The sequence below is a fragment of the Physella acuta genome, unplaced genomic scaffold, assembly GCF_028476545.2.
Source record: "Physella acuta isolate Inbredline_101_S28 unplaced genomic scaffold, ASM2847654v3 ptg000716l, whole genome shotgun sequence".
In the NCBI taxonomy this organism is placed as follows: Eukaryota; Metazoa; Mollusca; class Gastropoda; family Physidae; genus Physella; species Physella acuta.
Genome location: NW_026732234.1, coordinates 301,075 through 373,163, shown reverse-complemented (window position 1 = coordinate 373,163; position 72,089 = coordinate 301,075). Strand labels below are relative to the sequence as shown.

Here is a 72,089-nt window from a genome sequence, read left to right as displayed (position 1 = left end):
TATATAGAAGCTGTTGAAGCAGAACTGGATTTTCTACTTGAATCTGGGCAAATAGAAAGAACAGAATTAGCATACTCATCACCCATGGTAATAGTAAGAAAAAAGAACAACAAAGTAAGGATATGTTGTGACTATCGAGAGTTGAATAAAAGGACCAAGATAGATGCTGAACCCATGAATGATCCTAAAGACATTTTGGAAACTATCAGTAAATCCTCAATTTTCACCACTTGTGATTTGAACAGAGGCTTCTGGCAAATAGGACTGGAAAAGGAGTCAAGACAATACACCGCCTTTACATCGAGCAAAGGTCTATGTCAATGGAAGGTGATGCCGTTCGGACTTGTGAACAGTACCGCCACGTTCCAAACATTCATGAATAAAATGACAGAGGGAATGAAAAACCTGGTCTTCTTTGTTGATGATATATGCATACATAATAACACATGGGCAGAACACATAGAAACACTAAAAGAACTACTAGAAAGACTTAGAAAACATGGGGTTACCATAGCACCAGAGAAACTGCATGTGGGAGTGGATACAGTAGAATTCCTAGGATTTAAGGTTGGAAATAAAGAAATTAGAACTACTGAAGGACTACTAACATACATTATTTGACATGTTATTGACTTTAAGGGAATTTGTAAGTTAGAAAACCATTTAAAGTAAAGCATGGAGTTTGTTATCATAATGTGTTAACAAATGTTTAGTTTCCTATTGGACCTTGTATTTTGTTAACTGATGTTTATGAACAGAACAGTTGTGTATTTCTTTTATACCTTATATGGTAATGCTAATGGATCCTATTGTTGTTTAAAGTTGTATTCAATTAACAGAGCTTAACTATGTGTTTGGAATTTTGACTTGGTAAATATTGCTTTCATAAGGAAAATGGATTTGTCTAGGAAAATTATGTCAAGGAAAGCTAACCTGTAAAGGGACAGCACAATACACTAGATGATTTTTTGTCAAGACAGATTGAAGATGAAAAAACAAACATGGAACTGACTAAAGAAAATAATGACCTGAGACATATCAGCCAATCCTTATAAGGAAATTTTGAATAATGTAGTATGTGATGTGTACTTCCAGAGAACATTAACATTTTACAAATGTGAGCAGGATTGGAATAAGTCATAATATGACCTTTATAAATATGTTTTACCACTATTTTAAGTTAGTAATGAAAATGAACATACATTTTGTTGTATTTTTATGATTTGTATGTATACTGTATATCTTGTTAAGTAATGAACATGATTATGGCAGTATGACCTGACAGATGTGGTAATTTACATAGGTTATGATGAGGAGTTTACCTCAGCCAGTGAAGTAGGGAAATCAAGGATATGATTTGCCCATGGGAGCTATTGCATAGCTATAATTTTGTTCTACTAAAATAGAATTTTCCTCAGTTAGATTTATTTGAGATACACTAAGAGGCAATATTCCTTAGTGAGATTTAATGATTTCTTTTTTATTACACTAAGAGGAGATGTTCCTTAGTTAGAGTCATTTGTTCTTACTAAACTAAGAAGATTTTATAGTGAATGTGATCTATATATAACAAAAAAAATTAATAAATTAATTTTTTTAAACGGGAGAAAGGGCGTATAACAGTGAAATGTTGGTGGATTGTATCTTGGGAGTGTGTGTGTTGTAAAAGGCGATATTGCATCAGGGAGACAATGGTGGTACGCATGCGCGAAAGGAACAAGTGAAGAGGGGGCGAGAAAATGGCGAGGTCTTGGTGGACATGGTGCCTGTGTGAAACAAAATAAATATGAGAACTTGCAAGAAAAAGGCTTGTCTTTTGATTTTGTATATGTAATATAAAAGGTAGGAGAAAGGCCTGTGACAAGATTGGACCCACAAACTTTCCCAACCCACCTTTTATGCCCTACCTAACCTCTAAATTTCCTGCGCTATATGTCACTTCCCTCCGATGCTAGAGAATTGTGTGCACTATTATGTACATTATTTAATCTTAATATAATTAAAATGGACTATAGCTTGAAGGGTAATGAAAACATGTAAACAAAAGGGACGCTACTCTAAATCTATTTTATGTAACAATCCTTACATTATCCAATCAAATATCGTTAACGTTAATGAGCGGGACAAACGCTGTCATCAAAACTGACATCAGAGTTTCTTCCATGCTACCCCCCCCCCTCACCCCCCCCCCCCCGCCAACGAAATGGAATTTATAAAGAAAACCTACTTTTACCGGTGTCCGCCCGCCCGGAACATGTTTTAATTTGTGACTATTATTGCCTATCTTTTTTTTTTACTATGCATTTTTTCATGTTATAGTATAGACACTAGACCAAACTATTAACTATTTGAAAAACACACTTTAGACAGAAAGATCGACATCTATCTGGAGATTTTGTCTAGAATGATTCTGCAAAATATTTTACTGGTGAGTGGTAGAAGCGTGATGCCTCGCCAGTTTTATCAGTTTATTTCCCATTTTTAAGAAGACAATTATTTTCTGTTTTATTATTGTTCCAGACATCATGCAATGTTTTTTTACCAATTAATCCTTGTGTCTGTGTATTGTTTTAGTGTTAATGTCTAATTCTTTTTGGCTCGATGGTATGTCAATGTGTTGAGCTGGAGGCGGTGGTGCGCGGACTTTTGACCACAAGTGCTTTGACCATAGGGGGTTTGACCATAGGGGGTTTGACCACAGCAGGGCTTTGACCATAGGGGCTTTCACCATAGGGGGTTTGACCACAGCGGGGCTTTGACCATAGCGGTGCTTTGACCATAGGGGTTTGATCATAGGGGGTTTGACCCTAGGTGTTTTCTCAACCGATGGTCTTTGATCACAGGCGGTTTGTCAACGGGTGTTTGATCACAAGCGTTGTGTCCGGCTTTGATCACAGGTGTTTTGTCCATATAGGGTCTATGATCACAGGTGGTTTGTCCAATTATGGTAAGGATTTATTCTAAAAGTTGCTAAATTATATTTTAAATTGCGACATGATGTAATAATATGTTAAATCATCATGTATAAATTCGTACACCGCCAAACGCGTGACCCGTCATGGCGTTCTCTGGGAAACCAAAATTCATGGCCACGATACAACAAAGTTCTTTTACCTTTTTACTTTCTCGTATAGAGAAAGTCTTGTAATTGTGCAAAAAAAAACCCCCAGATTTTTACAAATCTCGACGTTTTACACCTCACTGATACGGAAAAACATAATTTTGCAATCTTGTCCGTATGTCTGTGTGTCTGTCTGTCTGTGTGTAAACACGATAACTTGAGTACCGCTACAGCTAGGTTGATGAAATTTCATATATAGTAATTTATCAAAATCGTAGATCCTGATCAACTTTTGAGCAATTTCCGATAACCGGAAGTGGTACTTTTTCTACTTTGAATTTTTCAAAAGCCTATAACTTGACTACTATTTCAGATGGATAAATGAAATTTCAAATGTAAGTGAAAGATCTAATTTTCTGCCTCTGTCAAATTTTGAGTAATTTTCTTTTGACAAGAAGTACTATTTACACTATTTTCGATTTCTCGAAAAAGGCATGAAAATTTATAAAGTACTAATAATATTGCACCTATTATGCACCTTTTGTTTTGGCGTTCACTTGGTGCGCAATTCTTTTTTCTTTGAGATTCTATTCTATTTTTAAAAGTTTACGTAATTAAAAATGATGTCTATATTTAAAGTTATATAAGAATATTCGAGAAAGTTTAGGGGATATCACTCCCGGTTTATTTTGACGTGCTATACTCTCCAAAATTCTCCATTGTTTTGACATAGAGTGGTTTAGATGATAGGGTGTCGCGGGAGCAAGTTACCCAGCTGAGAAGATGCTGCACGAAAAAGTACAACGTGCTGTCCAGACATATGGTCAAACAGATGTACTGATATATTTGAGTGCTATAGCACATCTGTCATTTAGTTAACCATCTGTATATATAATTCTCTTCTTGGAGACGATAGAAAACACCAAGCTGTAAGCGCGCTCCCTACCACCCCCACCCCTACATGGTCCGGTGAACTGTGGTTCACGCTAAATGTTTACAATAGTAGAGCCGGGTTTAGTGACGGCTGCTATTAGGGGCAGGTAATGTAGTTTGAAACGATTTTAAAGTTAGGGGAGGTAACTAAGACGAGTTTGCTTTCAAGGGGGGGGGGGGGGGGTGCAGGGGTGGGGGAAAGGAGGGGGTATCGTCCTTATCGACCATCTGATAGTGTTTTAAAGGAAATATTTTCAGTGGCAGCATTGGTACTGTCGAATTCGCAAATTATGAATTACTGAAAAGTAGAAAATAAAACAACTAAATAGCGGCTCGTTTTAAGTATTACTTCTTTGAATATATTGTTGGCAAGTTTTTTTTAATCATTTTTTATCCTTTATATATAGTACATCTACATTATTTATTTGTGTAACTTGTTATATGTCGCATTATTTGTGTTCCAATTATATTTAAAATAAATCTATGAGGCCTAGCACCAGCCTTTATGTGGAGACTAAAATATCGTTCTTGACTTTTTAAAATACATGTTAAGTTCTATTAACGTACTCTCAGAAAACATGTATAAAATCGTATTAATTGTGTCATACATTTAAATCAAATAACATTTTATAATTTATATTTTAAAACCTATATATTATGGTTAACCCCCCTCTGTGGTCAAAACCTCGTTGTGATCAAACCCCCTATGGTCAAAGCCCATCTGTGGTCAAAGCCCCGCTGTGGTCAAACCCCCCTATGGTCAAAACCCCCTATGGTCAAAGCACCTCTGGTCAAAGCACCTAGGACCGAGGCGTTCTTTTTAGCAGTTATGTAAAATAGTCGCTAAATCTGTCAACTTTTCCTTTTCCCGTATGATTAATTTTTAAAAGGTTAATTAACCATCGAATTCAGCCAAATGAAATGTTACAATACATTGTCATCGAGTCTCGACCAACGTAAAAGTTTTGAAATAATTCTGGTAATAGTGATTTTTCCCCAAAAAAAAATCTGAAATAGCGTAGTCATACTGGCGTTCACCGAAAATTCCCCAAAACTCGTAAAAAATCAAGAGAATATGATCTTATAGCGATGTTTAAAATTTCGTCTGCCTAATAGGAACCGTTCTTAAGTTTTAATTTTTATAGAATCCAGAAAAAGAATAAAGTAACACTTCCGTTTAACGGAGGTCTGGAAAAAAATAATCGAAAATGATTTAATTGAAAGATCTTGTACTTATATACGAAATCTCGTCTGTCTACGCAGAGCAGGGATCTATGACAATAGATCTCAGGAAAAATGATCTCAGACAAAAAATTTCAGGACAAATGATATCATGGACAAATGATCTTAGATAAAAATACCAGACAAAATATCTCACATACAAAGGATATCATGGAAAAAAAATATCAGGAAGAAATATATCAAGACAAATGATATCACGGAGAAAAAGACATCAGGAAAAAATATATTTGGACAAATTATATCATAAACAAATGATTGTCATGAGATAATTTGTCCTGTTACTATCACCCGGAGCAGTGTTTAAATTATAGTCTTTACACGGAAATAGAGTAAAATATCACTTCTGGTTACCGGAAATCGTTCAATATTTAACTGGAACACGCGCATACAATGTATTACTTATATGTGAAATTCCGTAAACCTTAAAATTAAACGATACCTAGCTGATTAGGTTTTGCAGAAACCGAAACTGGAGTAAGTACCACTTCGGTAACCGGAAATCGTTCCGAAATTGATACAACACAAACAATTTGGTATGATACCCATACATGAAATTTCAACATATTTGAAATGGTATTTGTAATATATTGAGATTTGTGAAGTCAAGGGAACTCACTCTTCTTGTATTAGTTATATTTATAATGTTGTTATTGAGTGATGTCCCTTGTATTTATCTATCGTTACTTCCTCTCTCTCTTTCCGTCATTTAGCTGAATAAAAACACTAGTTAACAATCAACGTGGCTTCTGCGTCAGTGTATTATAATAGAACAGCTCCAATCCACCACAACTGGCGACGAGGATGGGATCAATCGACTTAAAAGAGCATATGCTAACTTAAAAATAAGCTTGCTAGAGCATATTGGCTAAGTATTTCTAGGATAATGGCGCTGTATGGCCAAATAAAGAATTTGATTCGAATGATGAAACCATCCATGATTATCTAGATAGGTTAAGCTTTTACCTTGAAGCTAACGACGTAACGATAGAAGCCAAAAAGAGAGCTGTTTTGTTAACAGTAATAGGGCCTCAACAATTTAGGCTATTAAAGGACTTATGCGCACCAGCTAGTCTAACTACCAAGAGCTTTAACGAGCTGAGCAAACTGCTAACAGACCACCATGCGCCTGTACCATCAAAGTTCCTGTGTAGAGCCAGATTTGTCGGTAGGACTCGTCAACCAAACGAATCAATTTCAGAATATGTTGCTGCTTTACGTCATCTAAGTGAATTTTGTGAATTCGGGGACACGCTGTCTGACAGACTATGTGAAAAGTTTGTGACAGGTGTAAACAGCCCTGATGTTCAAAGAAATTTGCTTCTCGAGTCAGATCTAACATTGGAAAAAGCAATACAACTTGCAACTTCATTCCAGCAGTCATCCGAGGCGGCAAAATCTCTAACGCCTTCAGGGATCCATGCAGTAAACAGCAGGTTAGTCAACAAACACCAAACCCATCAGAGCTTATCAACTTATGCTAAACAGCCCGCACGTTCAAATCCTAGATCCAAATCTAGTAATAATTATCAAAAATGTCATCGATGCAACGGTCCCCATGCATCTCATCGATGCAAGTTCAAGTCAGCAACTTGTTATAAGTGCAGTAAGCAAGGTCACATTGCCAAGGCCTGCTTTGCAAAGTCTTCGTCTGTTGCTAAATCTAGCCAGTCAAGACAGTACCGCAACCAAAGGCAGCACTATGTTAACTCTCACCAAGACAACCTAAACCAACCAATGAACCACTCTACCAGTGAAAATGCTCAAACTGATTCGCAGCCAGAGTTCAACCTGTTCTCTGTGAAATCAAAAAGTCATGCTCCCATCAATGTACCAGTTTGTATCAATGGTAAGAGCATCATCTTCCAACTTGACACTGGAGCATCTCTAACTGTCATCACAAAGAAGGACTTTGACGCTGTCACAGGAGGATCAGTGCCTCTACAACCATGTCACAAGTGCCTAACAGCATACACAGGTGACAATGTTCCGGTGATAGGAGAGTGTATGGTTCATGTAAGCTATAATGGTCAAAGTGTTAAACTTCCTCTTCTTGTGGTTGAAGGAAATGGACCACCATTACTAGGTAGGAACTGGTTAAGTGATCTTAAGTTAAATTGGGAGAGTATTTGTTCATTGAAGAATGTAAGAGAATCTAGTCTTACTTCACTAGATAAAGTTATACTTGAAAATGAAAGTGTCTTTGGTAGTTCAGGATTACTAAATGATAGGACAGTGAAGATAAGCATTAAAGGCACAAATCCAAGATACTGCAAAGCTAGAGTTCCACCTTATGCAATGAGGGATAAAATTGAAAAGGAGCTAAGTAGATTGGAATCTAATGGCATCATAAAGAAGGTAGCCTATTCCGATTGGGTAACGCCCATTGTGCCAGTGTTAAAGAAGGATGGTTCTGTAAGAATTTGTGGAGACTATAAAGCTACACTGAATAGCAAATAGAGCTAAATAGGTATCCTATTCCTAACATTGAAGAAATTTCTTTGAATTTGGCAGGAGGAGACAAATTCACTGAATTAGACTTTAGTCATGCTTACACTCAACTAGAACTGCATCCAGATTCAAAAGTCTATACGACAATAAACACACATAAAGGACTCTACCAATATGAAAGACTATGTTTTGGTATATCATCCAGCCCTGGAATTTTCCAAGCTGTCATGGACAGTATTTTTAAGGACATTCCAAATGTTTGTGTTTACTTTGACAATGTGTACATAACTGGTAAGAATGGTTGGCCTGAAGAGTCTATGAATGATGACTTAAGGCCATATAAAATAAGAAAAATGGAGTTAAGTCTAGAAGATGGATGTGTACTATGGGGGTCAAGGGTTATTATCCCCAAAATGTTACAAAAAGAACTTTTAAGAACTTTACATGATACTCATCTTGGTTCTTCCAAAATGAAGAGTCTTGCACGCTCGTGGTTCTGGTGGCCACATATGGATGCTGATATTGAAAAATATGTAAAGCTTTGTTCAAGCTGTGCACAACATTCAAATCAACCAGCTACAGCATCTTTGCAAAACTGGGACTGGCCAATCGAACCATGGAAACGTATACATATAGATTTCGCAGGACCCTTCATGAACAAAATGTTCTTAATTGTTATTGATTCACATTCTAAGTGGTTAGAAGTTAAAATCATGAACACAATCACTGCAAATGATACCATTATAGAATTTAAGGAAATATTTTCAACTCATGGATTACCAGATCAAATTGTTTCAGATAATGGTCCTAGTTTCACTGCTCATAAGTTTAAACTGTTTTGTGTAGCAAATGGTATTGAGCATATAACCACATCACACTATCATCCTGCTGGGAATGGTTTGGCTGAAAGAGCGGTAGGCATATTCAAAACCGCTATGGTAAAAATGAGTACCGGTAACATGTTTTCTCTCAGAGAAAGAGTAAACAGGTTCTTAGCCAAATACCGCACCTCCTCATATAACAACAGGTGTTGCACCATGCGAATTGCTATGTAGTAGGAAAATTAAAACTCATCTTGACCTACTACATCCAACTGTTCAAAGGTCTGTTTCCCAACATCAACATACACAAAAAGTAAATCATGACAAAACATGCATTGAAAGAGAATTTGGTGTTAATGATAATGTGTATCTGAGAAATTATGGGAGAAGGGAAAAATGGATACCAGGTCAAATTGTTCAATGTACAGAACCTGTGTCTTATAAAGTAAAAACAAATGATGGACTTATTGTCCGTATACATGCAGACCAGTTAAAAATAACTTGTGCAGATAATAATTGTGAATCTATCAATCCCACCAAATCTGAACAGTTCACAACAACTCAGTTTGTTCCACAACCAAGTTCTGTTGATATGAGTGAACCAAGTAGTCTAGAGTCAGAAAATGTAAATTCTGGAATTAATGATTTGGATCCTAGATTTCCTGAGATAGAGAATCCATATGGTCAGAATCTTGAGTCACCAAATCAAAAGCCACTGAGAAGGTCAAACAGGACAATCAAAGTCCCAGATAAGTTAGACCTATGATTTTAAAGGTCAAAAAGACTTTGACATCATTGTTTTGTATCTTGATTATGTTGTGGCATATTGTGCATTGTTTGTAAGGGTGTAATCTACCATAATGTTCATGTTACAATATATTTCGTGATTTTAGGATACTATCAATTGTTCTATTGAGAGATGTGTTGTTGTTTACTAAGGGTAAAGGGATGTAATATATTGAGATTTGTGAAGTCAAGGGAACTCACTCTTCTTGTATTAGTTATATTTATAATGTTGTTATTGAGTGATGTCCCTTGTATTTATCTATCGTTACTTCCTCTCTCTCTTTCCGTCATGTAGCTGAATAAAAAGACTAGTTAACAATCAACGTGGCTTCTGCGTCAGTGTATTATAATAGAACAGCTCCAATCCACCACAGTATTTAAGTTATCGTGTTCATAGACAGACACACACACACATACAGAAAAAATAGCAAAACTAAGTGTTTCAGACTCAGGTGTAAAACGTCGAGCTTTGTGAAACTCTCGATTTAGAATTTTGCACAAGTACAATACTTTCTCTATGCTTCGTATAAAAGAAAGTAAAAATAGAAAGAGTGCGCACGTTTTAGTTAGTCTTCGTCTGGTCATGTTAGGTAGCGAAAACTTTAGTCTGTTCTCGTAAGAGTTAACATGTGTCCCGGTAATGACAGTCTATATAAAGAAGGAAGGCTCATCGCTATCTAAGCCACCAAAGAAAGCCAGTCTCGTCTTGTTTACTATAGTAGATGTTTGTGGTGTCATAACAAGTCGTTGAAGATAACAGATTGTTTTGACTCGTAACGACCAAGACAACTTAAAATGAAAAACTGTAAATATTAAGAGTAACTTTGTCACTTGATGCAATTCTAACAAAACTGTTGACAATTTTTTTTCAGCTACAATAAACAAACCGCTACATAAATGTACACGCGTGCTCGAATGCATATACACATACATATACCAATACGCATAATTATACATAAGCATGCATATTAAATACTCATTCCCACTCTAAATACATAAACACACCCACAACTTTGATCATATCTGCAACATAATTCATCCATTTTGCCAATAGCAAATTAGCTTATTCTTTTGCGTCGTTTTGTTATGAAAATTAATGTTTTGTTTTGTTTTTAAAATTACTAGAGCGTCTTCTTTTCTGAATAAAATGGCTAGAACGCTATGAACATAATGGTTAAATTTTTCAAAAAACTAATAATTTACAAAACATACACCGAGACATAAAAATATACATTCACTTACATCTGCGTATGATTACAGTAAGATTACGCATATACGCCATACTCAAACTAACATTACTACTTATTCACATATCTTTATACCCTTACACCTACCCATAGACGGTGACTAAAAAATATGCAACAGAACAGTGAGAACTTGATAAATGTGTACAAAACATGAGCACCTGAAAATTGCGAACAAAAAAGAGATAAGCAAACAAACAATCTGAATGCGCAAATTTCTCATTTAGTGTTTTCTGTGTGCTCAAATTTATGTGCTCAAATTTCTATGTGCGCATTTCACCGTTGCGCATTTTCTATTGGCATTTTTCTGTGAACCACCCATAGTCATACCCAACTAATACATCAACACTCATATTGATAGTAAAACACACACTTGTAATCAGTATTACGTTTTAAATAATTTTAAAAATATTTACCTTATATTTCTTAGTAGTTCTATAATCAGCATCAATGTTTTGGGTATCTTTTGCGATTTCGTTTTCGTCTTCTAATTGACTAGGAAAGGGTTCGATCAACTGCTGCAATAAATATTTCCATAGACTTTGACTTAAACAGACTATATATTCAAATTAGCATACACTTACTTTTAATTACAAACTAAGTAAGTGCCTAAGTTTTAATTTGTGAATATTACCTTACTTTTTTTCTCTGTATATTTTGCGTGTCATAGACACTACACCAAACTATTAACCACTTTAAAAAAACACATTAGACAGAAAGTTTTATTATGATACTTGTGTTGATATATAATGGAATTCTTACTCAAACGAATGCTTAATTTTGACATTTTCTGCTTTAAAAAAATACTATACAATCGATTGAAAATTAATTACTTTGAAAAGTTAGCTCCCTTGTACATAGACCGAAAGAAGTAGTCTTTGTTTACTTTTGTAACAAAAAACTGCTATTTTTATATAAGAAAACAGCATCTGGTCAGATTTAAGGACCCTCCTCCGATTTTAAGAAGGGCAGAACGTTTTGTTTGTTATACCCTAGGGTTGTTCTACGACGTCTCGGAGCCTCATAAGGGTTCGTCGAGCAAAATTAATTTTCAATATAAAACTCATAAAAGGAGAATTTCACTCGCGGTCAATTTTGAGCCCTCGTCAAGGGCTTAGAGTCTGACCGTCAGTTTTCCCATACGGCCTATCAATTTATCGAGGAACATGCAAAAAATTAGCCAGATGTACAGAGAATGAGTACCCAAAAATCTTTTTGAAAATTACCATTTATTTTTTACGTAAATTATAAATCTTGTATAGTGAAATACGACTGGTCAGTTTTGACCGCTTTACCGAATTTTCACAGATATGACATTAACAGATCAGTACGCGGGTGGTGGTGGTGGTTGTGGTGGGAGGGGGTGGGGTTCAACTTCATTCACCACTGTCAGGAAACACAGCGTCAGTTTTTTGCCCCATGCCAACGCCACTACTCAAAGAAAATATTGTTTAGTGCTATTTTTTTAAAACTTGCTTTTTTTTTCCTTTTTTTGCCGACAAAACAAAATGATTTCTTATATGTCAGCGTATTCATCCGTGAATAAAGTAATGAATATACACTCTGCGATCGCCGAAGTAAAAGTTTTTTATCGGTCATTGTTAATATAAGATGTAAAAGTTATATTACTATTGATTAGATAATACTATTGAGTTTTATTAGGGAGCTTGTAGAGAGTCAACAGTATTAGAAACTATAAGAAAATCACGGCGCACCACGTTTTTAATTTTTTGTCATAATGCGCACGCAGTTTGCGATCGCTTTTAGTAGAGTGATCGCTTGCATTATTGTGATGTATAGCATTTATTTTCTACTTTTTAGTTCAATCAGAAACGTGGGTTTTTTTTTTAAATTTAATGATAATTATTTTCTACTTTTTAGTCTTTGTCTGTTTGTTTGCATTCAAATCTTGCTATCGATTTTATCTTCTCGCATTCACTTTTTTTTGGGTAAACGAAGACAAACACTCAAAAGGACGAACACAAAGATAAAAGGGACTTATACCAGGCATGACACGCTTATTATTCAGGATCAGCTGAAGGTTCGTGTCGACGCATTCTTTCCATCTCCTGTAGACATTCCTCATTGCAGGTTTTTTTTTCGGTTAGCTTGCTGCAATCCAATTCCACAATGCGTACGCCTTCGAGTAATCGTACTCGACTGAGCGCAACATACGCCTGGCCCGTTTCAAAAAGCGCTGGTCCTAAATAGACAACTGCGTGATCAACTGTCCAGCCTTGCATTTTGTGCACTGTGCATGCCCAGCATAGAATTATGGGCAGTTGTCTTCGCTCGACTTTTCCATAACTCAGTTTTTCATCCAATTCTACGCATCTCGGCTCAATCCGATGGATTCCATCTGGCCCAAAGTCAATGCTTAAGTCGGGAATGTCTTTATCAATCTGGTCGCGTCTGAAATTTGGCCAATGAATTTCTGTAATGTTGCCGATTGCGCCATTAACCAGTCCCTTTTCAACGATGATGTTCGCTCTCAACATCACTTTAGCGCCGAGGAATATTTCCATTTCCTTTTGCAATCCTCCAGTCTTAATCGCACGAGCAGTAGCATGACGCACTCAATCTTTTGCTTTACGAGAGACACTTTGTTCTTCTGTCTCCTTCGCTAAAGCAGCAGATTTTCGGTTTCGATCTCTTTCAAGCTTCTTTTGAAACTCACCTTCTTCCATAAGTTTTGGTCGTTTAGGAGGATTTTCCAATCTGTATCCTGCATTGCGCTTCTCCTGATACTTCTGGCGTGCCTTTTCCAATCGACGTTTCTTCTGTGTTGCCGTTTCTTTCACCATTTTCCCTCGCGTGCAAACCATTCGACCATCAACATTCTACTTCCGGATCAGTCAGATTTGCATAGGTTTGTACACAAACACCGCGTGACTACTACTCAGCCAATCGCGTGCTCGCTCCTTCATGTTTCATTTGTTTTTCAGTAAGCCAGAAGAGGGAAAGTACCAAACCTTGTTTTTATCAAATTACAATTACTAGGTTATGTCCTTTTTTTGTACAAATCAATAGGAGTCTAAAATGATCAATAAAATTTTTCCATGGATCAATTTAGTAATAATAATAATTGAATATTGTATTGTCATCGGAAACAAAGCTTCCCTGAAAATTTTAGCGCACTAGCTAACTGGGAAGTGCCCGAAATTTCGATCGCAAGATTTGATGGAAAGACAAACAGACGCGAAAGCAAGTTAAAGAAAAAGTGGGAAAAAAGCTCAGACATGCCTGTTTGAATATTACTGATTATTCTAGACGAGGCAAACATATTAAAATACGCTCAACATTTTGTTGTGTGTGTATTAAAACATGACAATGTACTTGAGCTTTTCTAGCCTAAAAGTTCGACATCATTTTATACTTTAAAAAGAAGTTACATTTTCAATAGTGTCTTCTTTTACGACTAGATAAAAACAGTTAAAAGTGTAAATGCCTAAAAACAATTACTTACTGCAGTATGATATGTAATTAGTTTAAACATATTTTCCCATGTTACAACATATTAGTGCTTTACCTGTGTAAAAGATGGAAATTCATTAAAAGCAAATGTAAATGTGAATGTGAATGTGAATGTGAATGTGAATGTAAATGTGAATGTGAATGTGAATGTGAATGTGAATGTGAATGTGAATGTGAATGTGAATGTGAATGTGAATGTAATAATATAATGTAATAATATAATGTAATAATATAATGTAATAATATAATGTAATTATATAGTGTAAATAAAACAATAATAATAATATAATAATAATATTATGTAAATAATAATAGTATAGAAACAAAATGTCCAACCCCAAAACAAGCTATTAAAAAGTATTTTTCCCCATTTAGTGTTTCCGTTAAAGGGAAATACAAATGTTTGTGTGATCTATCAAGGGAAGTAATTGGCAATAAAGGAACAATGTGAAATAATTTTTAAATTTTTGTGAAGGATGATACATTTTCTTTGACTTTGTTTATTCCACGTGACGTTAATTAAAATGGTAAGTTTGGAAATTGTAACTTATTTTACAAAACTATCTACATTATTTTTTAATCAATCATTTAGATAATAAACTAGCCTTCGGTATCCGTTACACATGAATTATAGGCCTATATATTTTTAATGTTATACATATTTGGAAATAATAAGTTATAAAATAGTTATTGATCAAAATGCAACACTACACGTTGAGATATTAGTGCCAAAACAAAGAAATAACTCAATAGCTAAAAATCCGGAACAGTTAAATAAACAAAGGCTACCAATATCCTAATCTATATATACATATATATATATGGTTCCATGACAAATGATCTCAGGACAAATGATCTCAGACAAAATATCTCAGACAAAATATCTTACGGACAAATGATCTCAGGACAAATGATCTCAGGACAAATGATCTCAAGGACAAATGATCTCAAGGACAAAAGATACCAGGACAAAATATATCAGGACAAATGATATCATGGACAAATAATCTCAGACAAAATATCTCAGACAAAATATCTCACAGCAAAATGTTGATAGTATGTGCAATGATTTTAGTTCATTTGAACTTTTTTTTTAAATTGACTGTCAATATGGTTTTGTTTAATTTCTTTACGCATCATAATTGTGAATAAAATGACTTTGTTAAACTTAACAAACCATCAAAAGATTTATTTAACTCAATCTCTGTAATGGCCTTTGATTTGAAAAAATAAAAATTAAAACAAATTTTCTCCTTTAGCCTGAAAGGTATGATAAATGATAATGTATAAAACAAAGTAACGGTAGCTATACATTAATAATGTTTAAAACATGCGAAATATCTTTCAAAAATGTGAATGGGTCTTAAGGTTCGTAACGTAAAATTATTGTTTTTATTGCATGATCAAGACAAACATAACGTTTAAGTTTCTTTGCTGACAGTACATTGTTATGATCACACCTCTCCAATACTATATGATCATGTATTGTTTGAACTCTTGCTCGACATGTTCTAACTCCGCAATGACCGCTGTTTGTCTTAAATAAGCATTTGTGACCTGATCACTAAGGTGTGACCGACGCATAACTATTGAATTTAGCTATTAGTTGTATTGTTCATGGAGGGCGGATGTCTTTCCAATAAGGCATGTCTCTACCATCAAAGTGGGCTGCCACCTTGATACGAAGGTGTTTCTCTATTGTTATTTCATCCTCTAGTTTCGTTCACCTGACATGGTTGGATTGTCTCATGTTTGGCAAGCCCGTCTACGCTGTCTATCGAACAATTTCTTTAATCTTCTATAGTAATAATCCTAATTTTAAAATGCAATATACAATTTTAAAAGTGCAATATGATAAATTTATACGGCAAACATTTCTTACAATTATCATATGCGCCTATAAACAATATTAAACATATTAAACAAAACCATACGACAGTTAATAAAAATTGTTCAGATCAACTAAAGTCACAATACACTATTAAAATTTAGGTGTGAGATATTTTGTCTGAGATATTTTGTCTGAGATCAATTGTCCATGATATCATTTGTCCTGATATATTTTGTCCTGGTATCTTTTGTCCGTGAGATCATTTGTCCTTGAGATCATTTGTCCTGAGATCATTTGTCCTGAGATCATTTGTCCGTGAGATATTTTGTCTGAGATATTTTGTCTGGGATCATTTGTCCTGAGATCATTTGTCCTGTCACCATATATATATATATATATATATATATATATATATATATATATATATATATATATATATATATATATATATATATATATATATATATATATATATATATATACATATATATATATATATATATATATATATATATATATATATATATATATATATATATATATATATATATATATATATATATATATATATATAATTATCTTCTTGGAGACCATAGAAAACACCAAGCTGTAAGCGCGCCTAACAGCCCCCTCTCTTCCTCTCTAGGCATATCCCTACCACCCCCACCCCCACATGGTCTGGTGAGCTGTGGTTCACGCTAAATGTTTACAATCGTAGAGTCGGGTTTAGCGACCCGCTATTAGGGGCACATAATTTAGTTTGAAACGATTTTAAACTTAGGGGAGGTAATTAAGAGGAGGCTGCTTTCATGTGAGGGGGGTGTAGGGAAGGGGTTTGGGGAAAGGAGGGTGGGGGAGGGGGTTATCGTCCTTAACTACCTACTGATAGTATTTTAAAGCAAATATTTTCAGTGGCAGCATTGGTACTGTCGAATTCACAAATTATGAATTACTGAAAAGTAGAAAACAAAACAACTAAATAGCGGCATATGATAAACCGCGGGTCGGCTCGTATATTATTAAATAGCTATTAGTCAAAACGCAAAGTGCTTTACTACACGTTCAACAATATTAGTGACCATGCAAAGATATAACTAAATAGCTAAAGATCCGACACATTTAAAATACCAGAGACTATTAATACGTATTCGAAAAATTAAAACCAAATTATATACATTACTAGCCGTCCCGGCCAGGCCCTGCTCTGGCTTCTGTGAAAAACCTTTCTGTTAAAGACCATTACCTGTGTGTTTAGCAATCATTTTAAACCCGGCATTGCCCACCCGAACCACAACCAACCAAAACCAAAACAACAAAACGCAAACATAACGCTAACACAATTACAAATACCAACGAAAACAAAAACCTAACAACAAACCCAACCACAACCACAAACACCAATACAAACACAAAGAAAAAACAAACAAAAAAGCAAACGAAAATAAAAACCTAACAACCAACCCAACCCCAAACACCAATACCAACACAAAAAAACAACGAAAAAGCAAACGAAAACAAACCAAATCCAAACGCAAAACCAACCAAAAACACAAATACAAACCCAAACACAAACAAAAACGAAAAAAGAAAGAACAAAAACGAACCAAATCAAAACGCAACCACTAACGCAAACCCACCTAAACACAAAGAAAACACTAACGCGAACATAAACGCCCGGGGCGGAATCACCTGTTTTAGCTTAATGAACGACTATAGTAGCCCAACTTATTCATAGTCTTTTGCACTCACTTAAACGAACGCGCCTGTTTCAATTTAATGAACAATTATAATACTCCAAGCTTATCAGTAAAATACCTACAACATTTGCACTTGATCAATCCCCGCTAATTATGTAATTATTTTTTCCCAACACCAAAACAAAGTAATTAAAAAGTAAATTCTTTTCAACTAATGCAATGGTTTTATAAAGGGAAGTAATTGTGTTTTGCCTAATTTATCAAAGGGAAGTAAGTGCTATAGGACTAAATAAAGACATAATTAGAATTTTTGTAAAAGATGATATTTTTATAAAACTTTTGTTTAATGAACATGCCGACAATTATTACTTTCAGTTTAAAAAATGAAAATTATTTCCCAACACTTTCAACAGTAATTTTTTAACTCATAAATTTAGACTGTGAGCACGGTAAATAGTCTAACATTTAAATCTATAGAAGTATGTCAACGACAAACATGTACTTTTGCATACAGAACTGAGCTTTATATATTAGATTAGTCAACAGAACACCATACTCAATGTTCATTATCTTGTTTTTAAGTAATTTGTATTAGTTTGACCGATAAAATTGTATATATTTCATAGCGTACGTCTTGATAAGGAGATCTAAATCAAATTTGAATGAAATTGTTCCTTTCTTTATATTCTTACATCGGAAGATTCACATATAAAAAACAAATTGAAAAAAAAAAATTAAAGTTAAACTTGGTGAGTCTCGAACCCGTACCACCCGCGTGGGTACAATCACACTATCATCTCAGCAATTTAAGCACTTTATAATTGATGAAGGATAAAAGGCGTAGTTAAGAAAATTAACTTACGCGAATAGGCCTATTATCCCAAATTAACCAATTCCATAGCTAAACAAACAAAGATTTCTATAAAATAATTACGACCTGAAAAGTTTAATATAGAAATTTATTATTGGAATATATTCTAGAGTAGATAGAGTCTAAATCTAGAATCTAGATCTTAGCGTCTACGTCTGGTTTTTGCGTAGATCTAGACTAGATCTAGAATCCAAATAGATAAAGTAAAATTTATAAGTTTAGGCCGAGAAAATTGTATTGTATAGGTCTAGATTTCATAGCGTACGTAGATCTATATCTAAATGAAAGTTGAATGAAATAGTTCCTTTCTTTATATTCTGAAATCGGAAGATGCCGCCATTAGTTTTGTGTACTTTCATTAGTGTAAACTTTACTGACGTCATTGAAAATCGCGTTCTTGTCACAACTATAAACACTTTTCAGGTTGCATAATTAAAATTGTTTTTCTACATTTGAATATGCCTTAATATTTTTTTCTTCTCTAAATACAGTTTTGTTTATACATTTAAAATATATACCATATTATTTTCAACGAAAGTGCTTATCAAGTTCTCCATATATCGCTGAAGATACTGATCTTATACACTGTGAAAATATTTTGCGGACAGAGAGAGAGAGAGAGAGAGAGAGAGAGAGAGAGAGAGAGAGAGAGAGAGAGAGAGAGAGAGAGAGAGAGAGAGAGATTAGAGTTAGAGAGAAGTGCGAAAACGGGTTTTTATATATTAGGACTAGCTGCATACCCGTGCTCCGCCACGGTAATTCTTTTTTAAATGTACCAACCTGGGAACAGAATGAAACAAACAAAAACACAACACAAACACAAACAAAACAAACCACAACACAACCACACCACACCACAACCACAACACAACCACAAACACAACACAACCACAACCACAACCACAACCACAACACAACCACAACACAACCACAACCACAACACAACCACAACACAACCACAACACAAACCACAACCACAACACAACCACAACACAACACAACCACAACACAAACCACAACCACAACACAACCACAACACAACCACAACACAACTACAACACAACCACAAAACATCCACAACACAACAACAACAACACAACCACAACACAACCACAACACAACCACAACAAAACCGCAACACAACCACAACCGTAACACAACCACAAAAAAACCACAACACAACCACAACACAACCACAACGCAACACAACCACTACACAACCAAACAACTCGCTTTCCTAGGCGTCCGCGCCCAAAGAGAGCCTTTCCAGAATAAAAAACAAAAACACAACACAAACACAAACAAAACACAACCACAACACAACCACAACACAACCACAACACAAACCACAACCACAACACAACCACAACACAACCACAACACAACCACAACCACAACACAACCACAACCACAACACACCACAACACAACCACAACACAACCACAACACAACCATAACACAACAACATCACAACCACAACACAACCACAACACAACCCAACCACAACACAACCACAACACAAGCACAACACAACCACAACTTAACCACAACACAACCACAACATTAGAATCACCACCGAACAACGCGCTTTCCTAGGCTTCCGCGCCCAATGAGAGCCTTTCCAGCATAAAAAATTTAAGTCACATAAATAGATCCTACTCCATAGCTTACAATAAAACAATGCGATGCAAATAAATGTACGGCAAGTGGTGTTTATTTTTATGGTTCTAAGAAAACACATTGGCAATGTAATTAGAATCACCACCGAAAAACACGCTTTCCGAGGCGTCCGCGCTCAGAGAGAGCCTTTTCTGCATTCTCTATACTATAATTCTAAAATTTCACCATTTGTTAACACCGAAAAACAAAAACAAAAAATAGTGATTTTGAGAGATCATACACTAATTAGAAAATAATATAAATAATCTTAACATTTTTCTATTTTAATTATGAACCTTAACATATAATAATCAACGCGGTAGTAATAAAAATAAACCGGGAGTATTTTTTCCCCCTAAACTTTCTCGAATATTCTTATATAACACTACGTGGGATGGCTACTCGGAATAAAGACATGATTTTTAATTAGCCCATGTGAAAAACTTGTCTGGAAAGGACCATGAGTTGTGTGCTTATTAAACAGCATATACCTGGCATTGTCCGGGTTTAGGAAATATTCTACTTTTGGAATTAACCCTAACAACAACCAACCAAAACCTCAACACAAACGCAAACTTAAACGAAAACATAAACACAAACGCAAAAACAAACACAAACACAAACTTTAACGCAAATGAAAATCCAAACTCAAACCGAAAAGCAAACAAAAACTCAAACGAAAATGCAAACACAAACATAACCACAAACACAGACGCAAACACAAATACAAATGTAAACACAAACAAAAAGCGAAATCCAACGCAATTTAAAAAGCAAACACAAACGCAAATACAAATGCAAACACAAACACATACACTAACATAAACGAAAACACAAACATAACGCAAACACAAACGCAAATCTAAACGCGAACAAACGCAGACAAATTTAAATGCAAACATAAAAGCATAGTGCTCACAGTATAGCCCGGGGCGCCTAATCGCACCCTAACGGGCGCCGGAGGAACCACCTGATTCAACTAAGTTAGTGACTATAATACCCAATCTTATTCATAGTATATCGCAATGTTTAAAGAGACGCTATAGCGCTAACGGGAAGGCCCGGGGCGCCAAATAGCACCCTGTTGGGGCGCAAGAGGACTCCTTGATTTGATTTAATTAAGAAGTATAGTAACCTTTGTTATGCATAGTCTATCGCATTGTTTAAAACGAAGGTAGGCGCCTTAACGCTCACAGAACAGCCAAATCGAACCCTGCCGGGGCGCCGGCGAACGTGCTTGGTTCAATTTAGTGAACGACTATAATACCCCCAGCTTGTCCGTAAACCGAAAGATAGAAGTAAACATAGAGGACATTTAGGAGCGTCTTCTAAATTGTTATTAATAAAAAATAAGAATTAGTAAACAGTACGTTCAGTGTATAAAATAAATAAAAGAAAATATGTAAAACGAGCCGGCCCGCGGCATAACATACGCCGCTATTTAGTTGTTGTTTTTTCTACCTTTCAGTAATTCATAATTTGTGAATTCGACAGTACCAACGCTGACACTGAAAATATTTCTTTAAAACACTATAAGTAGCTCGTTAAGGACCATAACTCCCCCCCTTCCTCCCCCCCCCACGTTTAAAATCGTTTCAAACTAAATTATCTGCCCCTAATAGCCGTCACTAAACCCAACTCCACGAAGGTAAACATAGCGTGAACCACAGCTCACTAAGATCATGTAGGGGTGGGGATGTTAGGGAGCGCGCTTGCAGCTTGTTTTCTAACGGCTCGAAGAAGAGAATTATATATATAGATATCCGTGTTTTACCTACCACATTGCACTTGATCATCATCATCATCCTTCATCATTTTTCCTTTGGGGAGCAAGGGACTGCAGTTACACTTTTCAGCGGCCTCGGTTTTGGACTGCTCCTTTTATCTATGCCCACGTGAACCCAGCGGTCTCTGCCTCTTCCTCTACCGTTCTTCTCCACGATCTCTTTGGCCAACCCACTTTCCTTTTTCTTTGGGGATTCAAGTCCAAATCATCTTTTGCAATATTTCCTTCTTCCCTTCTTAGCGTGTGACCAAACCATCCCCATTTACGGACCTTGATATCCTTCTTCATTGGCTGCTGTTTTGTAATTTGCCACAGGTCTTTGTTTGGTATTTTGTTTGGCCATTTTATTTTAAGGATCCTTCGTAAGCATTTATTTGTAAACGACTGTAGCCTATCTGTATTTGCCTCTGTAACCCTCCAAGTCTCCGAGCCATAGAGCAATACTACCTTGATATTTGTATTGAAAATCTTATCTTGTTCTGGATTTACAGAGTTGTGTACTTCCATATCGGCCGCAGTGAGTTAAAGGCACATCTAGCCTTGTTGATACGACATTTTATGTCCTCGTATGCTCTCCCTTCCTTATTGATCACACTACCAAGATACGTGATTGTGGTTGTATTTTGTATATCTTCTCCTTTTAGCTTCAAGGGCAGGTCCTGATTGTTATTGATTCTAATGACCTCTGTTTTAATTTTGTTGATTTTTTTATTCCAACTTTGGAGGCTTCTTTAGGTAGTCGATTCAGTTTGGCTTGTGCATGTTGCTGCTTGTGAGACAGTAGGCAGATGTCATCGGCAAAATCGAGTTCTTCCAGCCTTTTAGCGAAACTCCATTGAGTTCATGTGTCGTTGTTTGTAATTTTAGCATTATCCAGTCGATTACCATCAAGAATATCATTGGCGATACATACATACCCGTCTCACTGGCGCCTTCACTGTGAAGGGTTTTGTTAGTTTTTCTTTGTGTTTTACCTGACAGGAGGAGTCTTCATATAGTTTCAGGCCCTTTATCAGTCCATGCTAATTATATATCTACTTTTTCCCAACACCAAAACAAAATAATAAAAAGCATTCCCCCCCCAGACGTAATGTTTTTTAAGAGAAGTAGTATTTGTTGTGATCTATTAAGGGAAGTAATTCGCAATAAAGGAACAAAGTAAAGTAATTTTTACACTTTTTAAATTTTTGTAAAGGATGATACATTTTCTTTTGACTTTGTTTTGTATTCCATACGACTTTAGTTAAAATAATACGTTTGGAAAATGAATCTTTAATATTAAAGTATCGATTTTAATGTTTTTTATCACCCATTTAGATAATAAATGCTTTAAGAATATTACACTATGGCGATCAAGTCAGGTTTTTTACTGTTTGCATGAGTTCCCACGGTCCGTCCGTCCGTCCGCCCGCCACAGAGACACAGAATCCATTTGAGCTTTAAACATTGGCTTTAAACATAATCCCCCCCCCCCCCCACCGGACCTTTTCACTGGCGTAACCACCGTAGACATTACATCTTGTCAATTAACTCCCGCCTAGTAGGATTTACCCTCTGATAATTTATAGATAGATGCGATAAGTATGTTCGGGGTAGGGTTAATGTTTGTGTTAGGTTAGGGCTAGATACAGATATACGGTTACGGTTAGATATAGTGTAAGAGTTAGAATTGGGGTTGAGGCTAGGATTAACGTCAGGGTTCTTGAACGATGTGTTAGGGGGGAGGGGTGCAATTACCTAGGATGTTTTTGATAGGGGGAAATTGACAAGGGGTAATAGATCCGGGGGGGGGGGGGGTGATGTGGGGATGTTCAGGAATAAATAACGAGGTGGGATAATTTTATAGACCCATGTATATATAATAAAGCGGGAGTGATATTCTGATATGGTTAACAAGTGGGATGGCACTCCCAGTGTAATCGGGCCCTAGAAGTATAGTTTTCATTGACAAAACACTTTTTTTAGAAAAAAAAACAGAGACGAAAAATTCTTGCAATACGCTTTACAAGAATGTGATAAAAAAATTATCAAACCCTTTAGGTTTTTGTGTGATCGGAAATAGAGTAAAATGCCACTTCCCGTTAGTGGAAATTGCTCTTCTTTTTAGTGTTGGAACTCGAAACTTTTAGGTTTATCAACCATGTGCTTTACCGACTCGACCGCGCCGACCCCTTTCCAACACAATTAAGTATACGTGTCAACTGGTTAATTCATTGACTCCGATTTTAGCCTGCTTTTCTTTTTGGATTTGATTCCACAGCCTTTGTCCAACCAAGAAAAATCTACAAGGCAGCATGTGTTTGATGTTGGAGTTGTCTCTCATAGAACAGTGGCTGTCCCTAGCTAACGAGCCTCATCTGCCCAAGAGTTCGAACTCGAGACTTTACAATTTAGCAACCATGAGCTTTACCGATTCGACCACGCCGACACAGATAATTGCTCAGGAATCCACGTATAGGAGCAATACGTATATACAAATCTAGCCGTTATTGGCTTTGTTCCAGCCATTTATATCTGTCAGGTTCTGGTCTCTATGGAATTTACTTTATTTAGGACAACGCAGGAAATATAGCGCAATAGATTAACTCAATAACACAAAAGTGATGATAATAAATACTAAAAATAAACGTTTAATAAAGAAAGATAAATAGTACAAAACACGATACAATGTGTCACCCCAAATCGATAACAAGCGCATTGATTAATCGTATCTTGTAATTAAAAATAAATGAACTTTTCTTATAAGTTTATATTATACTAAAATTCTAGTTGTTTATATGTTTGTATATTTTTTTTGTCTATTTGGTTACATAAGAGCATCTGCACTATGTGTAGAATTCTGAAGTACGAATTTTTGTAGAGAATAATGTTTTTTTTTTACCAGACTGTTGAACACAAATTTATTTGAAGACGTTATTTAATTTATTGATATATTTGTTGGTACTAACTCCACTTGAATTATTAAAGTTCAAAACAAGAAACTTTTTTTTCAGAAAAATTAGAAATCTTTCACCGGCTTAGTGACGTTACTTGATTTATTTACTTATTTTAAAAACAAGCATGGCGGATTCCATGGAAGGCCATGTGCCCCATTCAAAAGTTTGACGCTTTATAAAGCTAAATGCACAAATCTGTTCTAATTCATTAATATTATTTTGACGTCAGCTTTAATAGTTTATTTATTTATTATTCAAATGAGGTTCGAGCTCAGAAAATATTATAGAAATAACCGATTTTTTTTTAAAGTCAAAAACCTGTAAGAAGAGGTGTAACTTCATTTTAGATATGAAAAGTTGCCTTTAGGGACCTTACGAGACAATGGGCAGGTGAAGTACAGCTCAACTTTGACCTCACCATATGAAGGGATATTGTTGTCAGACCCATGCTCAATCGAAATTGGTGTTTTAAAAAGACAAAAACATGTTGTCTGAGTAGTGACGTCTTTTTGAATGTGGGGTCTGGCTTTTCGTGACAATATGGAGGGGAAGGGAAAAATAAAAATCGTCAAATATACGTGACTTCCTTTATGGATGACCCTCCAAAACGCATAGTTATCCAATGATAACGGGTAGTCTAGTCTATATTTAAATGTATACACAAAATTTAAAATGTTATAAAGTTCCATTACTCAAGCTGCGCCGGATATATGCTTTTAGTTCCGAAGAGAGATAAACATGCTAGGGGTGGGGGTTGGAGCTCTATAAGTAGTTTTTTTAAATTCTAAAATTTAAATATATTGCACAAGTTTAAGCAAGCAGATAGATCAGACAATGCTAATGTTGAAAATAGAACTGTTAACATTTTATACACATCATTAATTAAAATTATTATGGTTAAAGTATTTGTTTTTATAAAATTCACACAATTTGGTAAAAAGTTTATTATAAAATACAAGAAACAGTGTGGTTTGTAATTGAAAGGTGCATAGGGCCTACACGGCTAACATAAAATGACATCAGACACAAATTGTATTGTTCAGTGATAATTAAATTTCGTATATGTATGTATTGAGTTTCCGTTGTAATTTTTCACGAAGCCACAATTTGATAGTTTAAAATGTACGGAAACACTTATAATGGCAACGCTTAGTCTTGCAGTTTGGGATCCCTTCATTATTACTTAAGGGAATGGGCGGGTGATGAGTACCAACTTCCTTATTTCCGAGTCTAAAGATGTAATACTTGGCTAATAGTTATAACTCAAAGAGTTAAGCATAAACATATTTTTTTTAACTTTTTAAATCTTCCGTTGCCATGGTGACTGCGGCCATATTGGATGGTTTGTACAAATTTCATGAAAACTTAATATAGTCTGCAGACACATGTGTTCAAGATTTCTGATAGATTACATTTTCAAAAAAGAAAATTGTTTTTTTTTTTTTTTACTTTTTTTTCAAACATTACTGTAAAAATTTCATTATTTCGTCAAATTTTTTCACTATTTCAACAACAAAATGTTTTTTTTTTACAAAAATTCCAAGAGTGTTCTATCAGTTTTATTTGAACATATATAAAGAGTAACTGGAGCAAATTTAGTTCAGTTCTGATAATTATTAACAAAGTTATTTCAACAAATGTACAAAAAAACATCAAACTGAGAAAAACGCAAAAAACTAACAAAAAGTTGCAAAAAAAAAAAGAAAATTTATCGCTGTATGTCACTAAAATCGACCACATTTATAGCCTGAAGTATGGTGCTGCTGAATATATTCCTTCTGAGCTTGTTCAGCTGTTAGTTTTCGTTTTTTCTGGCGCTCTTTGTTTTACCTAGAGCTGTAGTAAAGCTGTTGTCATGGCGTCTTTTTTGGCGTCCTTCACTGGGTCTTCGACTATGGTTTCCTTCTTTTGACAGCAATGCCATAGCATGCCTGGACCCAAAATTGAATTATGCTATCGCAGAAACAGCAGTATATTTTGCATGGTCTCATGTCTAAAGCCAAGACGATGTCTTTGTTTATTGTGAAAGGTCTTGTTCTGGATTATTTTGCAGTTGTATACTTACAGTTTACAACATTTTTATTACTGCCACACCATGCTTGAAGCAAACCCTTTACACTTTTTTCATCAATAGTAGCCACTACATCACAGTGGGCGAGGAAATGTATTGATAACTTCAAGAAGCAAATCATAGTCGACAATAATTCTGCATGGCTGTGGTTTACAATTAGCTCTACCAGTACTAGATGTAACAGTGCTTTCTTCTGTCTGTAAAAACTGTGTCTCACATTGCCGCAGTTTCTTAGTAAATGTGCATATTACATCTGCACCACTGCTTGTCTGAATAGTGCTAGATTGAGTAGAGGTAGCTGCAATCAGTTGCATTCGGACGTGCCCTTGCTTTAGTAAATTAGTTAGATGTGTGTATCTATTTTTAGCGAGTGTTTTCTTCTACCCATTATCGAAAGAGAAACAAATTAAATCGTCTCACTGCTTATGATAATTCACACAAACTAATCTTAATTGTTAATAGTATATTTAATTGAAATAATTATATGTTAAAATAATGTAAGTATTTCACAGAAGCTTAGAGAAACAAAACTAGATCAAACTTAGCAACGCGCTGAAACTAAGGGAATGTTTACTTCCGAAGCGAAACGACCAATCGCTAACTTGCTTCCGCAGTTGTATGCCAATGAAAAAATTGAGGTAAAAAATTTGCATATCGGAAAAACCCGACTGAGTAAAATAAACAACTTTATGACGTAGAAAAATAATCACATTAAAATAGGTATTTTGATTGGTCATTTAATTTTAGAACAAATGAAGAAAGGAGGTCACGGCCTTTCCATTAATATGAAACACATTAGGTTTCCGCGAAGCCTAATAGTACTTTTCTAGGTCGAAAAATGGCTATTTTTACCAAAAAACTAAACAAAAGACCCTGTACACACTACATTGAACCCGGTGTTTCATAAATAAATACTGTTTTTAGGGTCATAACAATGTCATTTTTAGATTCAACGATGGTTATTCTGTATAGATCAAGTAAAAGTGGGAAATCGATGATTTAGTGGATTTATGACGAAAAGTACACCCACCCATGCCCTTAAGGACAAAGCGCGTTATTTCTTAAATTTCTTTGCTGGAGTAACCTTACAAATTTGAAAAAAAACAAAAACAAACAACACCACGTTTGAATAATAGAATTCCTTTTCCACCTCGTGTGAAAATTAAAAACAAATCGACTTTTGATTGGTCATTTAATTTTAGAACAAATAAAGAAAATAAATAATATATATATATATATATATATATATATATATATATATATATATATATATATATATATATATATATATATATATATATATTCTTAATTCATATTTACGTTTTAAGTATAAGTGCTTTATTTGAAAGAGTGAATATTTCTTCTACTTAAATACTAAATTCAACATCTGGTGCAGAATTATAAGGTTCTGTCTTCTATTGTCGGTTTTTATACCACTAAAACTGAAACTTTGTAGTCCCATACACATAGTATCGAATAATGTTCAACAGCATCGTATAAGAATAGCAGCCCCATATTTCTTAAATTCTAGGTCTATTCATGTGTAGTTTATCAATTATTTTGTTACCCTATGAGTATTATACTATTAAAAAGTGTTTGGACTAATAATTTAGTGTATGTCAATATCACATTATTTTAACGCATACATGCTTGAAAATATAATCAACTTTTGCTTCATGAACAATCCCCAAAATACTAACTATTTAAGTCATAGCATGCATAATTTATCACCGAAATAGCAAATGTAAGAACAATATTATTAAAAGAACCTTGCAAATATGTATCTAGTCATCGGTAGATAAGCAAATATAAGATATGAAGTATTTGTAATATTTATACTTATTAAATAACTGAAAATACGTTTAAATAACAGGCAATACGATTTATTAACTAAATATTAACTAAGTATTTTAGATTGTAGGGATTGATCTTTTAATTATGTCAGAGTTTGCCTGAAAAGTTAATATTCGAAAGTTAAAAATTGTTTACCATTGCCAGTAGTGTACAAAAAAAAAGCTTAAGGCTCCTAAGGCAAACACTCTTGTAAGTAGTTAAGCTTAATACTATTGCCAGAAATAGATCTAGTACATCATTTCTGAAAAGCACAAAATTCTATTTGTCCTAGCTACCGGTGGGTTAATGAAGATAAAGCCTTAAATTTCTAAATCAAACACTTCTTTTGAAGAAATAACTAAATTTCTTTTACGGATACAACTGGTAGATTGTTTTAATTTGAATAAAGTTTAAAGACATCATAGCAAGATTAATGGCAAGTGGTCAAACCACTTCTTCAAAAAGTGGAAAAAGAACCCTATGATTCTAGCGTGTTACAATATTAGAATTAAAATCTTCAAATTAAAACTAAAAATAATATATAATTAAATTATCTACTATTAAATTATCAAAACACACATTTTATGGCATAAAAAATGGTTTACTTAACTAAAATAATAATAATTTGGAATAGAATGATACGAAATACAAACAATCAAGTTTTTATAAGCACATATCTTAATAACATTAAAAATCATTTAAAAATCTGATAGAATTGGAATATATTTAATAACACATTGAAGTTAATACTTAATTAAAACTAGTACCAAAATTCTAGATTCCTGTTTGTTTCTATGAAGTTTGTATTCCTAAATTTTAAAAGGTAAATTGTTTCTTGATTAGAGACTTGATTGTTGCCCTGGCAATTATCATCCGGTTAGTTCTGCAGAATTAGATATACATTTAGAAAAAAAAATGTGGCTTTTCTATACGACTTATTAAAGGTATATATATATATATATATATATATATATATATATATATATGTATGTATATATATATATATAGGCTGGTTCATATTTCACTATATGTTTTTAATTTTTCAACGATTCCCCCACTACCCTTATTGGGTTCCAGTTTGTGCAATACAATAGTCAGTTGAAATATTTTTCTGATGAGAACATATTTGGGTGTAGCTACCAGAGACAGAAAACTTATAATTTTTACTTTCTCGTATATACGAAGTATAGAAAAAGTCTTGTAATCGTGCACAAAAATCACATTAAATTTGGACAGTTTTCACCGTTTTACTCCTCAGTCCTTCATCACATCCGGGATATAGAAGACTTATTTTAATCGGGCAAAAATTATAAACTCAGATATATAAAAATTTTGGCGTTTTATGCATAATGGAGTTGGAAAAACTGGATTATCCAATTCTGTCCGTGTGTGTGTCCGTGTGTAAACACGATAACTTGAGTACCGTTACAGCTAGGTTGATGAAATTTCATATATAAGTATTTTATCAAAATGTAGATCCGTATCAACTTTTTAGCGATTTCCAATAACCGGAAGTGGTACTTTTCCTACTTTGAATTTTTCAAAAGCCTATAACTAGAGTACTATTTCAGATAGTTAAATGAAATTTCACATGTAAGTAAAAGATCTAATTCTCTACCTTCTATCAAATTTTGAGTAATTTCTGTTGACCGGAAGTAGTAATTTACGCTACTTCCGATTTCTCAAAAAAACTAATGTAACTTTTTTAAGTACTAATAATATTGCGCACTATTATGCACTTTTTTATTTGGCGTTCACTTGGTGTGCAATTCTTTTTTCTACGAGATTATATTCTATTTTTAAAAAAATTGAGTATTTAAAATGGATTAAAAATCATGTCTAGAAGTCTATATCCCGAGTTGCCATCCCCCGTAGTGTTATATTAGAATATTCGAGAAAGTTTAGGGGAGATCACTCCCGGTTTATTTTTTAGATTTAACACGAATGCGGATACATATGGCAAACAGTCCGTCTATTACTATTAAAGAAAGTTATAATTGTTGAAATATTTTTTAAGCATTTAATGGTCATTTGTAAGTCCACATTTTTTATTTTAGTAGCCGAATCTATTTTGGATTATCGAATTTGTTTGTTATTTGGAAGTTTATTGGTTTCACACAGTAAATGTCAATAATTTAAATTTAGATCCAGTTTTTAAACTCGCCCACCGTATAAAAGAAATAAAAAAATTAATAATGCTAGTCATTATCTAAAACAGCTTATAATACACTCACCAAAATTAATACGAATACTACTAATGTTAGTCATTCAGGAAAACAATTTAGTTTTGTTTGGAAAAAGGAAATAATGAAATTAAAAAAAAAAAATTTTTAGAGGGAATACTGTAATCGTGTTAGAAATCGAAATCAAGAAAAACTTAGCTCTGCAAATATTTTGACTAAATTTCATATTTAAGTAATTTATCTAATTTGGTGTTAACAATCAACCTTAGAGCAATTTACAGTCAAAGGTAGTGTTGATTACTCTTTTTCGGGCTTCTCAAAAGCCAACAGCTTAAGTACTATTTATGTTAGAAGGACGAATTTTACATATAAGTATTAAATTGTATGTTCAGATTTTCTCCACTTTTGAAAGTTTTCCAGAAGTTGTACTATACTCTGTTCCCTTGGGAACAGTATAATACGTTAGGTAGATGGAACTGATACTCTACTAGTTTGGCTTTTTTTCGATATAAAAAGTGTAAGTACCGATTCAGTTAGGTTGAATTTTTTTTTTTATATTTATAAGCATAATACGCTGGTTTATTTCTACGTATGAGTTATTTCCGGTAAACGGAAGTGTTATTATATTCTATTTCTTTGTGAACACGAGAACGTGAGTACCATTTGAGTTAGCTGGTCGAAATTTCATATACAAGTATTAGATCCGGTTCAGAAGTTTCTTTCGACTTTTGTGTGGCTTCCGGCAAACCAAGGGACTACTTTGCTCTATTTTTGATTTTTCGAATAATATGATAATTTGATATAAATTCTCATAAAGCAACATATTGTAATAACTTTTCTTCGCTATGCGTTTTCCCTAAAAACGAGCAGTTTTGTCATATACTTCTTTACTACTAATAGACCAATTCCAATTCCAATGGAAGTGCAAACCCGACCAAGATTGCTATATAAGAATTTTATGTAATTTTTTTTATCTCATTTTGTTTTGTTTATTTTACAAAAAGCATTTTATGCTGTTTTTTTTTAAAAATAATTTTTCTACAATCTTTACTCCTTTTAATAAGAATAAATAAGTTGACTTTTTAATCATAATTTATGCTGAATTTGAAATCATACTGAGTCTTATTCCAACGCCCAAATATAATCTTTTTAAAACTTAATGTTTCTTTTCAAAATACGGAACCCAATTTCAATGTGTCTCGTTGAAAAATCAAAATTTATTTCCAAAATAAGGCCCATCTAAATAAATAAACACACATACACACACATGCACACACCCACACACACAAACACAGTCCGGTATGATCCCCTCATACCAATATTAATTCTGTGGATACAACTCCTCATCACACTATACTTATACACATTAATATAAAAGTGTATTTCTTAATATAGCTTAATTAAAGCAATAGAATATGTATTTCTTATTACCAGATTCTCTGTTTCAGCTTGCCCTTTGTCCTTTTTCCCATAAAGTTTGCTATCTTTCTCTATATTCAAATCCTCTAGAAGGGAGTAGTTGAAAATAACAAATTGAATGTTTATCTGTGGCATTTGCTTTAAGCGAGTGAATTATCGAAATTGTTTTAATTTTATATATTTAGAAAATTAAAGCACCAAGGTATTTTATGTTAAAATTGAAACGTTTAATTTTTAATGTGACTACGTAAGAGTTATTTGCAATACATCTCCGTTAATTACTATTTATTTACGTTAAAGATTTTAAAAAAAAAATTGTCCAAAATATGTGGTATCTTATACAAACTGGGTTAAACATTATGATTTATTTTATTTTTGTGAGAAGACAATTTCTTACTTGCGTTGCTAAATTCTTTAATCAGTTGCAGAATATCGCTGAATTGACTGGCCATAGGTATAGCTTCATTTAGTTCTTCTTTACGGTGTTTTCCTATTTCCAAAAGTATCTTTACAATGTCATGATGACCTTCCTTTGCACTGACAACTAACGCTGAGTGACCATTTAAATTTTTTTTATGTATGTCAGCCCCTTTTGTTATAAGGGTTTCAACGATATCAGCTTTACCAGTGTAAGCACATGAGATCAATGGAGTGTTTCCATCCAAATCCGACAAATTAATATCTGCATTTTTTTTCAACAGTGCTTCTACAATATTCAAATGCCCACTTTTAGCACTGACGTTTAGCGCTGTAGAGTGATGTTTGTTTTTTTCATCAACAGAAGCTCCAGCTTCTAGAAGACATTTCACTGTATATAAATGTCCTTTTTCTGCAGCCATGATCAGCGCTGTGTTTCCGAGTTCAAAATCTTTCAAATCTAAAGTAGATTTTATTTTATGACAAAGGAGAAGATGAACTAAATCTGTGTGTCCATTTTGGGCACATAACATCAAGGGAGTATATCCTTCCCCGTTTAATGCTGCAATATTGGGCTCATATTCTAACAGCAAACTGACGGCACCGTAATGGCCGTTTGAAGCACACGTATGAAGTACTGTGTTTCCATCACCGTCTGTAATATCAATTTTAGCTTCATTTTGCAATAAAACTTTTATACATTCTGTATTTCCGAGTTTACCGCAATACAATAATGCTGTCCAACCATTCTCGTCACAACGATTTACATTAACATTAGACTCGATGAGGACTCTGAGGATGTTTGCATCTCCTCGCTTAGCTGCCATCATCAAAAGTGTTCTTTTTTTCTTGTCGACAATTTTTCCATCAGCACCTTTTCTAATTAGCGCGCGAATAATATTAGGTTTTCGTTTTTTATTGGCCAGCATAATGGGCGTGTTACCGTACTTGTCTGTTTGATTTACATTAGCGCCTTTTCGCAACAGCACATCAACAGTTTCTTCATTTCCAGAAGATATTCCAAAACCCAATGCACCTGCGCCGTTTACGTCAACGATGTCGATATTGGCCATGTTTGACAGCAATAATCTAACTATTGAAGCGTCACCTTTGAAAGCCGCATTTATTAAAGGTGTCTTACCGTCTGTATCTCGTGCGTTCACATCTGCTCCAGCTTCAATTAACAATTTCACTACATTATAATGTCCATGCCCAGCAGCTATATGCAGAGCGGTAACTCCTTCTCTTGAACGTGTATTATAACGAACTCCAAACTCCTTAAGTAAAGTGCAAATCTTGATGTTACCAAATTGAGCTGCAAGCATCAGTGCATTCCATCCTTTTGTTTCGACCACATTAATGTCCTCCGTTTTGTCTATCAACAACCTTACAGCATCCTCCTCTTTGTTTGTGTGAGCAGCAAGTAAAAGTGGCGTTAGTCCATCTACGTTGATAACATTCACTGAAGCGCCAGCTTCTAATAGTTGTTTTACAACATTGGTATTGGTTGCTAAACAAATTGGCTTGTTTCCCATCTCGTCGCAAAAATTAACATCAGCTCCTTTCTCGAGGAGTTCTTTTACAATATTGCCATTTCCTTGCCGGGCAGCTAAATGTAAAATGCTCAAGCTACCCTCATTAATTTTCTTATTTAGTAATTGCTTCGTGTTTTCTATCCTGTTTAAGAGTAACTTAACAACGTTTTCATGATTTTGCAATACTGCATAAAATAAAGCACTGCCGTAGTTTTTTGTCTCTGCTAGTGCCTCTGCCCCGAAATTCAATAGTTCTTCAGCAATGTTACAATGACCGTTTTGACAAGCACACATTAATGGTGTGATTCCGGAATTATCTTTAATATTTACATCGACTCCTTTATTCAGAAGAGCTTTTATGATGCTATGGTTGCCTCCTAAGGAGCTTACAAACAGTGGTGTTCGGCCATGTTTATCCGGAATGTTTACGTTAGCTTTCAGTTTTATTAGTTTTTTAGCAGCATCTGTTTGGTCTTTAGCTATTGCAATAAGTAATGCAGTATGACCTATTTTATTTACATGGTCAATCATTGCTCCATTTTTGACAAGCAGTTTTATTAGTTTCACATGTCCATGCGTAGCGGCAATCTCTAGAGCTGTCCCACCAGAAATCTGCGTAGCGTTCACATCTGCCCCATGTTGAATGAGTAGTTTGGCTGTATCGGTGTGATTAAACTGAGAGCATATCATGAGAGGAGTCCAGTGTCTCAAGTTTCTCGAATCGACATCAGCACCTTTCTCTATCAATAGTTTAACAATATATGTTTGTTCATTATGAGATGCCATCATAATAGCGTTATGACCTTGGTAATTTTTAACATTAATGTCGGCTCCTCGACGTATCAGATCAAGTACAATATTTGAATTTCCCCCCATTATTGCTATTAGAAGATTAGTATTACCATCAAGCATACCAACATCAATGTCTGAAGTTTTTTCTGCAAGCGTATTTGCTATATGCTCATCCCCTGCAATGCATGCCATGGTGAGAGCTGTTTGGTCTTTTTTATTTTTTATATTTACATTGGCTCCCCCTTCCAAAAGCTTTATAACAAGTTCCTTTTGGTGATTAAGTGCACATAGCATTAGAGGTGTAGCATCTTCGAGTGGATCTATGCGATTAATGGAGCTAATACCTTCTGTCAATTTCTTTTGTACATCATCTTCATTTAATTTCAGCTTTGGTAGTTGAAGATTAGGCCGTACACTTTGTAATCCACTAGTCGGATTGCTATTTGAACGACTACCCTCCATTAAGTTTTGAAACTCCGCAAATGCTGATTGTAGCTTTTCGGGGTCAATTTCATTGACATCTCCTAAGGTATCCATCCCATTTCCCATTTTCTTCTGTTAATTAGTAAGACAATGGATTTTAAAATCATTAGAACTAAATGTAGAAATTGTTTGTTAATCGCCGTAATTTTTATTAATTTTTAAAACTTACTCTTTAAGCCTAGCTCACAATCTAAAGTTTTGTATTTGTAGATTAACTGCATTGTTTTGTTCATTACTCAATTATTAAAATTGCATTAATGAATATCTAATAATATATAAAAATACACAATAAAGTTTAAATTTTGACCAGAGAAAAACAGCACTAACTTGTCTACTCTATATAACAAATGACTGGATAAATCACTTAAAACACTTGTTTACAGTTATAGTTTTTATTATTTAAAAGCGTTTGAAATTAGTAGTAAGGATACGATTTGTATAGTAAAGTTAGGCCGAAGGGGTCATAAATAATTAAAAGTTGCCTTTATGTAAGCCCTGCTAGGGGGGGATATCTTAAAATCTATCTAACTGTCCGGGTCAGTGCAACCGTGGTGAAACCCACGGTGGTTATATCTTATCCTTAGTCTAAATAAAAAACTACTAAAATAAAACAAAAACTTTTACAGTTAATAAAATTTATTCAACAAAATATGGAACCAAAAGTTATAAAAAAAGAATAGATAAAACCTGACACAAAACAGAACCAAACGAAACAAACTTTTTACATCAAACAAAACACCCAATTTCGGACTTCGTCCTAGAAAAAGGAAAAACAAAAATTTAACTAGACTAAAGCACTGACCCCACTCGTGCTACCAATTTGTAAGCCCTGCTAGGGGGGAAGGGATACCTAATATCTACCCTTCCCTAGGCTTATCTAACTAACTACTGTCCGGTCAGTGCAAGCCCGGATGAACCCAGACTGGTTAATAACCTAACCTTAGTCTAAATAATAAAACTACTAAAAATAAAACAAAAACTTAAACAATATAATAAAATTTATTTAACAAAATAAATATGGAACCAAGCTTATAAACAAACTAGAATTTAGGTAAAACAGAACACTAGAGACATACAAAACAGAAACAGAACTCAACTAAACAAAACACCCAATTTCGGACCACCGTCCATACACCACATAAACGTGACACAGAAACTCTTCAACACACAGGCCTCGACATTCCAGCAGAATGTCCCTCCAGGTCGACACACCACATTCACGAACAAAGAAACCAATACGACGAACAAAGAAACCAATGCTGCGCACAAGAAAATAGTCCCTAATACAATAATAAGTAACATTCAGGACATAAAGCAAAGTGGAGCAACAATCCAAAACAAAGTTTGCATAAATAATAACATTAAAATATAAACAAGACACAATAACCAGGCTACAAACCATTGTAAAATCAAAATCATATCAGCGCTATAATAGCGGACTACTTAACTAAATACCACAACAATCCTCAAAGGAACATAAAAAGCGACATTCGCCTTCTTAGTTACAAATAATTATAATAACAGATAAACACACTCCAGCCGGTCACATACTACATCAGGTGGTCCGGAGATGAGGATCCAGGGGCAGAACCTGCCTATTTAGTAGTTTTATTATTTAGACTAAGGTTAGGTTATTAACCAGTCTGGGTTCATCCGGGCTTGCACTGACCGGACAGTAGTTAGTTAGATAAGCCTAGGGAAGGGTAGATATTAGGTATCCCCCCCCCCTTAGCAGGGCTTACAAATTGGTAGCACGAGTGGGGTCAGTGCTTTAGTCTAGTTAAATTTTTGTTTTTCTGTTAGGACTAGGTTAGTTTAGATAAATTTTTTTCTTGATAGGCCCTTTATGGAACCATTTGTGTTTAGTTTTTGTTTAGTGTAGGAACCGTTTGTTGTTTAAAACACCCAATTCGGACGAGATGGCGGAGGTGGCACCAACCATCATCATCGTTCCACCCAGGGAGATCCTCATCAGGAAGTTTCATGGTGACAGCCATGGCTACGAGGTGGACCGGTTCATCAAAGAGGTCCAGTCCCTCTGGAGGGCCAGGGAAGAGAGGAAGGGCCTCCTCTGGCAGTACCTGGGGGAAGCGAGAGGAGCTGAGCTGCAGGGGTGATGACCTGCAGCACGACCCAGAAGCCACCCTCAGGCTCCTCAGAGAGGTGTACGGCGAGAAGAGGAGAGTACCGCAGCTCATGGCCCAGTTTCAGATGGTTGTACAGGGCCAACACGAGTCGGTGAGGGCCTACTCGCACCGACTGCACAGGGCCTTCAAGACCCTGGTTACGAGGCAGAGTGCCCTGCAGGTCCCACAGAATGATGCAGGGTTTCTTCGAGACCAGTTCGTGGAAAACCTGAGCCAGGCCACAGTCAGACACCATCTGCACGAGCTGATTTTCCGGGACCCTAAGATCCCCTTCCTGGCCATACGGGATGCGGCCATTCGATGGTCTGGAGACGAGGACCCTCTTGCTGAACCTGCCTACGTGGCAGCAATAAATGCCAGGCCAATCGAAAAATGTTCGTTCAGGTCCAAGCTGGAGGACAAAGTCAACAGGCTCACAGAGCAGCTTGCTGCTCTGCTGAAGCACTTTGCGCGGGACACCAAATTGTCCAATGTGCGCCAAGCACCTCGCAAGCGCACGGAGGTCCAATCAAAGGGCTGCTATAACTGTCGCCAGAGGGGTCACCTCGCCCGTCATTGCCATATGGCAAAGAAATATGAGCCCAAAGGGAATCAAGTGACACCGAAGGTATGGCGAGGGGACAAGGTCCTACGCCCCCGCGAAAGGACTCTGGTGCCTGCCAAGGGTATACCAACCATTCAGGCGACGGAATTAGACCCCAGAATGAAGGATGACAAGGTGGTACAGCCATTAGACCAACCTTTTCACCCAGATCCGTCAGTGGTATCAGGCCCAACATCCTGCCTACGCGCCAGCATAACCAGTGTAAAGGTGGACCAATCTGAGGAACTAGAGGCAATGGTTCCACCTAACCCATCCTTAATTAAGGCACCGGGTGGTGGTGCTGGGGCATGCCCCCAGAGAGAGTTAAGCAAGAAGGACAAACAGGTCAAAAAGGCACCTGTAGCTGAACTGGCCATAGGCGACCTGGTCCTTCTGAGACAACCCCAACTTGGCAGACGCAAAATAGCAGACCTGGACGGCCCGACAGTTTATGTCGTGGTCGAATTACCTCCGATCACCGGCGGGTGTTACGCCATTAAAAAGAAAGATGGCCCTTCTGGCACCCGCCGGGTGGCCAGCACACAGATTAGGAGATATGTGCCTCCCAAGGCTCAACCGCCCTCGCCAAGGCCGGTCAAAGTTGTACCGCCGGCTGCTGCAGCCACATCGTCTGATTTTTTTGCAAAATTTAGTTTTTTGTAAAATTTATGATTGTGCCCTGTGGGCTGATTTTTTTTTGCAAGTTCTTTTGCAAAATTGTGTTTTGCAAAAAATTGTGATTGTGCAAAGTTTTTGTATTTTTGTAACATTTATGATTATGCCCTGTGGGCTGATTTTTTTCAAGTTATTTAGCTTGCGGTGACCGCAAGCTTTAAGGGGCGTGTATGTGACCGGCTGGAGTGTGTTTATCTGTTATTATAATTATTTGTAACTAAGAAGGCGAATGTCGCTTTTTATGTTCCTTTGAGGATTGTTGTGGTTTTTAGTTAAGTAGTCCACTATTATGGCGCTGATATGATTTTGATTTTACAATGGTTTGTAGCCTGGTTATTGTGTCTTGTTTATATTTTAATGTTATTATTTATGCAAACTTTGTTTTGGATTGTTGCTCCACTTTGCTTTATGTCCTGAATGTTACTTATTATTGTATTAGGGACTATTTTCTTGTGCGTAGCATTGGTTTCTTTGTTCGTAGTATTGGTTTCTTTGTTCGTGAATGTGGTGTGTCGACATGGAGGGACATTCTGCTGGAATGTCGAGGCCTGTGTGTTGAAGAGTTTCTGTGTCACGTTTATGTGGTGTATGGACGGTGGTCCGAAATTGGGTGTTTTTTTCAGTTGAGTTCTGTTTCTGTTTTGTATGTCTCCAGTGTTCTGTTTTACCTAAATTCTAGTTTGTTTATAAGCTTGGTTCCATATTTATTTTGTTAAATAAATTTTATTATATTGTTTAAGTTTTTGTTTTATTTTTAGTAGTTTTATTATTTAGACTAAGGTTAGGTTATTAACCAGTCTGGGTTCATCCGGGTTTGCACTGACCGGACAGTAGTTAGTTAGATAAGCCTAGGGAAGGGTAGATATTAGGTATCCCCCCCCCCCCTAGCAGGGCTTACATTTAGCTTATTTACATTTTCAGATGAGCTAAAGCACGTACTAAAATTTGTAAGTCGACCTGGTGCTTATCCTTTAGAAAACCATCTACATGCAGATGTACACTAAATTAATCATCCCCGCATTTTTATTGAAATACGCCTCAGCCTCATCCCCTAATATATTTCCCATCCAAAAAGGAAAAAAGTGCATTGTATAAACATAATAAAAGAATATTTTGTTTCGCTGTGAAAGGTACATTTTTAAGAAGGTATTATAAGACTTCGATAATATCCTGAAAAATCTTTCACGCTTTCGTTTAAACCGAGTAGTTAAATTGAGCTTTCAAATATATAAAGCTCAATTCTGTATGTAACATGCAATAAGTTTGTTTGTCGTTGACATACTTCTATGGATTTAAGTGTTAGACTATTACCGTGCTCATAGTCTAAATTTATGAGTTAAAAAATTACTATTGAAAGTGTTGGGAAATAATTTTCATTTTTCAAACTGATAGTAATAATTGTCGGCATGTTCATTAAACACAATTTAAAAAAAAATAAAAAAAATTCTAATTATCTCTGAAAATTATTTATATTTAGTCCTTTAGCACTTACTTCCCTTTGATAAATTAGGAAAACACAATTACTTCCCTTTATAAAACATTGCATTAGTGGAAAAGAATTTACTTTTTATTACATTGTTTTGGTGTTGGGAAGAAAATAATTACATAATTAGCGGGGATTGATCAAGTGCAAATGTTGTAGGTATTTTACGAATAAGCTTGGAGTATTATAATTGTTCATTTGGTTTGGTTTGGCACCTACGTTCGTTTAAGTGAGTGCAAAAGACTATGAATAAGTTGGGGTACTGTAGTCGATTATTAAGCTGAAACAGGCGATTCTGCCCCGGGCTAGACTGTGAGCACTTTGCGTTTATGTTCGCGTTAGTGATTTCTTTGTGTTTAGGTTGGGTTTGCGTTAGTGGTTGCGTTTTGATTTGGTTCGTTTTTGTTCTTCCTTTTTTTCAGTTTCGTTTGTGGTTTTTTTTCTTTGGGTTTGTGTTTGTATTTGTGTTTGTGGTTGGTTTTGCGTTTGGATTTGGTTTGTCTTCGTTTGCTTTTCGTTTGTGTTTTTCTTTGGGTTTGTGTTTGTGGTTGGTTTTGCGTTTGGATTTGGTTTTATTTTCGTTTGCTTTTTCGTTTTTTTTTCTTTGTGTTCGTATTGGTGTTTGTTGTTGTGGTTGGGTTTGTTGTTAGGTTTTTGTTTTCGTTTGCATTTTTGTTTGTTTTTTCTTTGTGTTTGTATTGGTGTTTGTGATTGTGGTTGGGTTTGTTGTTAGGTTTTTGTTTTTGTTTTCGTTTGTATTTGTGTTAGCGTTATCTTTGCGTTTTGTTGTTTTGGTTGGTTGTGGTTTGGGTGGGCAATGCCGGGTTTATGATGATTACTAAACACACAGGTAATGGTCTTTAACAGAAAGGTTTTTCACAGAAGCCAGAGCAGGGCCTGGCCGGGACGGCTAGTCAGTTATAAATGTCATGCTCGGACTGATTTTTCTACCCGCATATTTCTCTACACTACCACGATTTAAATAATAACTACGTATTTTTCCGATAGGCTTATTTCTAAATATAACTATATATGTACCCTATCCTAATACATAAAAGACCATGTGCGCACTTCTCTCTCTCTCTCTGTCCGCAAAATATTTTCGCAGGATATCACATCAGAATCCTTAGCGTTAAATGGAGAACTTGATAAGAAATTTTGTTGAAAATAATATGGTAGATGTTTTAAATGTATAACCACAATTTTACTTAAAGAAGAAAAATAAAAAATAAAGGCGTATTCGAATGTAGAAAAACACTTTTAATTATGCAACCGAAAAAGTGTTTATACTTGGGACAAGAACGCATTTAACAATGACGTTATTTATTGTTTACACTAAAAGAGCACGAAACTAATGACGTTATCTTCTCGATTTTAGAATAAAATAAAGAAATGAACTATTTCATTCAAATATGATTTAGAACTACGTACGCTATGAAATGTATACAATACGATTTTCTCGGCCTAAACTTATAAAATTCACTTCATCTATTAGGATTTTAGATCTAGATAATATCTAGATCTAGAATATTATTCTAGATCTAGGGTAGATCTACGCAAAAAAAATTAGACGTAGACGCTAAGATCTAGCTAGATTCTAGATCTAGATTTGGATTCTAGAGTTAAACTCTATCTACTCTAGAATCTATTCGATTAATACATTTCTATATTAAATTTTTTCACGCCTTAATTATTTGATAGACATCTATGTTTGTTTAGCTATGGAACTGGCTAATTTGGGATAAAAAAATAATTTGAAAGAATAGGCCTTTTCGCGTAAGTTAAGTTTCTTAACTAATCTACGTCTTACGGTGTCTAAATAGCTGAGATGATAGTGTACTTGATTTTAGTATATAAAGAAAGGAACTTTTTTATTTAAATTTGATTTAGATATAGTTCTATAGATCTACTCATCAAGACGACGCTATGAAATAAATACAATTTTATCGGTCAAACTAATACAAATTACTTAGATTTTTAACGGAATCATTTAAGTCTCTTAATCAGTGTGTGCATTTAATATGGTGTTCTGTTAACTAATAATGTATATAATTTGGTTTTAATTTTTCGAATACGTATTGGTAGTCTACGCTATTTTAAATGTGCCGGATTTTTAGCTATTTAGTTATTTCTTTGTTTTGTCACTAATGTCTCAACGTGTAGTGTAGCATTTTGATCAATAACTATTTTAAAATGTATTATTTCCAAAAAAGTATAACATTAAAAATATATAGTATATATAGGCCTATAATTCACGTGAAACAGGTACCGATGGCTAGTATAAATTTAAAAAACCAAAGCCTTTAGTAATTTACTTTTGTAATACGGATATACTGGCTCAGGAATTTCATCTCTATACTACTAAAACTCAACTTTGTTTACATGTTTGAATATTTATTTGTTTGTCTGATTTACTACTAGAGGGAATGTGCCATATGTATAGACCTGTAAAATAGTATGTAAGTAGAGAACAATTTTTCTTTTCAGACAGACTGTTAATCACACATTTATTTAAAGACGTTAATTAACTAACTGATTTATTCATTGGTAGATTAACCACATTAATTTTAAAAGTTTCAAACAATAGCTTTATTTTGACTGAATAGTGATGTCACATTATTTGTTTACTTTTTAGTACAACAAAATGGCGGCTTCTATCGAAGAAGATTGTGTTCCCATTCCAATGTTTAACGCGTTCTAAGGCTACTTTTCTGTCGGCTATAACTTTAACAATAACAACACTTATATCAATATTCAACTGTCTTTTTCATTTAGTTTTACAATAAATTTCTCTAGCTCTACAATTTGTCCCAGAAAGTTTTTTATAGATCTAAATATCAGGTGGCCAAGAAAGTTATTTATAGATCTAGATCTACAATCTAGGTCAAACTAAAGATTAATTAGATACAAACCAAAGATTAATTAGATAAAAATACAATCCATTTTAAAATCATAATACATTTTTAGTCATTAAATACTTGATAAAAATCTTTGTGATTTATCAATCTAGATCTAGATCTATCTAGAGTAGGTCTCATCTAGATCTAGCGAGAGTTACACAAAAACTAGACTTAAGACTTAAGGAAACGAGTCGTATAATCTAGATCTAGATCTAGATAATTTCAGACCTTCATTATTTTATATAAATCTTTGTTTGTTTAGCTATGTAATTGGCTAATTTAAGGTAAAATTTAATTTGAACGTTACTACTAATAGACTTAGATCTAGATCTAGATAGGAAATATGCGCGTAAATCAAGTTGCATAAGCAGACTCAAAGTATTAAAGTATACCTTAAAAAACATCAATAGCTAAGTTGTTAGTGTAATAGGCTTTCATGCGGGTGGCACGGGTTCTAGACACTACACGTCAATGTTAAATTTAATTTTTATTTTTATTTTTATTTTTTAGATGTGAATGATAAAGTTGCCTATCTGAACGTGGCGGGAACAGGGCAGGTGAAGTAGAGTTCATCTGTTTCTTTGTCCTAAGCATATGAAGGGATAGTGTGGTTAGAGACATGCTCGGCTGGAATCGTTTTTATAAACAATAAAAACATGTTATCTGAGACTTGTCGGGACACTGAGCAGGTGAAGTAGAGTTGAGTAGGTCTCCTGTGACGTCAGTATATGAATGGGATAGTCCGAAATCGGTGTTTTTAAAAGATAAAAAACATCTTTTTGAATGTGGGATCTGTTTTTTTGTGACGATAAGTGAAAGACGTGTTTTTTTATGGGTGACCCCCGAAATCACAGTTATCCAAGGGATGACGGGTAGTCTAGTTATTACTATTATTTTTAAGACAGTTGTTTATGTTTCCCCCTTTATTTTCACGTATTTAAAAGTTTATTATTATGTTTTGAGGGAGAAATACGACGGGCTCTAGTTTGAGAGTGTTGTCGTTTTTACTTTCTCGTATATACGAAGTATAGAGAAAGTCTGGTAATCGTGAAAAAAAAAATCGAGATTTTTACAAATCTCGACGTTTTACACCTCACTGATACGGAAAAAATAACTTTGCAATCATGTCCGTATGTCTGTGTCTCTGTGTGTGTGTGTGTGTCTGTGTGTCTGTGTGTGTGTGTAAACGCGATAACTTGAGTACCGTTACAGCTAGGTTGATGAAATTTCATATATAAGTATTTTATCAAAATCGTCATTGATTATAGTATAAACAATTTAATAAAAAACGTTTTAATAACAAGCTGTTATGAAATATTGCACTAAAATAGAGAAAATAAATTATGCACTACTATTTAAATAACTCTAAAGAAAACCGTGGGTCACTAAAGTATTTAATGGATAACTTTACTAATATTTAGGAAGACACCCACGCTTTTCTTTATAGTTATTTAAATATTAGTGTATCATTTATTTTCTCCTTTTTAGTGCATTATTACATAACAGCTTGTTATTAAAACGTTTTTTATGAATTTTTTTAGTACTTTACATTTTTACTTTCTCGTATATACGAAGTATAGAGAAAGTATTATAATCGTGCAAAAAAATAATCGAGATTTTTACAAATCTCGACGTTTAACACATCACTGATACGGAAAAACATAATTTTGCAATCTTGTCCGTATGCCTGTGTGTCTGTCTGTGTGTCTGTGTGTCTGTGTGTGTGTAAACACGATTACTTGAGTACCGTTACAGCTAGGTTGATGAAATTTCATTTATAAGTATTTTATCAAAATCGTAGATCCGTATCAACTTTTGAGCGATTTCCGATAACCGGAAGTGGTACTTTTTCTACTTTGAATTTTTCAAAAGCCTATAACTTGACTACTATTTCAGATAGATAAATGAAATTTCACATGTAAGTAAAAGATCTAATTCTCTACCTTCTGTTAAATTTTGAGTAATTTCCGTTGACCGGAAGTAGTAATTTACGCTACTTCCGATTTCTCAAAAAACGAATGTAACTTTTTTAAGTACTAATAATATTGCGCACTATTATGCACTTTTTTATTTGGCGTTCACTTGGTGTGCAATTCTTTTGTCTACGAGATTTTATTCTATTTTTAAAACTTTAAGTATTTAAAATGGATTAAAAATCATGTCTATAGCCCGAGTTCCCATCCCCTGTTATTTTATATAAGAATATTCGAGAAAGTTTTGGGGAGATCATTCCCGGTTTATTTTATTTACCCTCGAGTTACATGACTAAAAACCATTGCGCGCCCATTGAACGTGATGACGCGCTAATGACCGTGATGACGCGTGTGGGGCAGTTGGATAGAACTGCCTACTAATTTTGTCAAAAATTTAATTAATTCATAAAAAGGTTAATAATTATGCATCCAATTAAGTCAAATTTTATGTCATGATGCATTGTCTTCATGTCTTGACCCACGCACCAACTAGAAACCGTATCTGTCAGTTAGAAGTGTCCGAAATTTCGCTCGGGCGTTTCGATCTAGACGGACGACAGATGACAGATAGAGGAAGGGAGTTAAATAAAAGCTTGTAACATATTTTGCTTTAAAAAATTTATAAAAAACGTTTTAATAACAAGCTTTTATGTAATAATGCACTAAAAAGTAGAAAATAAATTATAGACTACTATTTAAATAACTATAAAGAAAAGCGTGAGTCACTTTACTATCTATTGGATTCCTTTACTAATGTTAAGGAAGACACCCACGCTTTTCTTTATAGTTATTTAAATCGTAGTCTATAATTTAATTTCTACATAAAATCGCAGCTATTGAACGTGAAGACGCGTGTGGTGTGGTTGGATAGACATGCCTACTAATTCGGTCCAAATTTTAATTAATTCATAAAAAATTAATTAGGCAACCAATTAAGTCAAATTTAATTTCAGATTGCATTGTCTTCATGTCTTGACCCACGTGCCAACTGTGAATCGTATCGGTCAAGTAAAAGTGTCCAAATTTTCACTCCGGCGTTTTGATCTAGACTGACGACTGACGACAGACAGGGGAAGGGAGTTAAATAAATCTTGTAAAAATTAAACACAGCCAACACGGTAGACAGGCTAGATCTCCACGTCCAAAGAAAACAATTGACATAAATCTGGGGACAACAGCCGTACTGAGGCGGAGCGAAAAACTTGCCTGTTGGTTTATACTAGCTGTTCTTATGTAGGCTAGTCTATCACACAGAAACTATACGAAGACTCCATCAGTCAGGTAATACATAAGGGAAAACTAACAAAACCATTCACGGTGACGACGGGAGTAAGACAGGGATGTATGTTATCGCCAATGATATTCTTGATGGTAATCGACTGGATCATGCTGAAAACTACACAAAACGACAAAGGATTCCAGTGGAGTTTCACCAAAAGGCTGGAAGATCTTGATTTTGCCGATGACATCTGCCTACTATCTCACAAGCATCAACATACACAAGCCAAACTAAATCGGCTATCTGAAGTAGCCTCCAAAGTTGGACTAAAAATCAATACAAATAAAACAGAGGTCATCAGAATCAATAACAGCCAGGACCTGCCCATACAGCTAAATGGAGAAGATTTGCGAGAAACAAACACATTCACATATCTGGGAAGCGTGATCAATAAGGACGGGGATCAGACGAGGACATAAAATGCCGAATCAACAAGGCTAGATGTGCCTTCAACTCGCTGCGCCCGACGCTGAGGTCCACGGCCCTGTCACTCCGGAGCAAAATGGGGATTTTCAACTCAAATGTCAAAGCAGTGCTGCTCTATGGCTCGGAGACTTGGAGGGTTACGAAGACAATTAATACTGATAGGCTAAGGCATTCGTAAACAAATGACATATAATTAAAATAAGATGGCCAGACAAAATATCAAACAAAGACCTGTGGAAATTTCTAAAGCAACAGCCAATAGAGAAAGACATCAAGGCCCGTACATTGGGATTGATTGGACACACATTAAGAAGAGAAAAAGAAAACATCGCAAAACATGCTATGGACTGGAATCCCCAGGGAAAAAGGAGGGTGAGCCGGCCAAGGAAGACATGGAGAAGAACGGTTGAAGAAGAGGCGAAAACAGCTGGGCTCACATGGGCACAGATTAAGGGAGCAGCCCAAAACCGAGTCCGCTGGAAATGTGTGGTTGCAGCCCTTTGCTCCCCAGCGTCTAGAAAGGAATGATGATGATGATGAACAAAATAAAATAAAAAATCGAATGTCGAAAATGATACACAATACTAATGACGTCATCGTCAATAAGATTCGATTCCAATTTTAAACTATGAAGAAATGAATTATTTCATTCAAATTTGATTTAAATCAATAGATCTACTTATCGAGACGTACGGTGTGAAATTTATACTATTTTCTAGGGAAAAATAATAAAAACAAAAATTGGTTTAAAAAAAATACCATTGAATAGACGTTTTTTTAACGGAATCATTTAAGACACCTAATTAGTGCGTTCATTTAATGTGGTATTGTGTAGACTATTAATGTATATAATTTGGTTTTAATTTTTCTAATAGGTATTTATGTTCTATTAAATGTGTCGTATTTTTAGCTATTTAGTTATTTCTATGTTTTGTCTCTAATATTGTTTAACATGTAGTAAAGTAAATTGCGTTTTGAGCAATAACTATTTCTTAAACTAGTATAATATTTTAAAATATGAGACTATAATTCACGTATAACGGGTACCGATGGCTTGTTGTGGATACATACATTAACCTCTTTCGTCTCGTACTGGAAGATCTGTCAAAGGTTTTCTAACGAAAATTGTTAATATTGTTGGAACTTAAATCAAAATTATAAAAGGAATAATAAAACAATATATAATTTAAAATATTTAAAACATTATAATTTATCAACTTAAAAAGAGTTTCTAACACGCTGTGCCAGGTCGCCAGACACACTTAATGAAAATATTTCGTTATTTTACTTAGTCCACGTATGAAAGTAAAATTACTCCAATTTTTATTTTAAATTAAACTATGATCTATTTTAACCAATTCTATTGCTAAAGAACAAAGTTTGTAGATAGTGTATAAGGTCTGAAAATTTATTCAGTGTGTTTTTATCCTTGTTATTCTTTTCAATTAATTTTTTATTTGGCTAAAGCAGACCAAAAAAATTCCTTAAATCAGGTTTATCGGTTAATAAATTGTTCATGCTATTGAATTAGAATATTTGTTAAACAGATCATATCTAAAATTGATACTATTATTAGAACTTAATAGGAATAAGTCAATGTATCCAAATAGCTAAAATAAAAATAATAATGCATATATGCAATTGACGGCCATTTTTGTTTTGAAGCGAAGCATTTCCGTGAATAATGCAAAGTTTAGACATGGATGTTGGTTTGTAAAATTAAATTCGTGTTTGTTAATAAGAATATTTATCTAAATTTTATTAAAATATGTCAATCTTGTTGGTTCAAAGACAACTGTTTTGTTTTAAATGTAACTATATGGAACATTGTACTACGTTTTTACATTTTTCCGCAATTTTTAACGACCAAATAAACACATTAAACCGTAAAAAGAAAATTGATTTCATTACTTTATTAGTTTAAGTACCCATAAAATAAAAACGAATTGCACAAAAACCGTTTTAATAAAAAGATTTTATGTAACAATGCACTAAAAGGAAAAAAATTGATTTTCTTTAAATATACAATAAGACACTACTATTAAAATAACTGAGCAGAAAAGCGTTTGTCAGTATATTATCTATTGGATACCTTTACTAATATTTAGGAAGAGACCCACGATTTTCTTTATAGCCATTTAAAGAGTAGTATTATTATATATTTAAAGAAAAAAAACATTTGTTTTTACCTTTTAGGGCATTATTACATACAAGCTTGTTGTTATAATATATTTTTATGTATTTTTTTTAGTTCCTTAAACTTTTTCATACAATAGAGTTGCACGGATAAGAACTATTGCGCACCTAATAAACATGATAATGCGCGTATAATAGTGCGGGATAATAGTAGTAGGACACCCTACTAAATTCAGAAAACATTAATTAATTAATTAAAAAAAAATTAGTCATCCACTTTTGTCAAATTACATGTCTGATCACATTGTCTTTAAGTCTTGAACTACGTCTCAAATTTGAAACGAGTCGGTTAGTTAGAGATTCTCAAAATTTTGCTAGTCCGTTTCGATCTTTGACGACAGACAAAAGCAGATTTTGGAAGCAAGTTAACAAAAACTTGTGAATATGTATATATATATATATATATATATATATATATATATATATATATATATATATATATATATATATATATATATATATATATATATATATATATATATATATATATATATATATATATATATATATATATATATATATATATATATATATATATATATATATATATATATATATATATATATATATATATATATATATATATATATATATATATATATATATATATATATATATATATATATATATATATATATATATATATATATATATATATATTGTTTACCAATAGTTGGGGAATATTTTTTTAACATTGTAATTTCATTATATTAGTGATCAATACATAGATCCATAGTACATAGTACATATAAAAATTTTGATGTGTTTAGTTTTCATATATTTTGTGTATTGAATATTTGTAAATTTTTAAACTTTGTATCATGTGTGTTTTTTGGCACTATACAGGTGCACAAACGTTTACAGTGGAGCCAAAACGACGTTTGTCCAAATTAGAAAATGTCAGAAAAAAATATTATGAATTAAAACTGAAGTGCAGCCTAGATCTTTATTTAACATTTAAAAACTCTTAGCTGTTTTTGTGTTTAAAGAGAATGTTTAAATTAAAAACCCAAAAACATAAACCAAAGAACTATCTTTATATTACTTGCAAACGACTAAAAAAGTCAATTTTATTTATTTTATATATAATTCAATCACATTATTAAGTATAAACTTAAATACATTGTCTAAACAATTAAATGTAATCGACAATACTCAATTTTTTAAAGTCATCGCCTAATTAGTGCAAAATATTTTTAGGTTCACTTGTAATCAAGGTAATGCAAGGGCAATAAATTATTCGTTATTTGATTGTATTGTTGTTTTTTTTATAGTGTTTGTAACGTATATGGGCCTATGAATTTTCAATAAAAAATATTTTAACGCATACACAAGCGATTTATTATTTTAAAGGTATATTTGTAGGTCAAAGCATAAGAAATTAATAGTTGATTATTGAAAATTATGTTCTATAACTTACGTTTGATATATAGATTTCAAATTCGGACGTTATGAAACGTGAATCAAGATGAGATTCTCTTTCAAATCTTGATCTGCGAAAAAGGAACAACAACAAAATGAAAAAATATACATAATCAATTATAAACTACATAATACAAATAATGTGCACAATTACAAGAAACAATATATTTACTACTCTAGTTTGTATTCTTAAAATTGTGTAATCCTAGGTTCCACCAAGAAAAAAGTTTTTTTAACAAGCATGCATAAGTGTAAGAGTGGACGTTCTATGTCCAAGAAGCCCGGGGAAAAAAAGCTAAATTGAGAAAAATTGCCCCAGCCCTGAGTTACATTTTTATTGTAGCTTCTTTTTTCCATTCAGGCCTGAGTCAGATGCCTACAAAATCATTGGTTAATTTACAATTTGCAATGTAAAATAATAACCAAAACGATGGATCGCAATTTTAGTTTTATTTAGACCCAAAACCTCGTGAACATACTAATTGAAGTTATAAACTTATTTTTAAGAAATAACTTAAATAATTGCTATAGGATACGTTACTTTTTAAGCCTAGCGACATCTATATCTATAAAGGCAGTGGGATATGTTTGTTACTTTAACCCTGAATTTGTTAGGGTATATGCAGGCAAATATCAGAGGAATTGCTCTTGAAAAAAGTGGCCTATTAACATTCAATCCAGCGGAAAATTATATCTATCTCAGTAATAGTGTTTAAAATAACCGAAGCACATATTAAAATACAAAATTCTCATGTAATATATTAAGGGTTGATAATGGAACGGAATTGTGTCAAGAATTTAAACTTTAACAACCCTCATTCTTTAACAACATACAACTAAAATATTTGGAGAAAAGAGAAATTCCGTTAAAAATGATACCAAGTCGTTTTCAAATAGCTATGAAATGTAACCAATTACGACTAATAAATAATACATGCTTCATGGCGATATAAACAAATAAACCGTTAGCGATCTCCCCGAAACTTTCACGAATATTCTAATATAACACTACGGGGATGGCAACTCGGATGTAGACATGATTTTTAATACATTTTTAATCACTTAAACTTTTAAAAATAGAATAGAATCTCGAAGAAAAAATAATTGCGCACCAAGTAAACGCCAAAGAGTGTGTTATAATGAGGAATATTATTAGTACTTTAGAAATCTATATGCAAATTTTGAGAAATCGAAAAAAAAAGCGTAAATTACTACTTCAGGTCAGCAGAAATAACTCAAAAAGTTGACAGAAGGCAGATAATTAAATATTTTACTTAAATGTAAAATTGCATTTATTTATCTGAAACAGTACTCAAGCTATAGGTTTTTAGGAAATTAAAAGTAGAACAAGTTCTACTTTCGGTTACCGAAAATCGCTGAAAAGTTGATACAGAACTACAAATTTGATACAACTTTTTTATATATAAAATTTCATCAACCTAGCTGTAACGGTACTCAAGTTATCGTGTTCACAAACACACATACACACACATACACACACACATTCACACACATACACACACATACGGACAAGAGTGCAAAACTATGTTTTTCCGTCTCAGGGGGGTGTAAAAAGTCAAGATTTGCAAAAATCTCGATTTTTTTTCACGATTACAATACTTTTTCTATACTTCGTATACGAAAAAAACCCACCTATATCACCGTTAATTAAAGCGTTTATTAGTGCGCACTTGTGTACATTTTTAATTCACACTAGACTACCCGTTATCTAGTTAGATAACTGTGGGTTTCGGGGGTCATCCATAAATGACATCATGTCTGTCACTAATCATCACAAAATAACCAGACCCCACATTCAAAAATGCATCACACCTCAGACGTTTTTGTCTTTTAAAAACACTGATTTCGTCTGAGCATGGGTCTGACAACATAATCTTTTCATATGCTGAGGTCACAAAAAACAGGTCAACTCTACTTCACCTGCCCAGTGTCCTCCCAACTCAGACATGTTTTTGTCTGTGAAAACACAGATTTTGGCTGAGCGTGGGTCTGACCACACTATCTCTTCATATGTTGTCGTCACAGGTGAACTTTACACCTACCCAACACTACTTCACCTGCCCAGTGTTCCGCCAAGTCTGAGACAACATGTTTTATCTTTTAAAAAAATATTCCGGCCGAGCATGACTCTGACCACACTATCCACGTTATATACTGAGGACAAAGAAACAGGTGAACTCTACATCACCTGCCCTGTATCTCGCTAAGTTCCAATAGACAATAGGTCATTAAATAATTGTAGTGTTTTAGTTTAGATTTGAATATATTTTCAGATCTAGATAGCTTTATTTTATTAGGAAGATTGTTCCACAAATTAGAACCAGAGTAGGCAAAGCTATGTTTTTGGAAAAAAGTTGTATATGGGAATGGTAAATTAAGACGACGATTTAATTTTATGTTAAAAGAAAATATGTCTGATAAGTAAGAGGGGGCTGTTTCGTGGAATATTTTATATAAGAAAATTGATTTAGTATATATTATTTTTTTTAATGGAAGTATTTTAGTTGTAAGAAAGGAATCCAGAATACTAGACAAGACAGAAACCAGTTTTATAGCCCTTTTTTTTAAAGATAGAAGAGGACGCTGCTTAGTTATAAAGCTGCCGCTCCACACTACAGAAGCATAATCCAACCTAGATTGAATAAAAGCTTTATAAAAAACTAGCCTGCTCCTATAGTCGAGAAAGTTCTTTATCCTTGCTAATTGAAAAGTTGTCTTTAATAAGGACATTCTTAACAAATGAATATGATCGGACCAAGTGAGGTTGTGATCTATAACCAATCCTAAGCATTTGTAACTATCAACCTGTTCAATGTTTGTATTGTCTATAGTAATGCGTAATGCGGTGGATGGAAGACGAAGGCGTTTCTGATGAGTTGTAATAAACATTGACTTGGTTTTATCGGGGTGAAGTTTCATTTTGTTAAATTTTGTCCAAGTAGCAAGCTGATTGGCACACGTTTGAAGTTTGTAACTGAGTGACTCAGCACTGTCTGCAAAGACATGTAAAGAAGTATCATCAGCGAACATCTCGCACTGACCAGCGTCAATGTGTAATGGAAGATCATTAATGTATAAAGAAAAAAGTAAAGGACCTAAGATTGAGCACTGTGGAACCCCTATATTGACATATTTCTGTGAAGAGATGGTATTAAGGTGAAACACGCGTTGAGATCGGTTAGATAAAAAGGAGTGAAGTAACCTAACTGTAAAGTCGTGGAATTTGTATGGAATTAGTTTTTTTAAGAAGTATGGTGTGATCAATAGAATCAAAGGCTTTTCTGAAATCGACGAACAGCGAGCCACAGAGTAGGTTTTTGTTAATATTTTTAAGCCAGTTTTCATTCATCTTAATCAGAGCAGTGTGACAAGAATGAAACTTTCTAAACCCAGACTGATTACTATGGAAAAGCTTGAGCTTTTCTAGGTAGTTTGACATGCATTTGTTTATATGTATTTCTAGTGGATTGGAGAGGAAAGAAAGTATAGAAATTGGCCTGTAGTTATTAGCATCTTGGATGTTACCTTTTTTGTTTAGTGGTATAACCTTAGCATGCTTAAAATGTGTCGGGTAATAATGCTTGGCAATACAGAGGTTATAGACATAGGTTAAAACTTCGGAAATTATTGGAGCTGAAATCTTCTATACTTTATTAGAGATATCATCAAACGAAGTTGTTAAAGACGGTTTAAGAGATCTTCGGCTAACATATACTTCATGAACAGTGAGAAGCGGAATGATCAGCTCTGTCCTACCACGGTTAGCAGAATTACAAAAAATTTTAAGCTCCTCACTGATTGTGTAATCAGCATCTGTGTTGAGCGCTACAGATGATATAAAATGATTGTTAAAGTCATCAGCAGATATCTGGCAAAGTCCAGCTGTATTACATGTGCGTTTTTTTTCTAATTATTTGATTTATGGCAGTCCAGATAGATTTGGAATTAGGTTTGCCTGACAGCAGCTTATGAAAATACTCCTTCTTCGACCAACGCACGAGCAGTTTGACATAATTTCGCTGCCTACAAAAGTCCTCAGAAGTTCCATAACGTTTAAGCCAGTCTCTTTTATTAATTGCAGATTCGATATTGTTGTTAAACCAAGAAGGTTTGTATGTAGTCTTAACCATTTTAGAGATTTTAGGAATATGTTTGTCATATATAGTATAGAAAATACGCAGCCATTCAGAAATGGCTAGATCGGGACAATTATAATTGTATACATTGCAGAAGGGGGCAGCCAATAAATCCGAAAGAAAAAGATTTTCATTAAATTTTCTAAAAGAGCGATAATTTATAGTTATGTGTTGCCGCGAAGGTACGCATAATCTTTTTGTCGAAAAAGTACAACAAACAGGGAAGTGGTTACTAACACCACAATAGGGGACACAGACCTCTATTAGGTTGCAGTCAGGTGATGCATAGATGTGGTCAATTATTGTACTTGATTTATCATTAACCCTGGTAGCCGTGTGCACAAATTGTTTTAGATTCAGAGAATCAACAATATCTTGCCAATGTCCTTGAGGTTTTAATAAATTTATATTAAAATCTCCCAATATGATATATTCATTGGTAGTAGATAAAACGGTATCCATCATGGAGCAAAAACGATCATACCAATCCATGTTTTCGCAGGGATTTCTATAAAGGAAGCAAATTAAAATTGCCGGATGGTGTTTGATTTTTCCCAGTTCAATCCATATACATTCTATATTGTCCGTTGACAGCTCCTTCCTGTACTTGAAACGAATTGAGGAGTGGACATAGACACAAAGGCCAGTTTCTTTGTGTAAGGATGGGTCTCGGCATATTAGGTTATAATCAGAGACGGATATCTCAACATCATTTATAAAAGATTGTAATCGAGTTTCAGAGAAACCAAAGATATGGAAAGGATTGTTGGAATTGTTTAAAATTTTTAGAACTCCATGGTGTTTATTAAATATGTGTAAAATATTTAAATGGCCCAATTTTAGCCCACTTTGTGAGGGCCAGGATGATGAAAATAGACAATGCATAAAGATAATAAAATATCAATGAATAAGAGATGTTATAAAAAAAATCAATATAATGAACTAATTAAACAGAATCAATATAATTGTCTTACAATTACACACTTTGTCACCCAATAAAACACTCGCTGCTCTTCACACTGCCTTATTATCTTTCTCTCTCTCTCTCTTTCTCTCTCTCTCTCTCTCTCAAAATAAATACCTATATATATATATATATATATATATATATATATATATATATATATATATATATATATATATATATATATATATATATAAATGTACAATAGTATCAGTATGTATTATAATTAAAATAATACCGTGAGCTAAACTAGTAAATAGTAAGTGAAAAAGTTAGGTTCCAGGAAGGCGCTTAAGCGACAACATTAGAGCTTGATGAAGCAACAAAGGGCTAAAGCCCATTAAGTGATGTAAGCCTGGGCTAGAGTTCAATTGATCTGAAGATATTGTTGGAAGCATATCAACAGTCGAAACCAAATCAGCCTTTGTACCTTTTACGTTTGAAAGTTGCACATGGTCTTTATCTGTTAAGCTGACGGCTCTTTGGGGATACTTTATATTTTTAGCGATAATACTGCTTCCAATTTTAGTTAAATGAATACTGTCACTGTACAAGCGTTGTCTCGGGGCACCTGACTTCGCAGTAAAAAAAAAGGTGTATTGTTTATAAAACAGTATTTATAACTAATACAGAAAGACTGTAAAAATCTATTATTTAATTCTATCAAGTGCCTACCCTTGCCCCGACATGGGGGTACGATGGATGAGTTGGGTTGTTGCGTTGGGAAATTTGTGAGTGATACTTCTCACAATTTCTAGCATATTAGCTTGTGACAGTCTGACGTTTGATAGACTGTCGATGACACCAAAATGTAAGGTTACAGTTGTGGTACTAGAGTCACGTGATCGGCTACTAATAATGTCCCTAATTTTATCAAAATTTGCCCCAGACAGCGCTATTACCGATACACGCTCGTAATGATCCGTGGCCATTATATCAGGATGGAGACCTTTAAGTGCAGAGTAACTAAGGATCAAATGGTGTTTTGTTGTTTGTTTGGTGTAGGGGGCGGCGACATATTGTGTGCTATCTCTATTAGTGCCGTAGTGAGTAGAGCGTTGGACAACTGGGACATGGACAGCCTTGACCGTTGGGACGCTGTATTGTGTAGAATCACTTTTAGTGCGTGGTCGTTGCAGGGTGCTGGGACTCGAATGTTCCGATGGTTTGGATAAACGCGCTCTGTCTTCACGTTGTGTAATTTTAACAGGGATTGGGAACGGAGCTTCTTGCATGATGCCTGCCGATGTGATTTTTGTTTCATTTATTAGTTGTTGATTATCCTCACTTGTTGAAGTGTATATTGTGCTGCAAGAGGGATTCTTGGTTGTGAGGAGTTTCTTTGGTGACGCAGAAATATTTTCTTGATCAATCAAACGCTTCTTAATGTTGACGTGTATATCTTTGCAGCTATGCACTTCATTAGATAGTCTCTTGACTTCGTCCCTTAAGAAAGCGTTTTCGACTCGGAGTTGTTCTAAATGGCTGTTAAACTGCAATTTCTCCGCTTTAAAAGCTTTTTAACACACGTGATCTCATTAAGAATAAACGATCTTAAGTTATTTTCCAGTTGTATGGTTTGATGAAATGATATTTTTGGACTAAGCAAATCAGTTGGTTGAGATAGGTTTGATGAAAATGTATAGTTATTTATAGGTGTTACACAATCTAACGGGTTGGTATTGATCGTAACCTCTGCACATTGATTGTCACTGTTGGAAGCGGACATAATCATGGGCCGTGAAATGGGTAGCTCCAATTCTCTGGGTGGGGACAGTGAAGGTGGTGGTGACAGTGATAGTGGCGGCGACATGGGTAGAGGCATGTCGATAGCTTTGTCTGTTGTAATGAGGTTATTTAGAATACAGCAAAATTCCGAATCCACCCAGACACAACGTTAGATTTTCCCTGTACCATAATTTTGTTATTCGTGTGGTACAGATGGACAGGCAGCCCTGGTAATTTATAAATATCTTCAACATTGGCGCCATCATCATCCCTTCTTTCCTCAATAACATTAGCATATTTTGTCTTGATGATTCTTTTTACCTTTCCATAGCTAATTGAGTTTCTAAAAGCAATAATAACGCATTGTCCTCCATCTTTCTTTTTAAAATGAATATCATCCGCTGCACAAATGTTAGCAATCTTTTTAGATATAGCTTTTTCTTTATTTAAACGATACTTCTTAGCTCTGCTGCTCTTGGTGACAACGCCAGACCCTAACATTTTCACCCACCAGTAAAATTAAAATATCATGCTGACATCAGCAGAAATAGATTAAATAGAAAACGAATCATCAGTAGAGCTACAACAGCTAAGAATATAGATATCCGGTTTACATTTTAACAACGGATGAGACAATAAAATAAAAACATAAAATATCACAATAAGAACCGGCCAGTTAATTAGTACTAAACTACATACTCAACCCTAATGGATGAGTAATACTTCCCTTAGATTTTTTTGGATTTAATAGTGAATAAAAACACTAAAACTATGAAAGAAAGTTGACAACAATTCCGGAAGTAAACAAGTTGATTATAGTTCTAGATTCTAGATGTAGAATTCACGTTAAATCTGGATCTAGATGTAGAATTTAGATCTAGAGTCTACGTTGAGTCTACATCTAGATCTAGAACCTAGATAGATCCCATGCATTCTCGAATTAGATGATCATTGAAGCTAAACAAAGATTTATATCAAATAATTAAGGCCTAAAATAGATTCTAGATGTAGAATTTACATTAAGTCTAGATCTAGAATTTACGTTAAGTCTAGTGACCTCGATTTAGATCTAGATCTAGATTCAAAACTTTTTCTTCGTTCGACAGCTAATCTGCAGATCTAGAGAAATGTATTGTATAATAAAATAAAAAGAAGTGTTAAAACATTGATAATAGCGTTGAAACGTAGTAAAAATAGGAAACGGACGTATTGTTAAAGTTATAGCCGACAGAAAATTAGTTTAAGAACGCGTTAAACATCTGAATCGGCAACTAAATCTTGGATTGAAGCCGCCATTTATTGTACTAAAAAGTAAACAAATTATGTGACGTCACTATTCCCACAAAGTAAAGTCAATGTTTTAAACTTTTAAAATTAATGTCGTTAATCTATCTATGAATAAATCAATAAATTAATTAACCTCTTTAAATAAATTTGTGATTAACAGTCTGTCTGAAAACAAAAATTGTTCTCTACCTATATACTATTATACAGCTCTCCACATAGTGCAGATTTTCTCCAGTAGCCAATCAGAAAAAAAAAACACAACAAAAAACAAATAAATATTCAAACATGTAAACAAACTTGAGTTTTAGTAGTATATAGATTGGCTATTTACTTTAAACAGCACATTGCAAATAAGTTTTAAAACAGCATTTGATTGGTTAAAGATCTTTAACACTACTAATCGTTGAATGACAGTTTCGACAGAAGGCCTTTGTCTTTTAAATATAATGTTGAAATAATAAATCTCCATAAAACTTAAAGTAGTTGTTTAATGGCATTGCCACAAAAATAATTACATCATCGATACTCAATAATAAAGTCATTACCGCCTTATTCATTGGTCTAATATTAAAATTGGTCTGCATGCAGAGTTGCTTTCAGGCATCTCTTTGGGTGGGGGGGGGGGGGGAGGGCCGAACGAAATACAATTTGCATAGAAATATATACTTTTTGTCCGGTGTCAGGCCCCTTCCCCCTGAGAATTTAATCCGCCCGAATCCCCCACCCAAAAACAAAATAATTTTATTAGGGGCGGACTAAATTTCCCGGGGGAGGGGGGCGGACACTGGTAAAAGTATTTATTTTCTATACAATTTGTATTTTGTGATAGGGAGCGGTAGATGTTCTTCGACCCCGCCCTCCCCTCCGCCGAAGAGTTACCTGAAAGAAACTCCGAATGCAACTTTTGTCCAGTTTGAGCTTAAGTGCAAGGTTAAGGGGTAAGACTACGACTATATTTAGTATGAATGTGCAGTAACTACGTGTAGATAACGGTTAAATCCAGTTTAAATGCTGATTCTGGATAAAAGCCGTTTTCAGTGACATTTTTCATTTCTGGTAGAATTTAAACTTAAGGCGGTGATTTTGGTTTTGGTTTCGGTTTAGAGAAAAATACAACACATCAACCTAGCGCCCGTTGTATTTCTTTATCAATGGGCCATTTATCTAGTATTAAAATAAAAATCGATTGCGGTTTGTTTACCGTTCATCAGATTGCCATGAAACTTTGGGGAGTTAATTAGAACAATCCAGGAGCGGTTTCTTAAAAAAAATATGTTTTTAAAATTACACAAGGCGGCGCCCCGTGAGGGTGAGATTTTTCTCACTATATAGTATATAAAAATAAAAGTCGGATCCAGTTTGACACCATTCACGCAAGTGCCATGAAAATTTTGGGAGTTGAGGAGAATAATCCCGAGAAGGTTTCTGCGAAAAAAATTTTTCTTATGGGCGGTGCCCGGAAAACTGCGATATTCTTCAATACATGGTTTTGGCGCCCAAAGTTCCTGAGCTGCTATCGTATCACTTGGTATCCGTTAATTGGGCGTCCTGCATAGCGGGTAAAGGGTACTTCTATATTCAGTGTTTAAACGTCAGCAGGCACAGCCGCAGGCGCCCCAGCTATTGCTTGGCATGAAACGCCCCGGACTCCTCTGTTCGTTTTTTAAAAAGACTATACACTATGGACACACGATGGGCAACAATAATCGTTGACTATAACGAATCAAGCGCTTGCTCCGGCGCCCATGCGGGTTGCGATTTGGCGCCTACGTTCTTTTTTAAAAGATGAGGTTTTAGAGTCTCTCACTAAATTAGGCGCGTCCGCCGGCACACCGACAGGGTGCGTTTGCGCCCTGTGCTATCCTATCTATATATATAATTCTCCTCTTCGAGCCGTTAGAAAACAAGCTGCAAACGCTCTCCCTACCTCCCCACCCCTACATGGTTTTAGTGAGCTGTGTTCACTCTAAATGTTTACAAGCAGAGCCAACGATTTTAAACGTAGGGGGGGGGGGAGGGGGGGGGGAAGGAAGGGGGGGGGGTTTATGGTCCTTAACGAGCTACTTATAGTGTTTTAAAGAAATATTTTCAGTGTCAGCGTTGGTACTGTCGAATTCACAAATTATGAATTATTGAAAATTAGAAACAACTAAATAGCGGCGTATGTTATGCCGCGGGCCGGCTCGTTAGCTTTATGGCGCCTACGACATTCGGGGCCGTACGCGGCGTACATGCGGTAGTGTAATTGTGGGCTCCCGATAGTGCTCCTCTACGTCCCTAACACATAAGCGGTGAGTAATTCACGTTGATATTACGGCGATTGATTAACGAACTAAAATTCTTCATGAGTCAAGTAACTAATATCTGTAGCAAACACGTTATAACAGCTATAATTTGTTCCCAAACATTAACGTCCACAAAGATCTGCAGGTTAAAAAAAATAACTTGGTTAGCAAAGGGGAAAAATATTAATAAACAAGATTTTTCTGAAATCCTGCTGACAAATTTAAACAGTAACACATTTAAATAGGTAAGTAAAATTATAAAAACACTACACCCGTTAATCAAGTCTAACAATTTCTAACATTTAAAACATACTGTTTTTATACACGCACAGGAAATTTTGCTTACGGCGTAGGATATACAAAAATAAAATCATACCCCGGATACCACAGCGTACCAAATAAGCATATTTTACTGCAACATTTTAAAGCCGGTTTGGTATGTTATATTAAATTTATCAAGGAAACACACGATAAAATAAAGGTAACAAGCTGGATATATTTCCAACGACACTTAAAATATCTAGTTGGCAGAGAATGAGCAGCGAAAAACGTAAATGATGTAATTAATGTCTGTTTAGTTGCGGTCATCCCAATAGGCCATCTGAAGGCGAAGAAAAATGCGTGCTAAGTAAAGTTATAGTTCATTAAATAACATAAAATTGTTCGTGTAAATACAGCTTTGGAAATCTCTGAATTTGCACTAAAAATTATATCAATATCCGTTTGTTTAAGCTTTGAATAATGTAAAATACGGCTTATGAAGTTAATAAATATAAATAGAGTTTTGAATTATTATAATTTTAAAACTTCAATAGATGAGGGAAAATGCATTAAAATTTTTATATTTAATTTCAGATAGTATGCATCAACTAAATTACACCACATTAATGATTTTAAAAATACATACAATTTTCAAAAAGATAGTTGCTCTATTTAAATGAGTAGCAAAATTATAGGCAATGCTTATTTTTAAATTTTAATGTTAATCTGCAATAATACAGATGCAGGCAGTTGCTTCTATATTATACCTCTTATAGGTGGAAAACAATATTCATTAAATTTATGTTAAAACTAGGCATACTGTCTAGCTTCGCTTAGGTTTTCAAAAAAAAAAGAAATTGAATGATTAATTAATAGGTGATTGGCTGCTATGTTAAATGCTTAGGACCTATATTTATACAGATGAATAATTGTAAGTTACCCAAATATTGATGTAATATTCGCAAACTTATTACTCGCAAGGTTATTAGAACTGCAAGGGCTTTCTTAATAGTATCAATCAAATATTATATTAAATTACTTTCGCAATCAATTTTTACAATTTCACTACAATGCAAAACTTAATTTATAACAATATATGTATTTAAACAATGCTATACTTTTTTATTTTGCTATATTTTTGCTTTATTTTGCTATATATTTTTTTTTACTTAAAAAGAGTATACAAAATATTTAAAAAAATTATTACATTAAAAAGTTACCTCCCCTGTTCATAGACCAAATGACAAAATTTCGTATAGTGAGAATTTCAATCGCGGTCATTTTTAGCCCTCTTCGAGGGCTTTGAGTCTGGCCAACAGTTTTTCCATACGGCCTAGTCATCTATAGAGGTGTATACAAAAAATTAGCCAGATATACAAAGAGTAAGTACCCTGAAATCTTTGTTAAAATTATCCTCTGTTTTTCCCATAAAATACAAAGATTATATAGGGAAATGCGACTGGTCAGTTTTGACCCGTTTCCCGATTTTTCCCGGACATGGCGAGTTTTTTGTGACACCCCAAAGCGTTCTCCTACCACCTCACGAAATTTCAAGGGGGTCGTCGGAGGAAATTTTTTTCGTAATAGAGCTCATATAAAGAGAAATTCACTCGCGGTCACGTTTTAGCCCTCGTCGAGGGCTTTGAGTGTAACCGACAGGTTTGCCCTACGGCCAAGCCATTTACCTATAAGCATGCCAAACATTAGCCAGGTGTACAGAGGATAAGTGCCCTAAAATCTGTTTTGAAATTACCCTCTGTTTTTCTCATAAAATACAAAGATTATATAGGGAAATACAACTGGTCAGTTTTGACCCCTTTACGAAGTTTTCCCAGATATACCGAGTTTTTTGTGACACCCCAAGGCGTTCTCCTACCACCTCACAAAATTTCAAGGGGGGTCGTCGTAATATAGCCCATATAAGGCGCCGGTCAGTCGAGGTCAGTTTTGACCCCCTCTCTGTGGACTTTTCGGCAAACCGTCACCGGCTCTTGTGTTCTAGCGCCCCCAGGCACCATCGTGCCAAATGGGACGCGGCTGCGGCGCCGGGAAGTGCTTTATATATATAGATTTATGGCTTTTACACTATATGAAGTGACCTCAAAGACCGTTTTGTGTGATTAATCTTCGCTGATCTTATTTTTTAGACCTAATGAGCTTGGATTGTTTAATTTTTTTTACATAGTCAATATTATATCTCTATTTTAGTTTTAAATTCAAACCAAATGATAAATTTAACTAAACGTATAGGATAGCAAAACAATAACATCAAGATATTTTTATAATTCAAATCAAACAACTAATTTCTTGCGATATGTTTTGTTCGTGAGATACAATATCCTAGTGAAGTTTGTCTTTTCAACTAAAATAAAACTAGTGTGTGTAGTGATGATTTACATCCGCCTTAAGTTAACAACTTTTAAAAAGATCATCCTTACAACATTTATTTACGTTCATTCTGCAATATAAATGACGTTTTTACAAAAATATTTCAACAATGCGGTGGTTGGTGGTGGCAGTGTAAAATTTCTGCACTTTAAGTGCACGACTGTACTGATTGGTCTGTTGAAAATTGTTTGTTGCTGCAGTTATTGTTGGTATACAAAATAAGTGTGGTGTGTGATAGTGTTAAATATTGCATGACTTTTCTTAGTGATATTGATAAAATTGACAATTTTCTCAGACATAATTGAAAAAGCTTTAGAACAATTATTTATAAAAAGAAATTCCTTATGAATGCGTATATTAGTCCAAAAAAGAAAAATATCTCATTTCTTACAGTGGAGTTAATGGTTTAAAAAAATTTTAAGCGTAGTTGATTTAACTAAACAAAACAAGAAATAAATGCAATTAATTTTCCATGTGCTAAAATTAAATAAAATCTAAACAGCATTTGAGTATACTAATCTTGTAAACGAAAAGAGATGTAAATGCAGTTATTGTTGTCTTACAATTGTGTGAACACTAATACAGTTTCTAACAATTAATGCAAAACCTTGAAAAAAAAGACAAATTCTAAAGTCTGACAAACTAGCTGATAAACGGGTAACAAAATATAATCTTCTGGAAAATATGTACCTCGCAAATAAAAATATACTGCTCCACGTCACATAACCTCACCGAAGCGCAGTACACTGTTGAAAGATGGCTGACGAATTGAAGATCCTGATGGTGGTGTTGCGTATTCATACGCCGCTCGCTATGGAGGGTGGGGTCGACATTTTTAAATTTTTTATCCAAGAACAGATTTACGCAAAGATTAGTTTGAAATATGACAACTATATCGAAATCTGTGTTAAATGATAAAATGTAAAATTAAATATTTTTAAAAATCGTTTATATAATTTATGTAAATGTTGTAGGCCTATATAAGGCCACGGAAGGTTTGCTGCGCTGAAGTGTGCGCATTTATGACACCGCGTCGCAATGGCTGAGATCGATGCTGTTGAACTGTGCGCAGTTATGACACCGCGTCGCAATGGTTGAGATCGATACTGTAAGATTTTATGTCAAGTGCAATTTTATAATTCTACTAGGCATGCTGCCCAGCTTCGCTTAGGCTTTCGAAAACATTGAGAATTTGAATGCTTAATTAATTCGCCCATATAAGGCGCCGGTCAGTCGAGGTCAGTTTTGACCCCCTCATCATAGACTTTTCGGCCAACCGGCCCCCGTGTTCTGTCGCCACAGGGCAAGATCCTGCCAAATTTGAAGCGACTGTGGCGCCGGGAAGTGCCCTATCGGGCACCCGACAACTTAGCTTTATAGATCATCTAGATCTAGAATCTCTAGATCTATATGATCTAGAATCTCTAGATCTAGATTATCTAGAATATCTATATCTAGATCAATATCTAGATCTAGAACCTCTAGATCTAGAATCCAAATAGATAAAATAATTTTTTTAAGTTTAGGCCGAGAAAATCGTATTGTATACATTTCATAGCGTACATAGCTCTAAATCATATTTGAATGAAATAGTTCATTTCTTTTTATTCTAAACTCCAAAGATGACGTCATCAGTTTCATGACGTCATCAGTTTTGTGCTCTTTTTTAAGTGTAAGACGTCATTGTTAAATGCGTTATTGTCCCAAGTTTAAACACTTTTCCGGTTGCATAAATAATACTGTTTCTCAACATTCGAATACGCCTTTATTTTTTATTTTTCTTCTTTAAATAAAATTGTGGTTATACATTTAAAACATCTAACATATTATTTTCAACAAAAGTCCGTATAAAGGTATCCATATATCGCTGCCGATTCTGACGTGATGTCCGGCGAAAATATTTTGCGGACAGACAGAGAGAGAGAGAGAGAGAGAGAGAGAGAGAGAGAGAGAGAGAAGAGCGCACATGGCCTTTTATATATTAGGATTGTTAAACAAAAGTAAAGTTGTTCAAGGAATGATATTAAACGACAGGATGATAAAAAAGAAAACCATCCAAGTAAATAATTTTATATTGTTACGAAAATAGGGCAAATAAAATAGTAGCCTACCTATAGTTGGTCGATTTTATGCTTTAGGTTGTATATCAAGTGTTCGTTTGTTTTTACTACTAGACACTCAAAATACATTTCTATTTATAGCAGGCTTAATTTGATTACAGGTTTTAATTTTGTTTCACATGGAACTGAAACAATTTTAAATTTAGAAAAGTAACTTTCGATTTGCAGCCCCCCCCCTCCCCTCGAAATTTTCATTTGCACCTCCTTCAAACTTACAATTTGGCGCCCCCTAAGGTCGGCGCCCGTGGACATATGTCCCCCCTCCGCCCCCCTCCTCTCGCTACGCCTCTGGATTTGATAGGTCAGTTTGTATTTTTATTATATAAAATTGAATGTAAGATTTTAATGAAAAAAGTTGGTCGAGGTTTCAAAGAATTGTTATCTAGAAGCAACAACATATAAATTAACATTTATAACCGAGACTGCTAAAATATAGAGGTGATTAGTGTACCATGTCTGATGAAGACGAAGACAGCGTCTTGTTTAATGTTGTAAACTATTTTTCTCACTATACAAAACACTCGTTTGAACAAACTCTGCCAAGAAAGCATTTAAATAGTTGTAGTTGTAGTTCATCGTTATTCTCCTAACTTATGTGGTGGTGATAAGACCATAAACCTTGAAGAATTCATAGACAGATCTAAACAAGTTAATAAAAAGTCTAGTGACAATTTAAGCGTAATTTCCTTATGTTATCCATAACAATTTTAAATCGAGATAAATCATATATTCAGCAAATAAATAATGCAACACAAGTAGTTTTAATAATTCAAAACAAAATAGCCCGTAGCTCTGTCGTAGCGTAAAGCACACACGGGGACAAAACAAAAGACGTATAATGCTGGGGTGCGTTCAAGCTACTCCTCCCCCCGAGGTAGGTAGACAACCAAGCGTACATTGAAACGCATAGGTCTTAAGTTATGCCAACTACGCCATAATGTTGACCGACGTTGTTATTGTAGATTCGTTTTTTTTTAGTTTTAGTTTTTCTGGCTACTAGCATGCGCAATTTTCTATTTTAATTGCAGAAACTAGGACACTACTTTTTCTCATTGACGAGAATGGTTGACGAAAAGTTTTACTCGAAAAATGAAAACAATTAATATATACATTATTTATTTAAAGATTGGTTCCACGAGTTATCTTGTATATAACAAGAAATATATATCTCACTTGAACGTAAATACTGATTTTGTGTCTGATCTATATACTGATGCGTTTTCAATATATTTTAAGTGCGTTTTTATTTGCTATATAATAAAGATTGATCAGAGTTTCATTGTGATAAATGTTTAGAAAATCACTATGTATTATATGTTTAAACCTAAAATCACAAACTTTGTTAAAAAAATAACGTTTTAATAAAACTTACCGATTAATCAAGAAGTAAAACGTTTTGTTATACTTTACAAAAGCGTCGTGAGTTGTAGAATATGAATTAATATTACCCGCAGGATTGCAGATCCGCTTGCGGTGGCTGCACATTTATACAGCGCCCCCTTGTGGGGAATGGCCTATATTGAATTACAAACACTGCTGACTGTTGTCGACCAATCAATGACGGTACTACATTGCTTTATAAAATGTTGTCCTCCCTTTCCACCCCCCCCCCCCTCCAATCGATGAAATCCATAGCAAATCTTGCGTCAGATATAGAGGAACGGTAATAATTTAAAATTGATTATTATTGGCATCAAAGTACAACAGTTTAAACTTATAATAGAACTGATTAATTTATTGATGAAAATGTTAAAGAATTGTTTTTTTCAGTTTGAAATACAATATAGTAAACGATATTACTCATATTCTCATACTTCCTTATCCCATTCCGGTTCTCCATTTTAATAGTAACTGACAAGGATAACCCTGTTACTACTCGAATCTTTGTTGTTCTTCCTCCTAGTGTAACTCTTTCAATTTTTCATCCTCTTCGAATCTTCGACTTTTTCTTCTTCATCTAACAAAGTTACCGAGTTACGCCCCTTCGTAGCCAAAGTAAATACACATAACACTCACAATAACATACTCGAAGAAAAGTAGGCCTTATGTGATAGAATAACCGAAAGAATAGCTATGCTATGAGAATCGGAGACCAGTTCTAAAATCTAAAAAGCCTAAAGCTAAAAATTTGATAATTTGATAATTTAAAATCACATTCTAATAAACCAACGTGTTTTATAAAAGTTTGGTCAGAAACATACCTACTATTTTTTATAGCCCGATTCCATTAAAAGAGTAATCTCAACCTTCAAAGTTATGAATGCGTTACCAATCCAATATTCTTAGATGTGCGGCATTGTTTTCTAAAACTGGGTTATTTAAATGTAAACAATGCCTGCGCTAAGTTTATTGTATCGTATTTGTCGGAGCATCGGTTTGCATACACTACCGCCTAGCACACCCCAGGGCGTGCTGTATGAAAGCATTGAGTTTAATTGATTAATCTCCGTAATAGTGAGGTAGAACACACTTATATATATATATATATATATATATATATATATATATATATATATATATATATATGTTACGGTCAAAGCCCGAAGTCGGCCAATGCTAGGATTGGCCGGCCAATCCGCGCATTGGCCAATATTGCCTCCCATAGGTCGGTCAAAGTCCGAAACTTTGCTTGATTTCGGCCTTTGGCCGGCCAATCCGCAGACTGGCCATGGTGGACCGGCCAAAGTCTTAATTAGAAGATCATCTTGCTAGGGACGACCGGCCAAAGTCCGAATTAGAAGATCATGAGCAGATTTTTTTTTATGCCGTAAGGATCATGAAATTAAGTCTTTATTGATTATTAATTAAAGTAAATGACAGAAGCATTCAAATTTTTTATTGTAGTATAGTCTCAATCTATCAATATCATCATTTGTTAGAACAAGTTGAACTTTTATGTGATTTAGAATGATATAGCAGCTTGTTATTTTTACACTTGTGCACTTAGTTGTGCAATTGCAGCGAGTGTAGCCTTGGCACCCAGTCAATGATTGTGAAGATGCGATGGTTCGTAGTGAATTTTCCTCAGTGTCAACTGACGACAATAAGAGCAGTTTTACATGAAGAATTGAAAACTCACTACTAGCATACAGTTGTTTTAGAACACCATGTTCCGTTCCTAATTTGTAGAAACCGCCCTCGACGCTCATGACAACTGCAATCACGCTTCGGGGATCACCGTGACCTCTGTCAACATCTGGAAAACGGATGCGTACATTGTAACCCACTTCACCATCTTTAAATTTTGTATTTGATGTTTTAAGCATCTTAGCACCTTGAGTTTGCAAGCCAGTATGAGCTGCTGATCTGTGTTCCATGATGTCTTGTTTGTTGTGACACAATCTGCAGGTAATTTTCCCTCCGTACCCTTCGTCTGCTTCATTGAGTATTCCACAAATAGCATGGACATCGTTGCCACAGGATCCAAAAGAATGAGCTGCACTACAATATTTTTCACAAACTATATAGAATCTGTTGGCAACATTATTGTCACGCAACTGGTCTGGGCATTCTGCCATGCCAGTAGATGTGTTAGCTGAGGATGTCGTTGCATTTATGGCAACCTCCATTTCTTGTTCAATGTTCTCACGATCTTCCTCAGTAACTATTTTATCGAGAGCCCATATATGGAAACTAACATGGATTTACATTTTTTTCTTTTGACAGCCATCTGCTATGTCTGTCTCATGGTCTGACTGCCCTTTTGATCCATGTCGACTTGCATATAGAATGCTATGCAAACAAGAGCTAAACAATATGTTACTCTCAATGAAAACGCACCCAGAATAATGAAAATGCGATCACAACTTAGCCTAGATAGAACATTGGCCAGGACATCCCGGCCAGTGCGCGCATTGGCCGGCCAATGTACAAAATACGCTGTCAAGTTTAAGCGCTTCGGACTTTGGCCAGTACGTCCCGGCCAGTGCGCGCATTGGCCGGCCAATGTACGAAATACGATCTTAGTGCTAAGTTATTCGGGCTTTGGCCAAGAGAGCCGGCCAATGCACGGATTGGCCGGCCAATCCGGGGTTTGGCCGCACTTCGGGCTTTGACTGTAACATATATATATATATATATATATATATATATATATATATATATATATATATATATATATATATATATATATATATATATATGTGTGTGTGTGTGTGTGTGTATATATACGAGAAAAATGGCCCGTTGAGGAAGGATACAACGGGCGCTAGGTTGATAGTACTGTCTATTTTCTCCGTACTTTAATTTATTCAAAATATAGTCATGGGCATATCCCTAAAACATGCACCTAATCTCTTTCATGACAAAAGTCGCATTAAGAGTTTCTTTCAGGCAACTCTACTTGGGAGGAGGGGGCTTCGCCCCCCCCCCCACACACACACCCCAAAACATGTCTACCGTCCCATTCAACGAAATATAATTATATATTTTTTCCAGTGTCCGCCCCCTCCCAGAAAATTCTACCCCCGCCCCCGAAAATTTCAAGTACCCCCACCCCTCTCTGGGGAGGAAAAAGTCTGAAAGAAACTCTGGTCACATTTGTAGATCATACAAACTAAAGGAAGAATCTGGGCGGGGCTTCGCCCCTACCGGAAGAGATGCTTGAAAAAAAACCTGCCCGCTAAACACTTTTTAGATTAGAAAAAGTTCCCCCCTCCGGGGAGGAAAAAGTCTGAAAGAAACACTGGTGTCGCGCTTAGCCACTACCCGAAGAATCGCATTAAAGAAATTGCAAGAAAACCACTTTTAGATTAGACACATTAATTTTATTATAGAGTATCGATGAAGAAATTTCTTTTGAGTTGGGGAGGGGTGGGGGGCTTAGACGTTCTTACGCGGGGGTGGGGCTTCGCCCCTACCCGAAGAATTGTATGAAAGAAACTCTTTACGCAAACCACTTAGATTAGACAACATTTCCTTTTTATTCAATGTTTACTCGAGAATCAATGACGTCATATTACTGTGTGCACTCTCCGGCTTGATATTATTTTCTACTATATGACGTCAAACTTCGTTTCCGTCTGACTGGGTTATGTCCAGTAACGCAAATAAAAAGTTGTTATATGATTGCATATTTATCTTTAATTGAAAAAAAAAATAACTTAATTAATTTAATACATAAAGCTAATTATTACAAATATACCTTCTAATGTTAATGCGCAATACTTTTTGTTCTGAACAAACTGTTTTTGAATAAGGTTTTTGCAATAGGTGTCTCAATCCATTTTTAAATAATTTTTTCTCATTTGTGAAAACGATTTCAATATAATAATTATTGTTTCCGTATTTTTAAATTTAAATGTTTCTGAAAAATTTTCAGGGGAATTCGCTACTATCATGCCCTTTTACCCGAAACTACATTGTATTTTTAAATTTGCTGGGGAAAACCAAAGTAATATTTCATTGTAGTATATTGGCAAGTGTTTAGCACTATTTTTATCCGCCACGCCACATTCACATGGGTGTTATTTCGCAATGTGTTTTTTTTTTATTTCCTGTCCTTATTGTTTATTAAGATACCATAGGAATGTAAACTTGTTACTATTTTACGCTACAGTATCGTTTTATTCATGATCTTAGCTGAAACAGATTGTTCTTGTATGTTATAATTAAAGTTTGGGGTAACTAAAAAAAATCCTTTCTAAAAGCGCCTGTTACATTACGGGAGAAACTAAAATAGTCTGTTTAAAGCGTCACTTACATTAGAGTTAACTAGAATACTCTATTGGTAGCGGTTATATTATTACATGTAACTAGAATATTTTGTAATATTACATAATGGGCTCAAGATCCGTCTGAAATGTTAAACTATTTTTATAGTATGAATAATCCTTTAAAAATTAGATTTAATATAAAGCTTGTAACAAAGATAAAAAAACACTAATATCTTGGACTATATCTAGAATGTCTAGAATGTAATGAAAAAGCTATGAATTTTTAAAAAAAAATTATCCGAGTGACTTTTAGTTTCAGTCTTTTAAAAAATTCAGGATCGCTAAACATTTGGGATTGAATTTCAGGACTAACTTAAAAAAGGACCTGTGTGTTTGGCATCCCTACAATATTTCTGTCTTATTTTGTCGATTTCATTTAATTTTTAAGTTAGAGTTCAAAGGGTTTGCGTGGTGAAATTCATACGAAAGAGGTAAGGGAATATTTAGGAATAAAGGGTATAATCTGACATTGTTTCAACCCTTATTAGGGATAACTAGAATATTCTGTTAGAAGCGCTTTTACCATAAAGGGGTAAGTAGAATATTCTGTTAGGGGGCGCCTTTGATTATTAAAGCTGT

At 34.6% G+C, this 72,089-nt stretch overlaps 2 protein-coding genes across 3 annotated transcripts; both read right to left on the bottom strand.

The window, feature by feature from the left end:
- Window positions 1-12,556: 12,556 nt before the first annotated feature.
- On the bottom strand, window positions 12,557-13,060 carry LOC131949844 (ATP-dependent DNA helicase PIF1-like). Its single transcript, XM_059311856.1, has one exon. It carries the CDS (start codon window positions 13,058-13,060, stop codon window positions 12,557-12,559), a length of 504 nt encoding a protein of 167 aa, XP_059167839.1.
- Window positions 13,061-29,424: 16,364 nt separating this feature from the next.
- LOC131949831 (ankyrin-1-like) lies at window positions 29,425-67,338 on the bottom strand. Of its 2 annotated transcripts, none has more exons than XM_059311835.1 (5): window positions 67,169-67,338; window positions 50,605-50,677; window positions 32,693-35,594; window positions 32,308-32,381; window positions 29,425-29,576 (listed from the first exon to the last, which is right to left on the bottom strand). In XM_059311835.1, exons 1-5 carry the CDS (start codon window positions 67,279-67,281, stop codon window positions 29,571-29,573), a joined length of 3,168 nt encoding a protein of 1,055 aa, XP_059167818.1. In that variant the 5' UTR covers window positions 67,282-67,338; the 3' UTR covers window positions 29,425-29,570. The 2 variants fall into 2 exon arrangements, with proteins under 2 accessions (XP_059167818.1, XP_059167819.1); XM_059311836.1 differs by lacking the exon at window positions 67,169-67,338 and adding an exon at window positions 64,367-64,418.
- Between the last annotated feature and the right edge of the window lie 4,751 nt (window positions 67,339-72,089).

Excerpts from the sequence above, each read along its gene's own strand:
- LOC131949844 (XM_059311856.1), bottom strand. The coding sequence starts at position 13,060 with ATGGAAATATTCCTCGGCGCTAAAGTGATGTTGAGAGCGAACATCATC.
- LOC131949831 (XM_059311835.1), bottom strand. The coding sequence starts at position 67,281 with ATGTGCAGCCACCGCAAGCGGATCTGCAATCCTGCGGGTAATATTAAT. Across the intron at positions 35,595-50,604 it reads TTGAAATCTATATATCAAAC|AAGAAAATGGGAAATGGGAT; the intron begins GTAAGTTATAGA and ends ACTAATTAACAG. Across the intron at positions 32,382-32,692 it reads TAAAGAATTTAGCAACGCAA|AGGATTTGAATATAGAGAAA; the intron begins GTAAGAAATTGT and ends ACTCCCTTCTAG.